This window comes from Vipera berus (genome assembly GCF_964194415.1).
Source record: "Vipera berus genome assembly, chromosome: 3".
NCBI lineage: Eukaryota > Metazoa > Chordata > Lepidosauria > Squamata > Viperidae > Vipera > Vipera berus.
The window spans coordinates 51,189,574-51,258,590 of record NC_138204.1 but is presented as its reverse complement, the minus strand read 5'-3'; the positions used below and the strand labels follow the sequence as shown (position 1 = coordinate 51,258,590).

Genomic DNA, 69,017 nt, shown 5'->3' with positions numbered 1-69,017 from the left:
CTATCCTGCGTTGCAACCTTTCAGCAATTTTTCTCTTCTGTCCACGACCAGGGAGATTCGCTACAGTGCCATGGGTTGCAAACTTCTTGATAATGTTGCGCACTGTGGACAAAGGCAAATCTAGATCTCTGGAGATGGACTTGTAACCTTGAGATTGTTGATATTTGTCCACAATTTTGGTTCTCAAGTCCTCAGACAGTTCTCTTCTCCTCTTTCTGTTGTCCATGCTTAGCGTGGCACACACAGACACACAATGCAAAGACTAAGTGAACTTTTTTCCTTTTTATCTGCTTTCAGGTGTGATTTTTATATTGCCCACACCTGTTACTTGCCCCAGGTGAGTTTAAAGGAGCATCACATGCTTGAAACAATCTTGTTTATCCACAATTTTGAAAGGGCGCCAATAATTTTGTCCAGCCCATTTTTGGAGTTTTGTTTGACATTATGTCCAATTTGCTTTTTCCCCTCCCTTTTTTGTTGTGTTCCAATACACACAAAGGGAATAAACCTGTGTATAGCAAAACATATGTTCCTGCAATACTTTTCTGTGAGAAATACTTGATTTTCTGGAAAAATTTCTGGGGTGCTAACAATTTCGGCCATGACTGTATATATATATTACTGTATAACAATCATAAAAACAGTAAAGCAACACAACCAAAACAGCACACTACAAACAACAAAAGGAGAAAATGAAGATAGGAATAATAAAATCAGGAGAACAACTGTTTTTAAAAGTTCCAAAATATCAAAAAGGAATGGGCTAGTCTGATCTCAACCAAGTTTGTTCCACAAAATCAGTACTGCCATGGGAAAACAGTGCCTGTTTGTTTTAGACTCCTGGAACTTTTAAAAATGTGAGATTAGTAAATTTCTCTGTTTGAGTTAATTAATTGGCTGGTCCTGATTAGAATAGGTGATCCTGCAGTTAGCCAAGCCATAAAGGGCTTTATAAGTTAACATCAGCTCCTTAAATTGTACCCAGAAACCATTGTAAGGTTTGTTATATGTTCCCAGTGAGAGATGCCAGAAAACATGTTAATGCACAGTTTTATTCAGCTGTCCCATGAATCCATGCAATAGTGAAAAATAGCTAAGTTAGAAAATAACATTTTTTTAAAAAAAAAACCCTCTGGCAAGATAAATGCCTCTATTAGAACAAGGCACAACCTTTAGCTAGCTTTTGAGTTATTCAACTCCTTGCCAGGCTGGTGTGAAATAAAATATAAGGGAGGGGAGTAGAGCATGGTATTTAAACTCCCAAATCCACAGTTTATAATGGAAATGCAGGAACAACTGTGTAAATGTAGGCTTATGCTGCAATCTTATGTTACTTTGGAATAAAGCTCATGGAATTCAGAGGGATTATTTTAAATAAGCTTAAAGATTCCCTTGGATGCTGAAAAGATTTCAGGGTATATCAAGGGCTTCTGGAATAACGAAGAGATAATGAATCTTCTCTTGCCTTTTCAAAATATAACATCTACAGACTCTAATTCCAGCACTGAACTGAACTTCTTTAGTTTAAACACCGGTATCACTGTACTGGGAATTTCTTTCTTTCTCTCTCCCTTTCTTTTACCTTGCAGAAGCAAAAACTACTGGAATTCTAATGAGCAAGTGCCTGTCTGTTAGATCAGTGTTTTTCAACCTTGGACACTTCAGGATATGTAGACTTCAATTAGGAGAATTTCCTATGGAGTTGAAGTTCACTCATTTTAAAGTGGTCAAGGTTCAAAAACACTTTCAGTCAAAAACTATTTGACTGAAAATTATTCCTGCTCCATTCTAAACATTTGACCCTTTGCATGCATTTTATGAGATGGAAAACCCAGCTAACAGCTTAGTGGCTTACAGCACCACCCACTTACTGCTTTGGCAAAATCACAGCTGTCAGAGTGACTGACTCCACCCTGGTTTTGCAGTCCCTTTCAGAACTCAGGGCCAACTTGTGCTATGCTTGGTGCATGTCCCGATTTTTCCCCCCTCTGGAATTGTCCCCTTTCTGCTTTGCCAAGATAATTGAGGTGGGCACATGTGGAAATCAGGGTGCTGGTATTCGGAAGAACAGAGTTGCTCCGGATATTGTATCTGTGCTAAAACCTTTTCACCTTTAAGATAACCTGGGAGTGAGGGAGTGGAGCGGGGAATGTATAACAGCTTGCCAAGTTTTCTTATGTGTGTCGTCACTCCCATGATTTACAATTACAGCCTGGACACACAATAATCCAGCCCTAAGATTTGCCCTTCTACGAAGGATATGTCCCCTTTTAAAGAGTTTTCTTTTCTGCTTCTTAAATACTAGATCATGTGCAGTGATTGGAATTAGAAGATGTTTGTTTAGGTGGGCCCACTGAATCTGATAACAATACTTTAAAGAGGGTGAGCCTTTTCCTGGAATTTCAGACTTGTAAAAAATACTTTTAACCCTTAAGAGTTACAAGATGGGCATTCATGCATACCCCAAATTACCTTTCCTCTTTTGAGTCTTCATCAATGCATAATCTCACAGGAAGTATATACTGTACTTCCAACAGTGTGGCACATGGATAAACCCACCCTCACCAGGTGAGGTGACAATATTTTTTTTAAAAAAACTCTAGTTCCCAATTCAGTGTATTTATTAATTAACCCAACAGAGAAGAGTCTGAACTGATCAGTTAAAATAAAACAACAGATATTTTGTAAAGGGGAATTGATTAAAGATACCATGATTGTCAATCAGTATGAATCAATTTTGGATTACCTTTTACCCATTGATATCCCAAGACTTCTGGCTTTTATACTTCTTGAAGGCAAAGCAATTTTATCCTACGTGAAAGGAGTTTTTTATATCTTCCAAGAAGAGAAAGCAAACTTGGATGATCTGATTTGGTACCTTCCAGGTGTTTCCTACCACGCCAAGTCCAGTCTGGAATGAGGATTTAGATAGGTTTTGATCTGGGCATGCCTGAGCATAAAAGAATAGTTCAACAAGTGGGTAGGAGAATCTTGATCAACCTGCAAAAATCCATTTTTATTCCCAATGTAATTCAGTCCAGAGATTGCTTTTTAAAATTATTTTTAGGATCTTGTTGTTTAGCATGTCTTTAGTATGTCACCTTTGAGTTGAGCTCACTCTTGATGAGTTACAGTTTCCTTGGCATAATATAAATGTGGGTGCTATATTTTCTGGGTTTTCTTTTTTACTTCCAAGTCAAGCTTACAGTACTGGACTTCCCAGCTGTTCCTTCAGCTAAGTACTAACCAAGTACTTGCTTAACTTTGTAAAGGTAAAGGTTCCCCCGCACATGCGTGCTAGTCGTTTCCAACTATAGGGGCCGGTGCACATCTCTGTTTCAAAGCCGAAGAGCCAGCGCTTGTCCGAGGACATCTCCGTGGTCATGTGGCCGGTATGACTAGACGCCAAAGGTGCACCTTCCCACCGTAGTGCTCCCTACTGTATTTTTCTACTTGCATTTTTACGTGCTTTCGAACTGCTAGGTTGGCAGAAGCTGGGACGAGTAACAGGCGCTCACTCTGTTACGCGGCACTCAGGATTCAACTCACCAAACTGCCGACCTTCTGATCGACAAGCTCAGCATCCTAACCCACTGAGCCACCGCGTCCCTAGCTTAACTTTGTAGAACTAGCTAAATGATACTTAATGTGGGCAAACAACTTGAACATTCAGTTGGATAAATGAAGTCCACTTGCTTGTACTTAGATGTTGAAAATGGATAAAGTATTACATTATTTGGATATATTTTTCTCTCAGTCTTCCTGGGTTCCTTTATACCTCACCACTTTACAAAACTATTCTTGTTTGGAGATTGTTACTATGGGATGTTGTGCAGTGGGTGGGCAGCTGAGGTGATCAAGAGCACATGGTTTGAAAAAAAAAAGGTTTTTAGCTATAGCTAATTATGTGATATACCCACCCCGCACAAGCATACACCCAATTTGGTTCAAGGTTTTGTGCAAAGGTAATACTCCGGTCAAATCAAAAGTCAAAAACACTTGCAGGAAACAATTCCCTGCTTCTGTTGGAAATTATACTTTTATGTCAGACTCTGGCAAGCATATCTAGGTTTGAAGAAAAATTCTTCCAATGGCACCCTGTGTTTACAGCAATTCTAATAGCTAGAGGAATAAAAATGATATTTAAAAAGAAGCAAATGTTATTTTTCCATACTAAGATTATGAATATATCAACTCTTCCCATTTATACTGCTGTTTAATGGGTCTTGGTATAACAATGGCATAGGATATTTGTCTAAAGAAAATAATGTTATCAAAGCCATCATCTCTTCCTAGAGACTATTCCCTTGGTTAAACTGAGCCTTAAGCTTCTCAATGACTCCTCTGCTGCTCTACATTTAAACAACAACAAAAGTTAGATTTGTTTTTCCTCTGAAAAAGGCTCCATATTCCAAAGCAGATTGAAAGCCTAGCAGATGTCTAGCTAAAGGTTTATAATGCAGGCATCAATATTTGCTACAAATTAAAAGATTCTTACTGGCTTCAGTTTATGAGCTCCAAATATTGGAGTCTGTTTAGGAAAAATGGAATTGTTGGATGCGCAGTGAAACAACTGCTCAATTGCTGAAGCCATCCAAGTCCTTCCACACCAAATATGAAGAATTGCTGCAAGTCAGAACTTTGTGGCTAATATCCTCTTCCAAAATAAGCTTTATTCTGGTTAAGGATAATGATGCTATGGTATGGTGCTGCTGAAATTTTATCTGTAGATATTTCAAACAGACAGAATAGAAAACAGTGGAAGAAATTTAAGGATTTACTTACTTTAGTACCTTTGCTACATATTTGTTTTATATCCCAAAGCTTATTACTCTTAGCCTTGAACAATCATTGAGTGATTTAGTAAACATTCTAAACAATCCAAGGCACCTACAATAAACAGTATCCATCATTCTGAGATTTACAGTAACTAACTCTTATCTTTCAAGACATAGATAAGTGGAGATGGTATCTTCATTAAGTGAAAATATTAGTTGCACTATCAAATCTACCTCTGGGGCAGTAAAACAATGGCAACTTCTCTCAGTCTGACCCTAAATAGGTTTTGCTAAACATTGAGTCCTGCTGCATATTCTGTTTTAGAAAAATTGTCTTAGATGAAGACAAGAAATGTACAGACCACTTCATCCCATGCTTGCTTACAGTATAGTCCAAGCAATAGGAATACTTTATTGGATGAAAACCATATTTTCTTTAGTCTTTCACACCAGATTCTCAAGGAGCAATATTGCATTGACTGGATCCATGAAGCTTGTTTTTTCCTTGCAAAGACAGAGTAGTTATCCTTTTTATTTTTGAAGATGATTATTGAACTGAGGCATTGTAATATCATGTTCCTAACTGACCTATGTGCTTTTATAAAGAAACCTGCCCCAGTTGCCTAGCCCTGATGTTTGTTGCTTGGACAGCTGAATCTAGGAAGGTGGCAATGGTTTGGAAACAGCAGCTAAGCTGGTCTCTGTGGTTACTAAGATCATGCCCATTTGAAAAACAATTTGGAAAAAGTGCTCTGGACCTTTAGGGCCATCTGTTAGTTGACTTCTAGGATCACCTGTTGCTTATTTCTACTGACAGTAGCTTAGCAGTGGCTAAGTAACCGTAGACAGTATGATTTTTTTTAAAAAATGTTCTGCTTGTACTCCTATGTTTATAGCAGTATCGGCCCTGAATATGCATTTCAAGCAGGGCCTGTGCAGTAACACACTTAGATGCATAAGCATCTGAGCAATTGGATTTGCAGTTTAATTACTGATGTTCTTTCTTCATAGCCTCCATTAACCATATGCACTTGGGAACACCTCTTCACCAAAGTGAGCACAAGCTATTTGAATACACAACAACAACATTACAGATGTAGGTTAAATGCAAATAAAAGCTAGATATCCATTTCCATTAGGGATTTGCCAGCAATGTAGGGAGCATTAAAACTTCTTCACTTTGCCTATAGATAGTTATTTCATTTTTTATGGCCTTAAAGTAGAGCTGATGTGTCCAGATGGAATTTAGCACTATTGCGATCCAAAGAATTAGTGTGATGTTTTATGATGCTCAAACAGCACAGAATAAAATTATTTGGTGGAAGTCATTTGTTTTAAGGAACAGATGCTCAGCTCACGGGATTACCCAGAATTTTCTGGAAGTGCTATTAACTAACTGCTTTCAGCTGTCTCTCCAAATAGTAAAACACATGAATTAAGTCAAGAATTGGAGTTGGGATACTATGTGCCTGATGCAAGAGAAGCTTTCAGCAAACATTTTCTTCAAAAATTTATTTACCTATTAGGTCTGTATGTTGTCTATATAACTCACAAGTCCCACTGTCTGGCAGCAACAATAAAAGAAAATGTAGACATCAATGCAAAGAAACAAAATGTCCAGAGTAAAAAAATATAAATATAAAACAGAGCAGTGAATTAGACGCAGATGGCAACACCTCATTAATCTCCCATGCTCTCCAGAAGAGCTCAGTTTTAGTTAACTACCATAAAGGGCTAATCTAGTTCTGGAGGAGGTTGTTCCAAATTACAGGGGTATTACCCAAAAGCAGCCCCTTTTCACTTCACAGAAATGAGGCACCACCAACAGGTTTATGGGGAGGAATCTCAGAAGAATCGACTCTGCTTGGAGAAGGAAATCCTGCATGGCTTTAGGGGTAATAACCAGCACTTTGGATTGTACAGGTGCAAACTATTGGCTGCCAATGCAGTGCTCACAATACAGATATGCTTCCAGCAATAAACGTCCATGGAGAGAGCTGCTGCATTCTGAACCAATTGCACCTTCTGGGTGATCTTCAAAGGCAGCCCGCAGAGAGAGCATCTAAACTTCAAGGATAAAAGGCAGCCTATGGATGGATGTGTGGAGAGATGGAAGTGGAATGGTTTGTTAAGGACAGAAATCTATGGAGAGGCACTAGCGAATGGGGTTACAGTACTGACTCAGTTGAATTTGCTTTACCTTTTCTCTTTATTTCCTGCCTTTATTTCCTTTTGTTCATGGTTTCTTACCACTTTTCTGCATTTTGCCTAATGTTGCTTTTCTCAAAGGGGCATAGATAGGGTGATGGAGATATATGTACATACATAGATATATTAGTGGGGAGTGTAGCCAATCAGTAACAAGATGTTTCCATGGCGCAGAATGAAGCATCCTTTGCCTTCCCAGCCACCATCTGACTGCTAAAAGGAAGATTTAAAAAGCCCACTTTCTCTTTGGCCCTTCTGCTAATGGATTCTGCTCGAAAGTGGCTTCACCAATCAGCACTGCCACATTACCAGTATTTTCCTTGGAGTTTTCTTGATAGTGGTTTTTTTTTGGTAAATATTTTATTTTGTGCAGTACCTTTAGCGCTTTTATGGTCCTAAATAGCTTGGAATGTGGCTTGTTATTTTTAATCCCCAGGTGTCTAATTGAGATTGGAGCCACAAATGGAATAGCTGGATCAGCCTCCTTTTGTAGGGGATGTTCTAGAGTAGTGTTTCTCCAGCTCAGCAATGTTAAAGTGTGAATTTCAACACCCAGAATTCCACAGCCAGCATGGGGGATTCTGGGAGCTGAAGTCCAGACATCTTAAAAGTTGCTGAACGTGAGGAACACTGCTCTAGACTTTCAACTTGGTGCCAAAAGCTAGAAGGGAGGCCCCAGCCTGAAGAGGCTGGTGCAGGTTAAAATATATTGCAAATAAAAGGGAATAATAAACATTTTGAATTAATCCTGGTGGTCCAGAGCTCGTATGGGTGCTGGGTTTGTTGCACTTGTGTCAGCTGAGGACATGAAGGAAATGAAACAGATTGCAGACTGCAGGCAATAAGACACAGCTTCTTCTAGCCACCTCTTGTATTTAATTTGGGTTTAGGTGTTTAGTAAAAAAAGTGATAAATGCCACTATAGCCTGTGCAGGATGGAGTCTGAGGGCCTTTCCGATTGATTCTCTTCTCTGTGGCCATTCTCCCTTTTACCAGCATTCATCCCATCTCTTTCTTTCACCCAGGACAGATAATTGTGTTGCTTATGAAGCAGAAAATCAGTAGCAAAGATGGTTCTGGACTGAAATGTGCCTGCTCCAGTGTTGCCTTCATTGACAAGACCGTGTGTGTGAACTTTTCATTTATCATATCATTCCCTTGACAATGTGGAGAGACAATATTCACATTAGGAAGCTCAGCAGGGTAGACAGCTGTACTTTTTATGAGAGCTGTTTGTCTTTCATTACAATTTAACCTTTCTCTGAACAAAAGGGGAAAGAGCCTGTGGCAGCAGGTGCAGTTGCAAGCATTCTTTCTGAGTCTCTTTCTCTAGGCCACTGGCCAATCTGCCAACAGGCAGGGGATTAAGAATAGATGATGATCTCATAATTCAAGGACTAGGTATAAAGTAAGAGAGTGCTAGAAGAATCACACTGCTCCACTCATCCTTGAGGTTAGTAGATTGCAAGTAGAAGGACCGAAGAAGGGCTTCTTGCTAAGAGTTGCCTGATGGGAACATTACTCAGCAAAAGGAACATTTTAGAGCACAGACAACCCTTTGGTAACCAAACTCTTGTTCAGCATTGTCAGTAGAAAGTTTATCTATTGACTGTCCTCTTTCATTTATTCATTAGTTATTTGAACTATTTTCATTCCACATTAGCGGTTTTCCCATGATGTTAAGTCTACACATTTTTAGGGGAGTCTTAAACTTGGGGGCAACTCTTTTGCCCCATTAGCGAAGGATTGCTGCCCTCTTTCTTTATAATTGGGATATCCAACATGGTGCCTGGCAACAACCAGCCTGTCCCATCCAATTCCCCCCCCTAGAATTTCAAAATGGAGGCCAATCAAACATCAGTTTCCAACTTCTGCTTTATTTTTTAAGAAACCTTTTAAAGAAACTTCTGAATTCCACATGTATCTAGAGGCATTTTACAATAAATTCTGGAAGGTGGGGCAGTGAGGCTTAAAACAAGCACTTTGATACAGCTGATTTGCTTCACATTTTGTTGAATTACAGTAAAATGCTTGTTTCAAGCCCCCTAGAACTACATACACCGCCTGCCGCATTTGAAGCACTGGAGCAAATGATCTTTTCCACCAGCATGAAGCCCTCAGTGTGGAGAAACCTGAGTTTTTGACTGAAGGAGCTACTTAAAATTGGATTGTTGCAGCAAATGACACTGAGGTGTCTCCTTGATATGGAGCTGTGCAGCTTTCCATGGCCATAGCAGTTAGGCAGGGGGCAAATCATTAAGAGTACACAAAATGATCTGAAACAAACATTGTGTGGCCACTCACTTCCAATTGTATGAGCTCTAAAGAAAACATGTTTTAAAATCTGTGTGTTTTCCAAGTTATTCTAGAGATATTTTTTTTAAAAAAATGTTCCCTTGGTCAATTCTTTGGTGAACTTATTGGCAGACTTGTTATTTAGATCCATTGCTCTATATATTGATTGGAGTTTGTAATCTATGCAAAATGTTCCAAGGAAAAAGAATATTCCAAGGAGCTGGTTTTATTCCAAACTGAGTTTTGATTTTTTTTTCTTATTAAGATATCCTTAAAATATATTTGCTTTCTAGAAATTAGTGTTTCTGGTCATGCCTGCTAGCATGCAGTATGTTCTCAAAATATCCAAATTTTGTTCCAAATCCAAAATTAGTGCAATTAGTGCAGGTTCGAGTCCCACCAGGCTCAAGGTTGACTCAGCCTTCCATCCTTCCGAGGTAGGTAAAATGAGGAGCCAGATTGTTGGGGGCAATAAGCTGACTTTGTAATAATGCCGCTGGGGGGGGCGAAAGCCCTAATAATAAGCAGGCATATACACAGAATGAAGGCTATTGCTAAGCACATTGATTTGTGCTTTAGATTGTACGCCGCCCTGAGTCTTCAGAGAAGGGCGGGATATAAATGGGATTTAAAAAAAAAAATATTTTGAGTCTTCTGTTTTAAAGGAGCATAAAGTTTCCTTTCCTGGCTGAAAATAGGACAGGTATACTTTACATATTTGGAAAAATTAAACAATTTCCAAATGTTTAATACTGCGTAGAGCAGAAACCCAAAACTCAGGGGGAAAGAAATGAAGTCCCTGAGATTCAAAAGCTGGTATCTCTAGTAAATACGGTAGCTGCAATGTCACTGAGACATGTTCAGACTGCAAAATCCCCAAGAGTTCTTTGAACAGCTGCAAACACAGAGCCAAATAGCTTCCATAGGAATTGCTATAATAAGCCAACAGTCAAAACCAGTGACTTTTTAAGATATTTAACAGTTTTTTTGTTTTTATATGTTTAAATAGATGGCAACCCAAGATAATAATAAAATATTATAACCAATGTATCTGTAGTTTTTCTGCAACAGAGTTGAGCAATGAGTGTAGCTGTGGGAAATCCAATTTCCATTACTCCCATTATCTTTGGAGAATGATGATGGAACCTCATGCTATGCAAAATTGAGCACAACATAACTCGCTTTTTAAGGAATGGATCCCATACATAATAAATGATACAACAGTCTTATCTTACAATAATAAATAGCTATACACTTGCTTGAAGCTAAGCTAATTTTTGTTGGCATGCAATGAATGCTCATCATACGATGACAAGCTCCATTTTTTGAGAATTTTATAAAGGTAAGGTAAAGGTTCCCCCGCACATGCGTGCTAGTCGTTTCCGACTCTAGGGGCCGGTGCTCATCTCCGTTTCAAAGCCGAAGAGCCAGCGCTTGTCCGAGGACGTCTCCGTGGTCATGTGGCCGGCATGACTAGACGCCAAAGGCGCATGGAACGCTGTTACCTTCCCACCGTAGTGGTCCCATTTTTCTACTTGCATTTTTACGTGCTTTCGAACTGCTAGGTTGGGCAGAAGCTGGGACGAGTAACAGGCGCTCACTCTGTTACGCGGCACTCGGGATTCGACCCGCCAAACTGCCGACCTTCCGATCGACAAGCTCAGCGTCCTAACCCACTGAGCCACCGCATCCCTCCTTGAGAATTTTACAATTGTGCAATTCCTTACATGTCTGATAAATAAGCCTATTGGAATTCAACAGAGCAATTAATCATTGGCAAGAGTGGACAGGGGAGGTGCCCAATTTGCCACCCTTCCCACTTTGGGTAATGCTTCCAGAGCCTTTCCAAAAGTCCTTATGAATTGTAATTTCCAAACAAACCTACAAATATTTGCTATTTTAATTAGGCTTAATCACAGCTATGCAAAACGTTTTTGCAATGGTCCATCCTAAAGATGTATGTATATATCAAATGGCCCACCCTGAGCAGAACATTCAGCCAGCTGCTGTTGGTACTGACAAAGAGAGCTTTTTCTGCGTGGGCTGCAGTTTGTATTCAAAATTGAAATGAAGAAAACTGCTTAAAGGAAACTTTGGTTTTAAACTGAATGAAATTGAAATCAATTGAAATACAGTTCTGTGTCCTTGCCTTGCTGCTTTTTGAAATATGGGCCACTGGCATGCCATTTAAAGGCCAGGAATGGCCCTCAGCTCCGAAAGGGAGGCACCCCCTCCACACTGTATCAGATTGCAATCTAAGGCCTCCTTTCTATTTTCCATGTCAAACATTATGGCTATATAAGTTAACTGACTTTTTCCTTCATTAACCTCTGGTCATTTCCAATTCCCTTTAACTGTCTATGCCAGGGGTGGGCAACCTGGGCTCTTTTATAACTCGTGGACTTCAACTCCCAGAATTCCTGAGCCAGCATGGCTCAGCTTGGAAACTCCCTTTCCCCTCAGCATGGCTGGCTCAGGAATTCTGGGAGTTGAAGTCCACGAGTCACAAAAGAGCCAAGGTTGCCTACCTCTGGTCTATGCTCATCAGACTGCTAACATGGAAAATACTTTAGAAACAGAAAAGCATATTCAAGCTGCTACATTCAATCCTGGACACAGCATTATCAATGCCCTTTAATGGCATACTCACTCTAGGGCAGGGGTAGGCAACTGACTCAGGAATTCTGGGAGTTGAAGTCCACGAGTCATAAAAGAGCCGAGGTTGCCTACCCCTGCTCTACGGTGATGACTGTAAGTCACAGGTATCTTTCAGAGCACCTACATTTTTCAATGATTTTCTTAAAAAGAAGACAACATTCAAATATACATTTGGAGTTTTCCGCTCAAAGAATAGAAAAGCATATCAGTAAACACATTTTATTTTAATGTGTGCGTGTATGATATATATATTTTACAGACCCTGCTGTATAGCATTTATTTTCCATCAACAAATGGTGTGCTAGGCACTTCACAATTTGAGGATTTTTTTAAAAAAATACATAAAAGATTCAGCTTTTTGGTAAAAACCCAATACATTTCCTCACGGATATGGCATACAATGAAACACTTGTACATTTATGGTATATGATAAGGCATTTTTTGTATCTCCAGAAATAATAGCACCCTCCCCATGGAGGTTTACTTTCTTTTTTTCTATGATGGAGGTAGAATGGAACCCACCTGTGGTTCTCTTTTGCTTAAGACATGATTGATTTGATTATCTTCTTTATCCAACAACAGAAATGTTTCTCCTCCTTGATACATTGAGGCCAGATGAAGCATCTTTACCAGCTTCTATCCTGTATTTAACCATATTTCCAAACCTCAACTCCCAGTGCAAGTTGAAAGGATAGTTAAGATCTCAACTCAATTCTTCAAAAACTGAATTTATTCCAAAGCCTGTCTATCTATGGTTGGGTTTGATGGTACCTACTCTCAGTGATTTGAAAACTGTAGCTTTTGCAGAGGTATTTTCTGAGTGGAAAGCTCTTGCTTTCTCTGGCAATTCAAATTTCTAAATAAAATAATGGAAAAAGGTGATTCTAGCTGCTTGGAAGAAAGGCTAGTAGTACCTGTTATACAGTTTCCCAACCAGCATGGGAATTTTGGGAGTTGAAGTCCATGGATCCTAAAAGTTGACAAGTTGCACTATTGTGTTTACTTAATTCCCTTTAAACTCCTGAGGAAAGTGTGTTCTAAAACAGGGTATGATGCATGGAAACAAAAAGTAGCCTTTTAAATCAAGGATGACAGCAAAGTCATTCATTATTATATTGCCCTCAAGTATTTAATTTAAAAAACAAAACTATAGCTAAAGGGAAAAAACAATGTATTTCTTCATTGACTGGACAGTTCTTATTTAGTTAAACCATTGTTTTCAACCTTCATGAATGTAAATTCCAAGTTGCCATAATTGTCATCAGGAATGCATACAATGCTTTAGTGAGGCACATATTCCATGGTTCAGATGGAGAATTTAAATCAAATGGTGCTATCTAGTTCTCAAAAACCACTTAATGTCCAGTCCTTTATGTGCTGAAGCTAATACATCTTAAATCAACAGGGTGACAAAGATCAAGCTCCGTGCTACATGTTTAAGGGTTAAAATGCTCAGGTTACTCACATTTTAAACCAGCAGATAATTTTCTCTTACAAGAGAACCACCATGATTTTTCCTAGCAGGTCAGGCAGACCGGGAGATGATATAAGGCAGCCCTTCAGTTCAGATTGGGTAGCAGAACCAATAAGCCTGGCTAGAGCATCTTGTGTACTTTGCAATTTGCAGCAGAATTTTTGGAAGGGTCCTGGGATTCCATGACAGCTATGCCTATAATGAAATGTTTAAAAAGCCACATGCTATCTTTTCCTGGGGGACATCTGGCAAAGTGATGTCCCAAGGATCCACAGCTAGTAAAGGCAGAAGAAAGCACCATGCTATATAGTAAGAGGCAATTGGACCATCACAGGTATTTATTAAACTTCTGGCATAATACCCATGAAGACAATAGAAATGAGACCCACATTTTTTCCAACTTGCAGGGGAGGATAAAAGATGGACACAAGAACATTTCATGCACCAAGGCAAATGTTCTTTTAAGCCTCTCTGCAGCTAGGCATTTATTTATTCTATGTAATTATTTGCCTGCATTAGTCAACTAGAGTTCGTCAAGCTTCTGGAAAATGTCCTTGGAAGTCAAATCCAGCTTTGCTTCGCAAATCTTATTGGGCATCCTCTTTTTATTTATTTATGCATTTGTGGGGGCTCACTTTCTCATTCATATAAAGCAGTAGCCCAAAACCTTTTGTCACCCGAGGCAGAAGAGCAAGATCTCCTGTTGCTTTTCTTGCTTGCAAAGGTAAGGATTATCATGTCAAAATTAGGCAAATTATTTTGACATGAGAGAGAGAGAGAGAGAGAGAGAGAGAGAGAGAGAGAGAGAGAGAGAGAAACTTTGCTGCTTGGTATAAATTAATCAACTGGAGGACCAGAAACCTAGATGTCAAGGATAACTGCACCTGGCTAAAAGATGCTCACCTCCTGACTATGGTCAGTTTCAGTGATGCAGGCCTTGATTTCCCTTGGACCCGAACCTCAAAAGAAATTATTGAGGAAAAAACCCCCAATTCATTTGCAGCACTGAGGAAGCAAAATTAACTGCAATAGATGCTTCAAGTACTTAGCAGATCCCAATGTTGATCCTAATATTAAGGAAGGTTTTTTTTCCCAATACTCTCCCAAGTATCTCTGCTCTGGACTGTTATATATCAGTAACTGCTTTAGTACTTTTGTGGTTTTGTGGACTATAGAAAAAAAACCCTACTCAATGCACTGGTGAAAAACTGGTGAGCACGCTTCAGATCAACCAGTGACATTAACTGCGCATTCTATTTGCTCTGGTTGTAATTATGACCATCATACAAGTCTTACTTACAAGAAACATTTGCTTGAATCCCCAACTATAAGTCATCTTAAGTTACTATGCTGAACCATTCAAACATGAAGGGCTTAAGAAGGTATTCATTTAGAAAGAATTTCTGGAAATAATTTATTCTAAAGATTATGTTCCAGAATTGAAAGACTGTCGGTATGCTCCAGCCAAAAAAAGGGGACATCCTTTGAAGTAAGCAGGTATAAGATAAACATGGCACAGTGACATGTTTAGGAATAAGAGAGAAATTTTTTCAATTAGTATAGGAACTTATCAGGCTCACTATTATAAATCTACATACTGCAATCTGCACTTTTCCATAGTTTTGAGATACAATTTGCAATTCAAAAATAATCATATAAAATGTATATATTAAGGAGATGTGCACACAAAAATGTCTATATTAGGATAAGATATGAATATAGTTTTTAAGGAAAACACAAGAAGAAAAGTGCATTAAAATGAGTATATTAGGTTATTCTTCCGCCACAAGAAGTTCAAAGATTGCCGAAATCCTCAAACACTGATTCATGAAAAGGAAATAGATGTATTTATCTATCCTTTGTTATGACTATTCTTTTAAGACTATGATCAGGTTCAGACCGATACTCTTTAAACTGAAAACCACTATTTTTTTCAGTATTAAAAATAAATTGACATATGCATTCAGGAAAACCTCAGAGTATCTTTTTTAAAAAATCAGAAATATAAAAAATATTATTATATTCAAGTCATCTGCTTAAGAATTTTTGGTAACTGAATGGCAGGAAAAACTACTCAAGTTTCACCATTGAGTTATGGCTTTATAAAGCGTGGAAAGAGAACAGAGTTGTAACCAAAATGTCAGTTTTTCCTGACATACAGTTGAAAGAAAAAATATGTGAACCCTTTGGGATTACGTGGAGTTTTGCATGAATTGGCCATAAAATGCGCTCTAAACGTCATGTAAGTCACAACAATAGAAAAACACAGTCTGCTTAAAATAATACTACACAAACATTAGCTGTTGTCATGTTTTAATTGAACATAAGATGGAAACATTCACAGTGCAGGGTGGAAAAAGTATGTGAACCCCTAGCCTAATGACTTCTCCAAGAGCTAATTGGAGCCAGGAGTGAGCCAACCTTGACTCCAACCAGTGTGATGATATTAGATGTGTTGCTGACAGCTGTCCTGCCCTTTAAAAACACACACCTGTTTTGGGTTTACTGGTCTCAAGAAGCACTGTCTGATGTGAACCATGCCTCGCAGAAAAGAGCTCTCAGAAGACCTACGATCAAGAATTGTTGACTTGCATGAAGCTGGAAAGGGTTACAAAAGTATCTCCAAAAGCCTTGATGTTCATGTGTCCACGGTAAGACAGACTGTCTACAAATGGAGAAAGTTTAGCACTGTTGCTACTCTCCCTAGGCATGGTCGTCCTGTAAAAATGACTGCAAGAGGACAGCGCATAATGCTTAATGAGGTAAAGAAGAATCCTAGAGTGTCAGCTAAAGACCTACAGAAATCTCTGGCACATGCTAATGTTTTTGTTGACACATCTACAATAAGGAAAACATTAAACAAGAATGGAGTACATGGGAGGACACCACGGAGGAAGCCATTGCTGTCCAAAAAAATATTGCAGCACGTTTGAAGTTTGCAAAAGAGCACCTGGATGTTCCACAGCACTACCGGCAAAATATACTGTGGACAGATGAAACCAAAATTGAGTTGTTTGGGAAAAACACACAGCACTATGTGTGGAGAAAAAAAAAGCACAGCACACCAACCTCATCCCCACTGTAAAACATGGCGGAGGGAGCATCATGGTTTGGGGCTGCTTTGCTGCCTCAGGGCCTGGAGGGACTGTTGTCATTGATGGGAAAATGAATTCCAGAGTTTATCAGGACGTTTTGCAGGAAAACGTACAACCATCTGTCCGCCAACTGAAGCTCCGCAGAGGATGGGTGATGCAACAGGACAATGACCCAAAGCATACAAGTAATTCAACAAAACAATGGCTTCAACAGAACAGAATACGCCTTCTGGAGTGGCCCAGTCAGAGTCCTGACCTCAACCTGATTGAAATGCTGTGGCATGACCTTAAGAGAGCGATTCACACCAGACATCCCAAGAATATTGCTACACTGAAACAGTTTTGTGAAGAGGAGTGGTCCAAAATTACTCCAGATCGTTGTGCAGGTCTGATCTGCAACTACAGGAAATATTTGGTTGAGGTTATTGCTGCCAAAGGAGAGTCAACCAGTTATTAAGTCCAAAGGTTCACATACTTTTTCCACCCTGCACTGTGAATGTTTCCATCTTATGTTCAATTAAAACATGACAACAGCTAATGTTTGTGTAGTATTATTTTAAGCAGACTGTGTTTTTCTATTGTTGTGACTTACATGACGTTTAGAGCGCATTTTATGTCCAATTCATGCAAAACTCCACGTAATCCCAAAGGGTTCACATACTTTTTCTTGCAACTGTAGTAGTAATTTTATCTTAGACATCAAAATGAGATTCAGCATCAGAAAAAAGCTATACAAAGTAAACATTTGGGAGAGTATTGGAAGAGAAATAGCAGAATTAGCTTTGGCTTTTTAAAATTTTTTTTAAAAAATCCCCACAAGATTAAAAAAAAACACAATTATTTTGAGCAGAAAATTTCAGCTTTACACATTTCCCTGCTTGTGGTACAAAGAATTCTGTGCTCCCATTGAGATCTTTCATGAAACCTGGCAAGGGGGAATTCAGTTAAGCGCAATCCAAACAATGTTAAGCATTTGTATATATTCCACCAATTTTAAATGTAAGTTTTAGCACATATTCAATTTCTCACTGAAATCAACACAAGTTTGCAGCCTGATTATATATTTACTTAGAAGCAAGCCTCACTAACATCATAGGAAATGGCCTTAAAATTTGCTCAACCTAACTGGATTTTGCCCATTTTCCAGTAGGGAAAGCAGAGATTCTGGCTCCTATGATAGCAGGAAATCACATTTTGTCCATCCTTTGTGTAAGACAGATTTAACGATTGTCACCCACTCCCAAATGCACATCCACCATTGAGGTGAACCACAATCATAGTTAATCAAAAGGGAAATAGAGAACCATCCTTTGAACAGAAGCAGGCCTCATTTCTTTACAAGCAGCTGACTCTCTTCACCTCAGAAGTCTCATTGCAATATTGTTTCAAAGCAAGAGGAGCTACTCTGCCCATTATTACAACTAAGGTAGGACAGCAATTGTCAAGTGAATGAAAAAGTGCCAATCAAATAATGTAGCTACCACTTTTTTCTCTTCTCCTCTGGAATATCTAGATACATATTCATATCTAATCTTGCATGTGATTCTCAGATAAATTCAGAGAGCTCTACAATTACTCAAATTATTTCAGCCCTGCTCTAGCTCATAAGAAGCAGAACTGCTCAGAACTGATCTGCACAGATCAAGGAACATTCCAATGTTCTTTCTATGGTGATGAAGTTCAGCTGATTGAGAATTCAATTAGTCCTGAGAATGATTTCTTAAGAGGTTGTGTTCTTCTTAAAAAGACTGTGCAGAGGAAAGCGCATCTATTTTTTTCATCTGCAATACCACGAGTACCTGCCTGAAGTTGCTCATGAAGTTGCTGGTCAATGGCCTCTTGATGCAGTAAATTCTGCCGCATGGTTGGTTCCACTCTTCTTTTAACTAAACTACAGGCTCTTTTGCTTTGGAATCACCACGCAGAGAATAAACAAACAGATGTCCTGGTAGAATAGAAGCTGGTAACATGCACCGCTTTCCCTGTTGTTGTTTCTTGGATCTTGCTTTCTTATGCAAAGAAACCAGCAGCATTTTCTTTTCCTGTCATTGATTGCAGAAACGGCGTAGAACGAATATGCCCAGCAAAATCAAGCCTGTGACTATCATCATGTATTTCAAATAAATATTGCTCAAGTCCAGTGCTGCCACCTAGAGACAGAAGAGTACTGTTATAGATCCAATTCTGTATTAGCCTTCTCCAACCTGGTACTATCTAGAAGTGTCGGTTTTAAACACAAAGCACTGCCATCAGCCTGCTCACTGTGAACGGTGGGAATTATCATCCCAAAGAGAGGAAGCATCAAGTTGTGGAAGGCTGTTTTAAGATCTTCTCTCAGCATGTTCTTTCAAAAGAGTAATTCTGGAAAGGGACCCGAGTATCTGAAGAACTAAAAAGTATACCCTTGGGTCTTAGAAGAAAGCTAACCATCCACAGTGCCTTTCTTCACTATTATTCATCAAGGTCCATGTATTATTTTACTGTCTGCTTAGCTGTTTTGCATAATGGTCCAGAGGCAGAATGCATCTTTAGAAACAGAAAATATTTGGCTCAGTATCCCCAGATAGATTTAGGAATGCCCTTCCTGGAAACCACTTGGAGCATTTTTGAACTGAGTGGCATATAAATTATAGCAAAGCAATCAGCCCAACTGCCAATCAATCAATCAATCTTGGACAGCCTCCATCACACAATGCCGTTGAAAAGATTGCTTCATAGGTTCCAAAGGTCTCTGGCTCAAATTCCTGCCAAGAGCAGCTATGAATTTTCTTTGGCCTCTTCAGTTGAAGGAAGCAAGTAGGATGTTATGCTTCCACATTGCGTCTGGAAGCCCTAGATTGTTACTGCCCATCAGAATAGATTCCAGTTGCCTAAATGGAGGAGACCTTGTACAAACTAGAGCAGGGGTCTTCAAACTTGGCCCTTTTATGACTTGTGGACTTCAACTCCCAGAATTCCTCAGCCAGCGTGCCTGGCTGAGGAATTCTGGGAGTTGAAGTCCACAAGTCATAAAAGGGCCAGGTTTGAAGACCCCTGAACTAGAGGCTCATATAATTTATATATTTCAAAGTATACTCAGGTAAAATGGTTCTTCAGTTCACTTACCCATCCTCCTTGCTGAGCAATCCATCGTGCGATGCGATTGTGTAGCACAAATTCAGCCATGTAATGTGCAATTCTTCTCAGGAAACCAGTTATCCCATGCTGGTATACGTGGATTGCCATCCTGTAGCCGAAGCCCAGCAGGGCTATTATACGACCCCAATTGATGCCACTTTCAAACAAACTGGGGAAGAGAAGGTTAGTTCCAATTACAGATTTTCAGTTCCTTGCTGCTTCAGGAAAGGCATTACACAGATGCCTTGATCACAGCAACTAATATCTTGTTCATGCTAATATTCTAACGGGAAGAAGGACCGTAGATTGACCCTGGGAAAACACTTGTGCAGTTTAAGGAACTGCTGACAGGTGTTATATGTGTACCTGTGCACTTTCTAAAGAAGTATTTCTCAACCTTAGCAACTTTACAATGACTCGACTTCAGCTCCCAGAATTCCCCAGCCAACTAAGTCCCACTCATCGTAAAGTTGTGAAACACTGTGTAAACCACCTTCCTCTGAATCTGATGGGCTTCCCAGACTAATGATAATCATGATGATGGTTAGATTTTGATTCCATCTTGTTACATATAAAACTCAAGGCAATGAACATTAATGTTCCTGCCCCATTTCCTATTACTTGCTCTTACAATAAATCTAGGAGAAAGGCTGAGATGCCACATGTTTCAATCTCTAGGCTTTTTCAAATGGTTTTTGAAAAGTTAAACACAAAGATCTGTTTCAGACTGGACAACCTGCCACCCACAATCCCTTTGCTTGACAACCCTGGAATGTTACAGAATCCCAACCCCAAAATTTGGCAACAAATCATTGGATGTAAGCAGTGCACGTTCTTACCAATTTCTAAGGGGACAAAGAAATGACAAATTAATTTTTTTGGAAAAGCTCAGCACCCTAAGCAAGGAAGGGGGGGCAAACCCTATAAAATGATGGAAAAATACGAAATATCTGTCATTACATCTTTTGCTTTGCCTTTCTGGTCACAGGTTGCTGAACATTGGAGCCTTGGTGGAGCAGTGGGCTAATGCCTCCTTAAGTAACACCAGCTGCCTGCAATTAGTGCAGGTTCACATCCCACCAGGCTCAAGGTTGACTCAGCCTTCCATCCTTCCGAGGTAGGTAAAATGAGGACCCAGATTGTTGGGGGCAATAAGCTGACTTTGTAATAATGCCGCTTGGGGTTTGTGTGAAAGCCCTAATAAGCAGGCATATACATAGAATGAAGGCTACTGCTAAGCTTGTAAGCCGCCCTGAGTCTTTGGAGAAGGGCGGGATATAAATGGGATTAAAATAAAAATAAAAATAAAATAATAAACATAATAGCAAAGTGAAACTGCCCCCCCCTTTTGATGTTTTGCCTGCCCACTGGAAAAACAAAGTCCAGTCCTTTTAAAAAATCACCTTTGGAGCAACCATGACCTGGATGACTGAGAATCTCCATAAACGTCCACATACTTAAATCTACAGGATCAGTTCTGATCTGGCTATCCCACTGTGGGGCGGGGGATGGGTGTGGGTGGGAAAGAAGCTGGCCTTCCTTTCTGCTTCATAAAGGCTTTTTCTGCCACCATGAAGTTGGGCAGCATCATTTTTTAAACCTGTGCTTGCATGTGGCTATAGATATTTCATTTTTAACTTGGCGCACGGTTGCTTGGAAATAATCTTTAGCTATCTGATGGGATAAGATGATTCTGATAGTCCAATTTTTAAAAACCAGCTTTATAAGGCAACATTAGAATTTGAGTGCGGCTGGAAACTTAGCAGACATAGCACGGAGAGTGTTCCCATACACAGCAACTGAAAAAGAGGAAAGAGAAAGCACAATAGGTGCTGGTTTACCTGGTGCCTAGTTTACCTGAAGGCAGCAAAACGGTGAAACTTGGCTTCCCAAGGAGGGGAGAGCAAGAAAAGAGGACAGAAGAGAAAGTTAAATGATCTTGAGATGGAACAGGAAAACGATGTTTGTGAATGTAAAGATGCATGTGTATACATTGACACTGTTTTCTCTCTGTTGGTGATTTTTTACCCTTTGTCATTTCCTTTCTTTAATAAAAATAAAAGGGAAAGAAAGAAACGGAGGAGAAAACTGTGACTAAATCTTTTCTAAAAACCACCTTGGAGTTCCATACAGCCTCTTGTCTGGGTATCCCTGCCACTATAATCTCCAGGTTCATAATGGTTTTTGTTGCCTTCATGATACTTCTGATGGCCTAAGAACCTGAAGAGAAAAGAGGAGTCCGGGCATCCTCTTTCCCATGCTAAGATAACACATCTGGCAAGCTTATAGGCAGGTCAGTGGTCTACTCCTGCTGCTGTACCCCAGCCACCAGCCCTGAATCAAGATGGTGGCCACTACTCTGTGTGATTGAAGATCCCATCCTCTTTTTCCAATCTGGTTTGGACCCCATCCTGCAAGGAGCTCCAGATGACAGATATATCCTGGATCTGATTCTGGGGATGAACTGGCCTCATATAGCTTCAGTGAGGCTGGGAGACAGCTTCTGAAGTCACAGCACCTTGCCCAAAGTTGATCCTTTCTCTTCACCTTCATAGGGGAAGATCTGACATAGCCTTTGCTCTGTGGGAACCTTTGCCAGAGGCCACAGAATTGCAGATTCCAATAAACATGAATGCAAACATCCAGTAAACATGAATGCAAACATTCAAACATGAATGTTTTTATAAGATGCCACAAGGCTGGCCTTATATTCAGAAGGTTTTAAAACAAAACTTTAACCGAAGAGCCAATTGCCTTTACATTTAACACAGTAGTAAATCCAATAAAGGGTTCCTGTATCAAGAGATGCTGTGAGTGACAGAGAAGATCCCTCCAATTCTCCTGAAGGCTCAAAAGTCCTTTACAGAGAATATGTGTTACCTGAGTGACAGCGGCATATGATTAAATTAGGGGCTGGATTTTGGCACCAAGGTAGTAATTAGCATATTTTTTTAAAAAAATATTTGGTATATCAAATTGTGAGAACACCTTAAGCCAGATGGAAATAAAAAAACACAATATTTGTGATTCTGATCTGCTCCATCTTTGTTATTTGTTTGGTTTGCATTACCACCAGGAATTCTTGTCATTGCACAAGCAGTAGAGAGGTTAACATCAACCACAACCTTAAAAAAAGCCATATGCATCAAACTCTGGTTGAGGGCCCTGGTCTCACTTACGTGGAGGCTATTCTGGTGAAGTACTCATACGCATTGTCCCTGGAAGGCTGCAAGGACTTCAGCATCTCAGAGAACTCCTTGTCATACCGTGCATTGATGTCATCAGCAATGGTAGCTAAGCGTCGACCCACCTGACTGTTGGTGCTGCACAATGAAAAAAAAACACTGGTTAAATTGGAACATGGAGACAGACTAAGTAAACGTTTAAGAGCCTGTGGTACTTGCCTATTTGGCTCCTGCTGAATTGCGGCAATTTCTGGGTCAACTGGCACATCCCCCTCAGTTAGCTCCTGCTCCTGCTGGTATCGATGGAAAGCATAGCTCTGGAACACCTCCTCAGTCTGTTGAGCTACCAAGTCTTCTGCAGAAGAGATAACAGGGTCCTTCAGCTATCAGCAGTTTCATTTTGAGCAGAGGTAGGTCACAATTATTGAAGCCCAAGGCCCTCTTCTCTCAGATCAGGCTGCTGAATGTCAGGAGCAAAAACATCAACTTTCAGCAGGACAGGTTCCCCCCCCTTCCCCAAAATACTGAAAATATGTCTCTTAAGCCTTTAAAGGAATTAACACATTTATTTTTCTTCCAACCTCCCCAAATCAACTTTTCCCTAGTAGTTCACGCCACAGAGATATGGTTTTCTCTTCTTTATTTGCTATCATCATCATCATCATCACCACAAAACTCTGTGAAGCAGGACAGACATTTTTTTCTGCTGGTAAGTACAGAAAACTTCCTCACTGGAATTCATAATATGTTTTCCCAGCTAAAACTTGCTCAAACCTGCTTATGGACAAAACATAACCTAATAGGAATGTGCCAAGATCATCACTGACCTTGATAGTCAAGTCAGAACTTGAATGTCATTTTCCTGCTCCAAGTATTTTCCAGGTCCAAGTATTTTCCAATGAATTATCTCCAAATGTGTTCAGCCACATTGTCTATTATCCCTTACATGCTGGTGGAAAAGGGCAGCTTCTGCTTAATGATATTGACACGAGTTTGACCCACAATTCATCTTTAAGAAATTCGAATTCTAGGCCTTAGCCAATCTGCATTTGGAATCAGCTTGTTCCTTTATCCCAAAGGTGCTTTTCAAAAGGCAACTGAAATTTCTTGGTTTTTTTTTCCTTGAAAATGTTTCACTTCTCATCTAAGAAGCTTCTTCAGTTCAAGAAGCTTCTTGAATGAGAAGTGAAACATTTTCAAGGAAGAAGACCAAGAAAATCCAATTGCCATTTGAAAAGCGCCTTTGGGACAACCATGACCTGGATGATTAAGAATCTCCATAGACTTGTTTCTTTATGTCGTTAATCTCCCGAAGGGGAGTCTAACACAATGAGGTGAGAACTTTTCCATTGCTTATCTGGTGCTAGCCTTTCTTAACCAGTTTTATTTTTTAATCTCTGCAAATATAAGAGCCTTGGTGGAGCAGTGGGCTAATGCCTCCTTAAGTAACACCAGCTGCCTGCAATTAGTGCAGGTTCACGTCCCACCAGGCTCAAGGTTGACTCAGCCTTCCATCCTTCCGAGGTAGGTAAAATGAGGACCCAGATTGTTGGGGGCAATTAAGCTGACTTTGTAATAATGCCGCTTGGGGTATGTGTGAAAGCCCTAATAAGCAGGCATATACATAGAATGAAGGCTACTGCTAAGCTTGTAAGCCGCCCTGAGTCTTCGGAGAAGGGCGGGATATAAATGGAATTAAAATAAAAAAATAAAAAATATATACAACAGGTAAGGCATGGCATTCTGAACTACTGTGTTTACAAAGGAGAGGGAGAGCTACTGTTACTAAACAGCAAAATAACTAACTTTTGCATTATAAAGAGCAAAGAAACTTCTTAAATATAATTTTGGCTTATGAATGTAAAGAAATTAATATCTGACACCTAGGAAGAGTGGGAAAGAGCACTGGTGAAGCAGTAAAAACTGAGTGGCTTACAATCTTCCTCATGGTAATTTGTTTACAGATATACTAATTAACAGGAAAAAAACCCTAAATCATATTAAGCACAATATGATTAATCGTAATCTTCCACCACATACTAAGCACCACTTTATGAGCACCAATTCAATCTATCACGTTTTCCCACAGGCCCCCGCTAAAAAGCTAGGTCTTCATAGCTTTTCTGAATGAAACAATTGTAGGGAAATGGCCATGCTCACTTCTGGGAGCACCTTTTTCCAGAGAAAGGGACAGCACTGCAGAGAACTCTCACCTAAAACTCCATAATAATGAAATTCTGCAGCAAGCCTTTTTTATTTCATCAGATGGTCAGGTTTCACTCAAGGAAGGCAGTCTTGAAAATATCCAGATTTTGAATTATAAAAGGGACTTGAATGATCAGTACCTTGAGTTCCTACTCGGAAATCCATTGGTAGTAAAGCCACAATTGGCACACCAGATGGAACCGTGCAAAGGCCCTTCAGGCCACAGTTTCTATCTGTACTTCCAGCTGAAGCTATGTGTAGAAGAAGTATATACACTGGAGAGCTGCTGTGCAGAGAGATGAGCTACATACACCAGAGGTCCCCAACCTTGGGCACTTTATGACTTGTGAACTTCAACTCCCAGAATTCCTCTGGCAGTTGAAGTCCACAAGTCATAAAGTGGCCAAGGTTGGAGACCACTGAGCTATCCAGGATCAAAATGAAATTTTAATAGAATCACTTGATTTTCACATCCTTACCATTCTATTGTGCTGCGACCGATTTTAAGTTTCTCCCCATCCAAACTCTAACAACCTCTAGACATCAGGAGAGAACCATACCTGCATCTCCAGTTTAGCCCAAGTTTTTGGAAATAGTCAAGTGTTAACATCATCCAACCTCTTCTCAGGTTATCTAGGGATTCAGTCCGCAGGTGGTAAGTGATGTTGCAGAGAACTCTATCCATTTTCTTTAGACTGATAGTCTTAATAATATTTCAATATATTGCCTGCCATCTCTTAGGACTTTGCCTAGCGACTGTCCACATCTGAATCAATGAGAATTATTTTATTCTCCAAATGTTCTGCAAATTCATCACATTCAACAACTGTTTTATTTTCCACTCCCCCAAAATGGTCTGAGTTACTTTAAACGAGTCCATAACGTGCTAAGGTCCTGAGAAATATTAATACTTTGCTGTTCCTATTGTCATTAATTTCTACCTGTGTTCAGTCACATTAACTCTTTATCGTTCACCAGCATTGTTCCAGAACTCTCCTGTTCCACTTCATCTTCCAGACTTCCTCAGTACTGAGAAACCCCTTTGGACTGGCACGTAGGGAGAAGCCACTTAGATGAAATCTTGCCAAGAACTATATTAACTTCATATTCCATATTCAACTAAAATTTGCCTGGAAATGCCTCAGGTAATTCCCCAAATGTCATCTGGAAACCACTGGATCCATAACTTAGGCAGACCCTCCTTAAAGACGTTGTTAACACCAGCCAGTTCCATAGAAATCAGAAAGTGTTCGAACTATATAGGATTTAGGCTGATCTTCCCTCTCCTCAAATCATGTCTTACATGCTCTAATATGTGGTTTGCTATATGTTAGGCTTGTGGTAACCTTGGTTCCAACAAAGGCAAACCAAAATCCCCCAGAACAAGAAGCCTTGGGTAAATCTATGACTAACCTGGTAGTGAGATCCAACAGCTTGGGCTAGCATACTGCAAGGCAATATTGAGGGCAGCCCCACCTTATGTCTTGATCTCAAACTTACACACACCACTTCCAGTTTCCTGCAGAACAGTATCTTGTCCTACAGAAAAAAACTTGAGTGACAGTGGCTACACCTCTATCTCTGCCATGTGACCAAGCTGATAACTACTCAGTATCTAGCTGGACTCATATCTTAAAGGAAAAACATACTTTCTTCCATGGTAGTCAAACACCATGATCCCAAATCCTTAATTGCTATCCACACAACACCAAACAACACCAGTTTGATTGGAGCAACACTAAAATCATCAGCCACACTATCACCCGCCACGCTCCTGAGTTCATCGAAGCCTGGTGCTCCACAAGCAATTCCATCAACAGACATATTGATCTACAATCAGCCTATGAACCCCTCAGAATCCAATTTAATTGCACAGCCAACAGGAGACACAGCACCAACCGATAACCAACCCACACAAGCCCCCTCTTCCCCCCCTCAGCAGTTCACCTTCCAATGACCATGACCTGAAGTAATCTCCCCATCACAAGACCCATCACAAGCCTCTCTGTGATGACTCCCACCTGACTCCCACAAGACCCATCACAAGACCCTCACTTGACATTCCCACCACCTGAAGCCCTTATTTATAAACAGAAGAGCATTGACACAGACATCCCCTAAACTCTGCTGAAGATGTTACCTAGCCTGGTAATGAAACATTCGGAAACCATCCCGCAAGCTTGGAGAACGAATCTTCACGCTCATCCTATACCCGAGCTACAGATGATACTAGGATTATTTTTCCCCGTTTGCTCTTTCTTCTACATTTCTCTCTCCCATAACTTCCCCCCCCCCCCATTAACACTCAGAAAGATTTTATTGGGAAATTTTACTCTGGCCTTGAGACCGAAGTGGGAGACATGAAATGACTCAGCCCTGACAAACTGTATGAGAAAACATGAGAAAGAGAGTCAAGACAGCTCTCCCTTGGTTGTATTGTCCTTAAAAAAGAGGATAATAGAGTTTTCAGACAGACTTTCAAGATTCTGTTAATATTCTCTGCAATAATAAAATAGCATTCCTAGAATCCCTGTAGTGCCTATTCTTGATCTGACTTATCTTGGAGGGCTGACAGATTTAATATTTTATATGCTGGATGAGAAGAAATGCAGAAGAGAAGGAAGAAGAAAAACAGCTTAATCCTTTGTCAATGGTTACTTCTTCTAAACCGTGTCTAACTACCCACCCGCCAAAGCTATTTTTAGCTGTTCTGATAAGAGACCTAGGCCTATTGCCAGATGATGGGCTCTCCATTCCTGAAGTGCAAAAGACAAAGCCACAGTAGAGATGGCTGTATATACTTTCCCCCTATATTTCAACTGAGAATATGGTTGTGTGTGCTTAATGGACATTATTTTATAAATTATGCTACATTATCTTTCTTTCCGGCTAGAAAGTAAAGCCAAAAAACACAAACTTTTGTTCATCTCATTTCCCAACAGAAAAGCAAGACATTTTCTATTGCACTAAACTATTTTAAGGTAATATCCAAAGCAACAAAAATGACAATAAAGGTTATCTTATCTTTTTTCTATCTGTAGGTCATTATCCTAGGGCTAGGCTAAAGTGAGAGCCAGCACAATGCTAGTAAATGCTGGATTGTGGAAATCCAGGGTAAAACTAAATCTAGCCCTAAAACTACTTGATGATTTTAGAACAATTCAGCATAAATTACCTTCCAGGATTATTATGAAGGTATTGGGGAGTGGCTACATATCCTGAGATTCCGAGAAAACAGACAGCATAAAACCAGAATGTAGTAATACAAATGTATCGGCACCGATGCTTATCATATATATGTACACTTCTGCACGCTTCTTTGGAGTAAGCCTCAGTCAAGTTCAATTCCTTATGACTTTAGGTGCATGACCATGCTATTTTTCTTGATCAAAGTAAGAGGCACAAGAATGGTTTGCTACTGCCTTCTTCCATGATTCCCCCCCCCCAGTTCCCCAATTTAACCTACAGCCTTGGGGCAGGAGCATCTGCAGAATTTGGTGAATTTGTCAAAATGACAAAACAAATACGGGGATGGTACCACATAAAAGTTGCTTCTTGCATGCGTGTGTACATTATCACAATGCATAAGGGATGGATCTTGCATCACAATGGCACGGTGCCTTTTGTCATCTGTCCTCTTGTCCTATCTACTCTGGGATGTCTTATGATTTCCCATCCAAGAGCTAACCAAGATAGACTCTGCTTAGTTCTTGAGCCCAAACAAGGTCAGCTAGCTGATGATTCTAAACCAGAGGTCCCCAACCTTTTGGGCACCAGGGACCAGTTCCGTGGAGAGAGGTTTTCCCTGCAGAGCAGAGGGTGTGTGGTTTTGTGATCTGCCTTCATCCCGTGGATGGGGTTTTGCTTGTTTGTACAGACCGGTTGCTGGCATGCCGTGGCCTGGTACTGTTCCACGGAATGGGGGTTGGGGACCCATTCTAAACTACAAGTCTGATGGCAAGAGACTGGAGTGTTTAGAATGTGTTCTGAACCAGCCTGCTACCGGCCTTGCAATAAGGCAAACCCCTGTTCAAACAGTAGAGACTGGAGAGCGTCTAAGGCTGGAAAGCGTCTGCCAAGATTTATTACTCAAATAACAGAACAAGAAACAAAAACACTGGAACTTGAATCCTCAAACGGAAGGGTTGCTTTCAGCAACCAGCCCTTCCCCAAACACTCCTTTTATTTAGAGATCAGGGCGTGGCCTCCCTGTGCCTCCTCCCAAGGAGTCCCACAGCCTTTCTCTGTTTGGTCCTGCTCGACTGCCTCCTGCGTCGGGCGTCCTTGAACAGGGCCAGCTGTGGGTCATCATCCTCCGCACTATCGGGCTCACGCAGCTGAGAAGAGGGCCCCGGCTGGGGGCTCTGCGAAGCCTCCAAACCATCAGCAGCCGGTTCGTCTTCCACACACTCCTCCTCCCCCTCATCTGAGTCATCCGAGACATCTGAGCCGGCTGCCGGACCCACAGGCTGGCCCTGAGTCACAACAGAATGCTCTTGAAAATTTCCTCTTCTGCTGGACATTATGAATCATTATAAGACGCCATATACTTTTGTTTGGATTATGTTATGTTCATCATTTATGTATTATATCTAAAAAAAAATTAAATCCCCCAAAGTTTCATGTAGGTCTTATATGCTTCTGCCACTTGCTATATACTTCACCATGTACTTGCTATCATTCCAAAAATCATTTGAAGTCAAAAGCATGTTTATGCTGTTAATTGTGTATATATTGTTTGTGTCACTAATAATGTTGAACTGTGGCCAGAATGGGGTATTGTCTACAATGTTTGGGCTGCACATTTTATATTCAGCTTCTAGGTGGGTTTGGGATTAGTATCTTTTTACTAAATGCAGTTAAGACTTCTTATCAAAAGTTTGTGTCATATATAGCCACTGCAGCTTAAAATAAAAGCATTGTTTTTCAGAGGGTTGGAAGGGGTGATAGTTATAACCTGCAACCTTAAATGAGATTTTGTGGTTAGTGCAGTGCTGTTATTTTTACTTTCCAGTTAGGCATGAGTTTTTTTTAACCATCCAATCTACAATCTTATTAGATATTCCAAAAACTCTCATTATCTTCTTTTTTAACGACAACACAACCAAGGCAGAGCTGAACTTTCATTGGAAGGCTAATTAAGACGTGGTACAATGGCGGGTCCTGACATGGCGGAAAAATCAGAAGAAATCAGTGTCTTGCACCAGATCAGCACAGGCTGGGAAAGGAGAACAGCTGCACAAAGTAAAACCAAATAATTGACTCATATTCTCACTGAAGCATTGCAAAATCACTCACAAGTTACAAGCAAACAATTAAACGAAATCTTCCCCCCCCCCCGCAACCTAGCTTACTAAGAACATAGGTTCTTTTTCTATCATTTCTTAGCAAAGTACTCTAAATGAATCCTGAAAAATAAGCAAATAGGAAAATAAGCAAAAGGATACTCTTGAAAATTATACGTTTCCTTTTTTAGTTTGCTTAAAATGTAAAGTGAACTGTCTCTTAAAAAACAGCTATAAAATTCCATTTGGGTCAGGTATTATTACACATGTCAACAGAACTTCTGTTACAGAAAAATCAGGCAGCCTATTACTGTCCTCACTATTTTCTGTTACCTTAAAAACCGTGCCCCCAGAAGCCAGAGAGAAACCTGACAACATAGATTTTGTTATTTTACTTAATCTGCTTGAAAAGCTAAATATTTCTTCCTCCTCCTCTGACATCATTCTACTAGCATCATGCCACCAGCAGCCCTAAAGTGAGTAAAAAAATACATAAAAATATGTATCTCTCTCTACTCATCTTTAAAGGATACTATTCCAGGACAGAGAAAGATGTAACTTTTAGAAAGAGAAAAAAAAACACAGCTACTTGCAATTTTGAACTATACTATGTTTATGGCATTATATAAACTTTTTCAACATGCTTTTAAATAGGCTTTCAAGTTGGATGTTAATAGCCCATTCTCCTTGACTCGTAGGGCCATTTAAAATTGTTCTACTGTAATTCACTAACAGATTCCAAATAAAACTGGTCGTTTTCTACTTGCTAGTTGTTCTTGCATTAATCTCCTTGAACTATAAATTGTTGTCTCATAGGCAAACTCTGATGAATAATAAGAGGAGTGATAAATAAGTATCTCACGTGCAGGAAGTCAATGTTAGCTCATATAGCAGGATTTAAAGGAAGGCGGTTAATTGCACAACAAACAGGAAATATGCTTGCTTGAATATAATGATTCCTAATTTATACAAAAAACAGAATTCTTTAGTTTTGTAAAATATCGTACATTGCTAACAAAACTTTAGTATGTTTACATTTTATAATTAGTCTCATCGTTTATTTCCCCCCCCTGCAAAACCTAAAAGGATAAAAATAACAACTGAAGTAGAGTGCTAGAGCAAATTATGTAATATTATCTAAAAATCCTGGTTATGCAATATATTTTGCTCCATGTTGTTGTTGTTGTTAGCTGCGAAGTCGTGTCCGACCCATTGCGACCCTATGGACAACATTCCTCCAGGCCTTCCTGTCCTCTACCATCTTCTGGAGTCCATTTAAGCTCATATCATATAATTAAGTCTGTTTTGGAACAAGCCTATGTAAGTTAAGTATGCTAGATATTCATTCGTTCGTTCAATTTCTAAAGCTGCCCAACTCAACCAAGTGAGAAGCAAAATCACTATTGTTTATACAAAGATTAAAGTATAAACCAATACATTGGTATTAGGTGCACAGGAATGTGTAAATAGGGAGCAATCTTTGAAGGAAAATTATTTTCCAACAGATCAAATGGAGTCATCCAAGTTGTTTAAACAAAGTTAATTATTCAAAATTTTCAAAGTAAAAAAGGGCATATTCATATACATAACAATAATAATAGTTGGAAGGGACTTTGGAGGTCATCTAGTCCAACCCCCTGCTCAGGCAGGAAACCCTATACCATTTCAGACAAATGGCTGTCCAGTCTCTTCTTAAAAACTTCCAGTGTTGGAGCATTCACAGCTTCTGGAGGCAGGTCATTCCACTGATTAATTGTTCTAACTGTCAGAAAATTTCTCCTTAGTTCTAGATTGTTTCTCTCTTTGGTTAGTTTCCATCCATTGCTTCTTGTCCTGCCTTCAGGTGCTTTGGAGAATAGCTTGCTCTTGATCTCAAAGCTCCAACATCTCAATAATGATTTTAATTTTGCACTAATTCTGTGTATTTACTTTAAAAAATCCAGTAAGTAAGCCAACATGATCCCAATGTCACTGAAAACACCACTATCATTCATTGATTAGGAATTATTCATATTTGTACATTGGGCAGGTGTGTTCTTTTGTACCGTCAGTTCTACAGGAATATATACTGCCAGATGATTCTTTCTTTTTTTAAAATCTATATTTCTGGGGCACTCTGATAATTTTTATTTGCAATGTCTGTTGGACATCCAGGATAAATCTCTCTAAAAGTAGTAAAATTTTGCTCCATTATGTGTAAGCTTTGCTCACAAATGTCTATGCAGATTCTCAGTCATTCAGGTCATGGTTGTCCCAAAGGTGCTTTTTCAAAAGGCAACTGGACTTTGTTTTTTCCTTGAAGATGTTTTGCTTTTCATCCAAAAGCTTCTTTAGTTCTTGAAGAACTTTTGAAAGTTCTTCAAATATATGGATGTGTGAGCGGATGTTGGTCTGGCGGAGCCCTTGTACCTGACAGCTATGTAAGCGTTGGGAGCGATGTGCAACCAACACTGACTTTGTTTCCACTGGAGCTGAATAAAGCAACCTCTGTTTTGTCACACATTCCTGCTGGAGTTTCGTGTTTGCTTCTATCCGAGGACATGGTTTTGACAGCACCTTTGGGACTTCGCTCACAAATCGTTGCTAGTAGTCGTTGATATTAGGGTTTAACTTTGCTTTGTTGAACATATTTTTATTGGTCAATGACTAAAATATAATTTCTGTCTCTCATACATTGTGCAGATTCAGAGGATGCAAATGAAGCCATGACAATGAAAACATAGTCTATGCATTAATGCATACAAAATGTTACTGCAGAACTCATATCTCAAAGCTATGCGGTGGCATAAGAGCCAAGTACCCTTGTAACTAACATTTTATCTAAGCTAATCTATACAGCAGGTATCCCTTAAGATTATTATCCCCATATGGCTGAGGCTAATAGCAAGCACTCTACCTATAACTTCTTAAAAATTCAGGGTTTTAAGAGATTTGCATTGAGAATATAGCAATTTTTCTCTGTTAAATCTGCACACAAGATATATGGATGGAGAAGTTGAACCAAATAGCCTATAAACTGCCACAAAATTTAAGAAGCTGCCTATAGGTGGGATAAATGCAAATGCCAGTCCTAAGTGGTTTAGTGTATTAATGAATATATAACAGCAGTATACTAAGCTTTCTTCTAAGACAGAAATCTGTAAAATTATAATCCAAAGTAATGATAGATGGTCCCATGTGTTATTTGCATGTTACAGACAAGGCTATGCAGTCTTAGGCAACTGCATTCCTGGGATAGGAAATAGGTTTACTTCTAATGAGTTGCTAACACTCTCCTGTCAAAATATTTGACAATTATTTTAGGAAACAACTTGAGTTGTCTGCAGTGTCTAACGCAGCAGAACCCTAGCCCTAATCTAAAATTTTTCAAACCCTGGTAATTAAGAAATAAGAAAAGTCCCCTATGCTCAGAAAATAAATTTACCTGCTGCAACATATTTTAAGATGGAGCTTACACAATGATTAATTTTTTCTAATGACTATTGCACATATGGGTGAATGATGTTGAAATATGACAGCCAAGCTGAAGGAATTATTCAAAATTGTAGCTGAGCTACCAATAGTCTACTACACAATGCACACACTCCAATAATGATTTTGTAATACTCTCCTTTGGAAGCAAGCTTGTCAAATGAATAAATTACACCAGATACTTATTCATTTCTGCTTCATATCAGAATAAAGAAAAAAAAATTCTGGGAAAGAGGTGCCAATAAATTCTTGGGCATAGTCATAAAATACTGCACATAGATTATGCCTACCATGACATCAACAAATCCATATTATCAAGAGCTGATGCAGATATCATTTTATGGTTCCCATATATCAAATGCTGGTAACTGAATGAAACCTGAGTGGAATTTTCCCCCCCCTTACAACTGCTTATCATGTCCAGCAAAAAATGTTCTAAAGTGACTGCCAACAATAAAACACAAAGAATTATTTCAACTTGATGATTACTCATATAGTAGTCCCCATTATATCCTTGATACAAAAGCAATACTGATTACCGTATATACTTGAGTATAAGCCGACTCGAGTATAAGCCGAGACCCCCAATTTCACCCCCAAAAACTGGGAAAAGTTGTTGACTCGAGTATAAGCCGATCCGCCGTTCTGCAAGCCTCCGCCGCCAGCAGAGGCTCGATCCGCCATTTTGCAAGCCTGAATACACAGGAATACCCTGTGTGGCCGCGGCTCTCGGGGAAGCCCTGGCTGTCCGCTTCCTCGCTCCACGCTGCCATTCGGGGCCCGCGCGTTCCCCGGGCAAATCGCGGCGCCCAGCAGGCGAGGAAACACGCCCACTCCAGTCGCCCCCCCTTCCCTCAGGAGACGCGAAGCAAGTGACCGCCCGGAGCTTACCGAGGACTTGCGCGCGGCCGAGGCTTCGGTGCTTCCAGGATTGCACGCACCTCTCCCAAGCCGCCGCCGTCCGGAGACCTGCCGAAGTTTGGGGAGGTGCGCGCGCACCTCCCCAAACCTCCCCAAACGTCGGCAGGTCTCCGTTCCTCCGCGCAGACCTGTCGACGTTTGGAGAGGTTTGGGCGCCTCCCCAAACCTCCCCAGGTCTCCGTTCCTCCGCGCAGACCTGCCGACATTTGGGGAGGTTTGGGCGCCTCCCCAAACCTCCCCAGGTCTCCGTTCCTCCTGCCGACGTTTGGGGAGGTTTGGGCACCTCCCCAAACCTCCCCAGGTCTCAGTTCCTCCGCGCAGACCTGCCGACGTTTGGGGAGGTTTGGGCGCCTCCCCAAACCTCGGCAGGTCTCCGTTCCTCCTGCCGACGTTTGGGGAGGTTTGGGCACCTCCCCAAACCTCCCCAGGTCTCCGTTCCTCCGCGCAGACCTGCCGACGTTTGGGGAGGTTTGGGCGCCTCCCCAAACCTCCCCAAACGTCGGCAGGTCTCCGTTCCTCCTGCCGACGTTTGGGGAGGTTTGGGCGCCTCCCCAAACCTCCCCAGGTCTCCGTTCCTCCGCGCAGACCTGCCGACGTTTGGGAAGGTTTGGGCGCCTCCCCAAACCTCCCCAGGTCTCCGTTCCTCCGCGCAGACCTGCCGACGTTTGGGGAGGTTTGGGCGCCTCCCCAAACCTCCCCAGGTCTCTGTTCCTCCGCGCAGACCTGCCGACGTTTGGGCGCCTCCCCAAACCTCCCCAAACGTCGGCAGGTCTCCGTTCCTCCTGCCGACGTTTGGGGAGGTTTGGGCGCCTCCCCAAACCTCCCCAGGTCTCCGTTCCTCCGCGCAGACCTGCCGACGTTTGGGAAGGTTTGGGCGCCTCCCCAAACGTCGGTAGGTCTGCGCGACGTTTGGGGAGGTTTGGGGAGGCGCCCAAACCTCCCCAAACGTCGGCAGGAGGAACGGAGACCTGGGGAGGTTTGGGGAAGCGCCCAAACCTCCCCAAACGTCGGCAGGAGGAACGGAGACCTGGGGAGGTTTGGGGAGGCGCCCAAACCTCCCCAAACGTCGGCAGGTCTGCGCGGAGGAACGGAGACCTGGGGAGGTTTGGGGAGGCGCCCAAACCTCCCCAAACGTCGGCAGGAGGAACGGAGACCTGCCGACGTTTGGGGAGGTTTGGGGAGGCGCCCAAACCTCCCCAAACTTCGGCAGGTCTGCGCGGAGGAACGGAGACCTGGGGAGGTTTGGGGAGGCGCCCAAACCTCCCCAAACGTCGGCAGGAGGAACGGAGACCTGCCGACGTTTGGGGAGGTTTGGGGAGGTGCCCAAACCTCCCCAAACGTCGGCAGGAGGAACGGAGACCTGGGGAGGTTTGGGGAGGCGCCCAAACCTCCCCAAACGTCGGCAGGTCTCCGTTCCTCCGCGCCCTGCCTGCCTGCTTCTTTCCGCTGCGGAAAGAAGCAGGCAGGCAGGGCGCGGAGGAACGGAGACCTGCCGTTTGGGGAGGTTTGGGGAGGTGCGCGCGCACCTCCCCAAACCTCCCCAAACTTTGGCAGGTCTCGGACGGCGGTGGCTTGGGAGAGGTGCGCACGATCCCGGAAGCACCAAAGCCTCGGCCGCGCACAAGTCCTCGGTAAGTTTTTTTGTTGACTGGAGTATAAGCCGAAGTGGAATTTTTCAGCCCAAAAAGTGGGCTGAAAAATTCGGCTTATACTCAAGTATATACGGTATATATATGGTTAGTCACTTTGGAATGGCTTGATTATATTCTTTGGTGCCCTCCAAATAATAGGGGAGTTTATTACTGGTCACCTGCAGGGCAGAAGACATGCATGAGACTTTTCTGAGACCCAGGCTTTTGAAGAAAGATGTAACAGTGATAATAGGGGATGGGGGGGATATCAATTATCCCGGTATGTGTTGTCAATCCAACTCTACCAGGAGCCAAAGATGCAACAAATTCTTGGCCTCCATTACTGACAATGTTACTTGTTGGAGTAGGAAGAAAGAAGCCAAGAGAGGAAACTGCTTTCTCCACTTAAATAAAAGGTTTGGATGTAGCTTTTTTAAATTTGAGAATTAAATAATAAGAAAGGCAGTCACTGTATACTTATAAATTCAAAGAAAGACAGAAAGTCCTAAACATGCTTGTTCCAAATCTGAATCCAAAAGAAAGTCCTAAACATGCTTGCTTCAAATTTGATCTCCCAAAATCTAGGGGTATTATCAGTATTAGGGTTTTAGTTTTGGGATGGGGAACACTGGGCAGCAGAAGGTGAGGATTGTAACTCTTAGTATATGCAGACATAATCTCCTGCCGGAAATGAGGGGTTGCTTCTCTTCCTGGTCTATGTGATAATCCACCTTCCGCTTAAATCCTGGTGCTTCTGAGCTGGCATCGGCAGGCATGTTTGATGTACCTATGCCATGATCCATTTGTTTTTCTAAGCACACTGCCTGCCAAAGCCCACCAACAGCCAAGCACAGAGGCATCTCAGCCTAAAACAACTAGTCTTTCTGATATGAACTGACCTCACTACATTCATTTCTGCAAAAAGCATTAGAAAGTGGTAGAACTATATTTCTAGCAAAAGCCATTGCTACTGTCATGTTTAAGAAAAACTGGCAGGTGAAGCTTACCAACTGGTTATTCATCATCAGAGTCAATTGAAGAGCTGCAGCCATGTTTACCTGATGCTATTTCCTGGGATGATCTGCGTCTTTCTCCTGTTCTTCTCCTGTCTGCTGGACTGCTGCCATTCCATGAGTCCATGTTGATGTGTGCTTTGGTAGAACCGAATTAACCTGAAAAGATTATAGGACAGATAAAACAATCTGTTTAATTGTTCCAAGATCACCAGCCCAATTCTTGCTTTCATTATTCAAAATTCTGCCTCTCTTTATTGAAAAAGCAATGCTCCTTCATCACGTCCTCCCCCCAAACCTTGATCCCTAACTTAACTTAATTTTTGACACGATTATTCCCATTGTTCTCACAGATATACAACTAAACAGCTCCTGGAAAGCATATTGGAAAAGAGAGCTCTTTAGAAAAATTTGTAATGGCTTGAATTGCTGAGACAGATTTGAATATCTATAGACAGATTACATATACCTATATATGCAATACCCATACCTGCAATTCTGAAACTGATAAATTTATATCATAAATAAATATGTCTATATCTGATGAAATTGCCCAGCAATAAGGGAGATTGTATAACAGAAATGTTTATAAATAAAATATAAGTATAATGATTCAGTCACATACCTTATAATCAATATCTTATATTAGGATTTATATAAAATATAAGATTTATTATTAAGGCTTAATACTTCAAGTCCTAACCAAGAACCTTAGAATTATTATAGTGTCTAAAAATTGACTCAACTCCAAGCAGGGTGTTGTTTTTGTAAAATTAGGGTGTTCGGGTCTGATAATAATTCCAGATATTGAGGAAGTCCTTTATGTATCTCTTTGAGGGCTCCAATTATGATTTGTGTAACAATAGATTTTTTTCTATAAGTGCTTATTATTAAATTAAACATAGTGCAATTCTTGACTTTCTTGGCCTCTAAAGAATAGATGATCCTTGGTCCCAATTCTGATACCTGCTTTCTCTTTAATTCTAGCATAAATTAGAAATATTTACATCTGAGACGGCACTGATTTTCAGCTTTTCTTCCAGCAACTCCAGCCTGCTTTTTAAAAGTGGCCATAAAATGGCCATTTTGATCTCTTAGCACAAAAGGAAGTTTGGGAATGATTTGCTTATATGCCCAAACCCATGTAGATCTATTCAAGGTAATATGCAGCTGAAGTAATGCTTATATGACTGACGAAATAGAGAACCTGGTGCCTGGTCTGAAGGGCTGGCTGACAGGCTGGTAAACTGCTATTGTTGAATCAGGAGGGCAACAAAAGGATGATATTCTGGAAGAATATGATTAATTCACAATTCAGTGGATATACTGTACAATGCAATGCTTGGCCGGATGTCCTGCTTATTTATTTCTGATTAATGTAGCCCAACAATTCTAATCTCCTTTACAATCCCATAAATTTGCTCTGGAAAAAAGAACCCTTTATAATCTATAATCTAGAGAGATTCAAGGCCCAATTTCTGACTCTTTCAGTTGAATACAGATGTTAATCGTTTGGACACCCTTCCTCTTGCTTATGTAGGGAATTATGTGATTCAGATTTATCAGCTCCTGTGTCTTCCTGAGTCTACTTCTGTTTTCACTACTGTTTGTCGTATGCAATAATCACCTTAGGCACAATTTTGATAAAGAAAGGTTTTCAGGACAGAAGGAAGTGGTTGCTGTTTATATGCAACTACCGGTATTATAGGAATTGGAAAGAGAGAGGAGGCAAAGGTCTCTTTTATAGTTAGCACTAAGGATCTGTATGACTTGGACAAACTGATAAGCAGTTGCTTATTCCTGGCTTTGCTTACTGATGCATCTATTTACTTAGGACTGGTTCTGGTTCCTCTTTCATTTGTTCTGCAAAAAAACCAGCATTGTACTGAATTAACTCTTTTCTAGTTGGAAGGAAAGAGAAGAGGTTGACCAGCAGTAAGGTGGATGAACAGTTAGTTAACAAAGGCAACGAGTGCACCCTTGGGAGACTTGAAAGAACAAGTTAGGGATAAATTGTCACCGAGAACATCTATCTATGCGGTGCCTAGGACTCTCAATGATTTGATGATACATCAATCAATCAGTTGATGGAGGTCCTGAACTTGCTCGTACTTTCATATATTTATTTTTACATTTCTAACATGCATGATGAAAACAAAGCTTTTACAGAATCGGGTAGTCCTGCTAGAAATACTTAGAAACTTTATCCCAGAGGGGAGCAACAGAAACAGACCATAAACTTGGTGTCTGAGGTCTCTAACAATGCTTTGAGCTCTAAGCACATAGTGCTTATAAGCAGCATCCTGAATACCAGGGAGCAAGCTTCCTATGATCTTCTCGGCTGTCGTTACCATTCTCTGTATGGACTTTCTATCTGAGGCACTGCTGCCCCAAACCAGACAGTGATGTGGTTTGTTAAAATGCTTTCAATCCTGCCTCTCTAAAAAGTGGCCAGGACAGGAGGAGAAAAATGTGCTCTCCTCATCCGATGCAGGAAATGCAGACGCTGGTTTACACGCTTCACTAAGGATGAAGTATGGAGAGACGAATTCAGATTGTTAGTTATCTGCACCCCAAGATACTTAATACTGTTGACCACCTCTATAGCTGCATCCTTGATAAGGAGTATGACTATGCCGGCTCTTTCAAAAATCTACAATGATCTCCTTTGTTTCATCAACATTTAGAACCAGGTTACTTTTATTTCACCAGTCCACCAGAGCCTTCACCTCTTACCTATAAGCATCTTCACTGTCATCCCGAATAAGCCCCACCACTGCCGTGTCATCTGTATACGTCACAATATGATTCGTAGCAGATTTGGCACAGCAGTCGTTGGTCATCAAGGTGAACAGTAGCAGAAAGGAAATCAAGTATCCAATTACATAAAAACCTAATAGGCCCAGTTTGTTCACCAGATGCTTAGGGATGCGTTGAATGCTGAACTAAAATCTACAAACAGCATTCGCACGTGAGTATTCTTCCTCTCCAGGTGCGCCAAGCTAAGATGAAGCACACAGGAAAATGCATCTTCTACAGAGCAGTTCTTCCGATAGGCAAACTGTAATGAGACAAATGTAGGGGGAAGGCATGAAACCATGTAGTCCTTTACCAATCTCTCAAAACACTCCATCATATTGGAAGTGAGTGCAACTGGACGGAAATCATTAAGGCATGTGATTTTAGTTTTTTGGGGCACTGGTACAATGATTGCAGCCTGATGCAACAAGAGATTGAAGATGTCTGTGAGAACAGTGGCCAACTGGTCAGCAAACTAGTATTTGCCCAGGGATATTATCAGGGCCTGCAGCTTTCCAACTGTTGATTTTCCTCAGGACCTTCTGAACAGCAGTTGTAAAAACAGTAATAGAATGGTACAATTTTCTAAAGGAAAATAAAGTACACTGACTCCTACTAAAACGTATGTGTCTGCAGACATTCCAAACACAACAGATACACTACAACACTAACATGTTCACAGAGCTGCGTGGAGCCATGTACTTAGTTTTAAGATATCTACTGGATTGCCAATACGTGGCAATAGTTTGCCACATGATCAACAGAAATCAAATATTACAGTATGTAGAAATGAGACTCCGGTCCATTTCAATGGGGTCAATCCACTCCCATCCACAAATGCATTAGGTTTCAATAAAATCAAATTACAAAAACTTTACCAAGTATTTTTAACAGATTTCAATGCTTAAATGTAAACATTTTCTAAACTAAATAAACATACAATATACAAATATTCCTTTCAGATTTACCTGCTGTAATTTAAGGATTTCAACACACAGAAGCCTTGTACCTCTACTAAGAAATGTAAGCAGGTGGACAACTGGTTTGTAAGCTTAGTACTACTCACAATTCAAGCCTGAATCTTATGCCTGAAGCAAAATTTTAAAAGATATTGCAGCTTGAGTCTCTAGTAGTCAACACTTACAGTTTGAGAACTCTGTGTAAAGAAATAACTAATTTTTGCAGTGGGGTCTTAAATTCTAAGTAAATAAGGGTTTGATCTTAAGCTAGAACATTTTCTTTCCCTTACTTGCATAAATTTCTGAGTCCTTGAAATGACATAATAATCCATATTTTTGTTCAGAATAATTCACAGATGGATAAAGGAGACAAGACATATCATCTTCTGTGATGGCACTCAGTAATAAATTACTGGCAGTAATGAAATAGTCTGCTGAGTCTAATTTATATTTATTGACCCAATTCTTTGCCACATCGACAAAAGAAAGGGAAACGCCATGAAAATAAGCCCACTTAGTACATTGTGTCTAGCACTGTGTGTGTGTGTGCATGTGCGTATAAAAACATTTTTTCAAATGTTATTTCGTATAAAAACATTTTTTCAAATGTTATTTCTATGTCATTTTTTAGTTTGGTGGAAAGATGTCATCGCATGTTGGCAACTAATTTTTTACAATGATACAATTGTTCAAAATCACCATGGAGACTACTATGAGTCCTCCATAAATCACTGAAATGAAAAACTAAACCCATCAATAGCGGCAACTGATAAATTACCACTACATTAAGTCAGTGAGACCAATATTGCCAAGGAATTTCACAGAATTCTGGATCTTTAAGTTTCCTCAAAGGTTTTATTCAAAATAATATTAGGTTGCACTAGAAAGATAATTTGTGTAGCATGATTTACTACATTATGCCAGGCATGATTATTTTTCCTTTACTGACTATTTACTTGATAATTCATTTACAGATACATCCTTGCACAGAATTTCTATTGGGGGGAAAAACTGTCAACCATGGATAATATAACTTGCTGACTGCAATGGCAAGTGAATGTAATATCATCAGAGAACATTGCTTAATGGATGAGACATAAAATATGTCTGCTCTATCAGACTTTGAGAGATAGAAATGAGGTGAGAGAAATGATCCCTCAGACTACCTCTCTCTCCTCATTTAATGATAAGCAGCCATCAAACTTCCTACCCACTAATAGCCTAATCCTCTATGAATCTCACCAGCCCTCTTTGAAAACCATCCAAATTGGCTATTGTTACCACCAGACTCACTGCCAACTTTTCTTGCCAGACAAGCTCATAACCCAGTCGCTCATTTTTGGACACGGAATTTAACCTTGCAAGAGAGGCAAATAATTTCCAATTAAAGTTATAATTTGCAGGAGAAAGGCAACAAAATGGCATAGAGGTAACATTGGTTCCAAGTGTGGTCTATTCTCTAGAACAGGAAAAATTAGCTAAAAGGTGCACTAAGTTTAATATTGTTTTGTGCTTTTCAATTTGATCCTTTTTCTCTGGCAATGAAGGGAAGGGCTGGATTAAAAACAACCAAAATGATTTGGAAAAAAGTGCTTTAGAGATCATGGGAACACCACACCTCTCTCCTATTCACAAGCCAGCATACATTTATTTCTTCAAGATCCACTCCCCATTCAAATAAATGCAACTCTGAAAGGAGTATCACCTTCAGGATTGTGTGGAAGCTTGAAAAATGTTGGTCAGCTTTAATGAAGGGCCTATAATACTCAGAAGCGTTTCCAATAAAAAGAAATCCCAAGCATACTATGGTACCTCAATCTTTTCTTCCTTCAATTCCCTTTTATCCCTGGTATAGCTCTCATATTCCATTGTAATGCAACAAAAGACATGCTGCTTTCAACCACCACATTTTGCTTCACTGGTTTCTCTTGCAGTCATTTCCCTCACTTTTCCCTTTAATTTTCATGGTGCAGTTTTAGACAGGACAGTAGTCTGTCCTGCTGCTAGAAAACTAGGTTCCACAATAACCACAACTGTCAAGAACAGATGAAATGATGCATCACCAAGTTTATGAAGACAATTAACAAATTAATATAACAGAAAATCACTGAAGTACTGCTGGAGTTCCTCCAGGCAAGCAACTGGCAACTTCGGGGAATAAAGGTTCCTTATATGCAATTGCCAATGTGAACACACTTCACTTATTTTTACAGCTCTCAGTAGTGATAACCTCAGTGCACATAATGCCAGAATCCTCTTCCTTTCTTAGAGTAAACAATTCATTGGGCCTGCCCCACACAAAAGAATTTAGAATCTCCCATGTTAACTTGCTGTACCGTACTCCTCTCACCTTTTATCACAGTAAATCATTTACCACACATTCTAGTCTTGGTTTGTCTGTAGCAAGGCTACAGAGAACATAAGCCTGACCTAACGTTGAGCCAGATTCTTAAGAAGCCTTATTTGAACCTTGTTGTATTAAACATAATGGCTATTTTGTTTAACAAATTATTCCCATTGTTTCCGGCCCAAATGCCACCATGTGCTTGGAAAATGTGTCTCTAAACATCTTAATACATTTGTTTAACCATGGGTAATTAAATAAGCAACAGCTGACTGAGTTTATATTGCCCATTCTTTTTACCACATGGTTTAATTTTGGTAAATTTAGCATATTTTGTGAACTCAACCAGATTCTCTCAAGTCGTGAAATATACAGGAGCTAAAGAGTATATTGAACAGGCAAATCATTTTGATAATTCATTGAATTGGCATCTAAATTAGTGTGGGGGCCAATTCTATTTGTGTCTTTATTCTCTTTGACAATAACTAGCAAAAGTAGGTTAGGATTGGTTCTCACTTTGATGTAAGACCATCAAGGAATACCAAGGCACAAAATTGGCCTTGGAAGCACCCCCCCACCCCCCTAAATCTCAGAAGGTACTAAGGGCAAACCACTTCCTTACTGCTGCCAATAAAACTACACGGATAACAAAACACAAAGAAAAAATCTCAACTGAAGACTATACTTCTGGAAACAAAACAATGTTAAATTACAACTGCATGGAGTATTTATACTGCTTCATTCTTGTCACTTTGCAGTTATCTGTTCTTGTGCACTGTTTAGAGCAGGGGTCTCCACCCCCACCCCTGGTCTGTGGATGGGTACAGGGCCGCAGTATGCCAGCAACTGGTCCGCACAAACAAACAAAGCCCCATCTGTGGGATGTAGGCATTATACAAAACTATAAACTCTCCAGTCCATGGAAAAGCCTTCCTCCATGGAACCAGTCCCTGGTGCCCAAAAGGTTTGGGACCTCTGGTTTAGAGGGAAACAACTATGAAACTAATTCCTTGCTTCTTTCTCCTTTATTCCGCCTTCCTGTTCCTCAGCTATCCCCAAATTAAATTTGCAATTGAAAATGAAGAGTTGTGACTGATAAAGATTGACCTGGTAAAGCAGTTTCTGATAATTATGAAAGTGAAACTCAAATATCTCTGGGCATATCTGGGCAGAAGCCATCTAAAGCCAGTCCTATGCCATGTACTTTTTTCCTGGATAACACATTGTATTCATATTTGCATAGGAGAAACAGTAAAAATGATTAATCGTTAGGTAAAGAAGGTTCAGAAAAGCCTCATTTTCTGACAGCTAAGCTAAATCAGTGCTTTATGTTTATAGTACTAATATATTCAGATTTAATAGTTTAATCTTTAAAGAAACAATTATAAAACTTGTCTATTTTCCTAAAAAAATCCACCTTATATTATCATTCTTAAACTAATGCAAATATTGCTGTAAAATACCTTAGTGGACTTCAACTCCCAGAATTCCCCAACCAACATGTCTACTGCTGACAATTCTGAGAGTTGAAGTGCACATAACTAGAAGTTGTTGAACATGGAAAACTCTGTTCTACAGCTATATCATAAGTTAGATTTTGACAAAGCATATAATGTGAATCCAAACTGTAAACCATAATTAAACTACCTAGTGAACGCCATGCAAATGCATTAATTGGAAAAATACAATGAATTTTAAGTTAAAACTAAACTGGCTAGGTTCATGCAATCCAATGAGGTCCCAACTCATATGCTTTAGCCTCCTATTGTGCAAACCTTGATATATATATATATATATATATATATATATATATATATATATATATATATATATATATATATATATATATATATATATATATATATATATATATATATATATTTATATTTATATTTATATTTATATTTATTTAGTTCAGGTGAAGCAAATGTTAACCCTGGCAACATAACACTTAATACTTGTGATAACCCCTCTTGCTGTGGTGGGTTAAGGCTGAAGACTTCAGTTAGGATACCATTCTGGCAAAATTATCAAAGAGAGCATTACACTTTCCGGTGTTAGTTTTAAATTGGGTTTTGTTACTCCTAAGAAAAGTCAGTAATACTTTGTGCAGCCTTACATTACAAAGCACAACAAAAAGCACCAAGTCAAAACAACCGCAAATGAACATTTATAACGCACCTCAAACATTTGCCACTGTACCATCGCTAAGAAGGAGAGAAAAAAATTAACGACTGCAGGTACCTTAGGAAAACACTTCTGAATTTCATGCCCCAGGTCATAGGCTTATTAATCCGGAATAACTGACGCCCTGTAGTTCCCAACTTAACAATATCTACCTTTAAACGATGAGAGGCAGGATTTTTATCCCCAACGTTGCACCGCAAAGCTCGAAGGTGGATTTATTGGGTTCTGGATTTCGGCAATCTCGCGTCTGGAAAGCCGAGGCTCGTCCTTCTCCCCGTTTCCCCCCTGCTGACCCTCCGGCTGCTCGGAGCACCTCTAGGCCTGTGCGGCGCACTTTTGCTCAGCCCAGCAGGCGGCACTTCAGGGCGCAAGCGTCGCCAGCAGTCTCGCATCCTAGCTCCGCATCCACCCAAAGGCCCGAAGAAGACCCGCCGGACTGACGGCGCCCCTTCCCCGAAGAAACTGATGAAATATTTCTTCCGGCTTCCTTGGGGCCGGGAAGAGCCAGAAGATCGTGCCTACTGCACGGCTCGCGCATCCCCACCACGTCAAGACCCGCCTTCGCGTGGATTCCCCGCCTCACCCGGCCACGGCACTCACCCCCGCTTCTAGGGATCGGTGGCGACGGCCGCGCCCTTTCCACCCAGCCAGCTTTTCCACGGACTGTTCAGAAAAAAGCGGACCTGGCCTCGCCCACCTCTTGCATCTCTTTGGTTCTCTCCCGCCCGCAGCTCTTGTGCAGCCGGGCAGGCGAAAGCAAAAGACCCGCACCCCGAAAGGAAGGATGAAGTCCAAAAAAAATCATAGATGCAAACCAGGTGAAAGCTACGGGTCTTCTTGCAGCGCCCTCTAGAGGTCGTGTTCTTCGTAGCCGCTGCAAGTTGTGCAGGAAAATGGGGCGGGGGGGGGGGGGAGAAAAACTGCTTCCATTTGCCCTGCGCAAATGGGGCTCGAAAACGTACGTTCGTAGATGTAGATCACACTACTACTGGTATATATCCTCTGGCAGGAGGAGTTTGGGGTTGGAGTATGTCCTACAAGATCCCTTCCAACTCTGTTGTTATGTTAAGGTTATGCAAAGTGCAGAAAAAGGGTTTAAAAATTCAAAAGGAAAACTTGCTAATTCTACACACCGATACCATTCGTTCTTTTTTGGGGGGCGGGAGGGTCAGTGTTGACTCCTAGAGTAGTCTCTGTACGTTGGAAGTGGTTTGCCATTGCCTCCCTCCTAGGGCTGAGAAAGGGTTTCCTGGTTTCTAGCCTGATGCCTTACCTCAGGCGTAGGCAACTTTGGCTTTTTTATGACTCGTGGACTTCAACTCCCAGAATTCCTGAGCCAAGGTTGCCTACCCCTGCCTTACCCGTTATGGTACTTAGCACCACATCTTCCTATCTGAAGTTTTTTTTTGCTTCTACCACCTCCTATATTGCCTAGTTCAGGGGTAGGCAACCTTGACTCTTTTATGACTCGTGGACTTCAACTCCCAGAATTCCTGAGCCAGTCACGCTGGCTCAAGAATTCTGGGAGTTGAAGTCCATGAGTCATAAATGAGCTGAGGTTGCCTACCCCTGGCCTAATTTCTCACCTTTCTCATTAACTCCATTCTGTTGTAGAAATAAGAGACTCACGCCAGCTCTTCAGGAAAGGAAAGGTTTTAATGCGCAGGTTCAGAAGGCTTAAACAAAGCAAAAGGTCTGAACCCCGAAGGGCTCCTAAACAGACACCTCTAATTCCTAGTTATACATTGTTATACATTGTTACTTATGTGGTTAATATTCTACACATTCTTATCCAAAGACAGTTTACAGAAGAAAATTACTTGCAGTACGTGTAGTTTCACAGACAGGATATGGTTATCCCAATCATCATCTGCCTTAAGGACAAGACTATGTTTGCTTAAACAAGGACTTTAGTACATTCCTCTTTAAGACAGTCACCGGGGAATACTTGCAGTTACGCTAACAGGATTATGGCTACCTTGATCAGCATCTGTCCTAAGGACAAGGATACATTTGTTTTACAATTATTTTAGTACATTTCCTCTTTATTCCCCCTTTTGAGACTTATCTCAACTTGTGACGATGAGTCTCAACAGAGGTCTTCTTTGATTTGTAATCTTTCATATTCCCACATTGCCATTACCTGTGCAGTCGCTTTTCTTTCAGCAAGTAAAGCTAAGCTATTGGATATAGTTCTTATAAAAATAGGTAAGATACAAGGAATCAACACACATCCTGCAGCTATCAGTCCTATGAAAGCCACGATTGCTTGTAACCCTGCAAGTTTGGGAAACCATCCACTGAAAACCTCTTGGAAATTAAAACCCTTCCAGGTTTGATCTGCATTGTGTGTCAATTGCCTCATTTCAGTGGTTAATTGTTTGATTGAATTGATTGAATTTTCCACACACTCCACCTTCTTTTGCCAATAGGTAATCCAAAGCCAATTGGTTTTGATAGACAGCTGTCCGGATTTTATCAGTGGTTAAAGCTAACAAGTTTAAGGCTTTATCTAGGCGTTGCCGTGCCAGATCCACAACAGCCTGCAGCCTAATTATACGGTTTATCATATAGATTGGTGTTCTGTAACCATAGGTGCCATCCTCTGCCCAGGTTGCTTGGCCATACACACAAACTATCCTCTCTGAATTCCACAAATCCCCCATTTTCTCATAATAATTGGATTCTCTACAAGGGAAGTTAGAGAAGGCTGTGTCCACCTCTCTTTTTCTTCGATTTCCCATTTGATCATAGACTGGCACACCAAGCACCTGTCGTGATCGTATTGGCAAAAGAAAGAATGAGGGCTTTATCCAACCTAATACACATGATCCTGACCAATTCTTAGGTAACACCTCATAAACAAAGGTGCCACAAATCCAGTACATGTCACTGGGGGCTACCCATTCCTCTTCCTTGTTGGAGTTCAGATAAGGCATGATAGTTATATCAAACTTTAAAGGCTCAGGGGCATTTCCCAAAGATGTCCATACCTTATACTGTTCATCCCTATAACATTTTATTCCATCTGACCCATTACACTTTTTATATATTACTTGATTGAAAGTACATACTGGCAAATAGAATTGAGTACAGGTTTTTGGCACTGATCCACTGGCTTTCAGGGTTTGTCCATTCACACAAGGTTCACATCCTTGGTGACTTATGGCCCTTATAATTCTTGTCTTACCAGGACCTCGCTTCTTTGATCTCCTGATTGTTACACCATCTTCTAATATGTGCAAAACACAAGTTCCTCTCCATCCAGGCCTCAACTGAGGGATCATTCTTATATGTTCCCCTCCCCAAAATACTGGGATACCACAATCCAAAGTTAGAGGAGGGGGAGTTCTATTGTACAGGGCTTTTACACACATTCCCTTTCTGAACACATAACCCACATACTTGCAGGCTTCAGGATTGGCTGGTTGCCTGGCTTGACAAGCATCCTTAGCAATTCTATCAAACACCTGTGGATACTGACAGGGATATGGTAAAATATAATGCCAATATTCACAATTAAAACTAAGCGGAGGATTTCCATCACAATCTCCAATGCCTACAAGATATGATTGAACAATCTGAGGTGTTTCCTCTGGCTTACTCCAAAGTCCATAATTGTAAATACAAACATTGTTACATGTGGTAGCAACACAATACACCCATAACAGAAGTAAACTTTTCTCCATTCTTCTCCTGTGCGTAGAAAGTCAGCTTCCGGAGTGACTTAGCAGGGGTCTTCACTACTGTGCGTAGAGGAACCTATTGCCGGTAAGGTTCCAGCAGAGTAGCCTTTTAGCAAATATACTAAAGTTTCTTAAATAAGTCCAGCTACACTAACAAATCATATATCACTTTCATTTAAACGTTAACTTTGTGGGAACCATTGGATCTTTAAACACCACCCATTTAGATTCAGCTGCTGCTTTGACCCTTGTCCAGTGGATCCATGATTTGGATTCTGCAATCTTGACAGCAAGAGGAGAGGACATCATAACAACATACGGTCCTTTCCATCTGCCTTCTAGCTGTTCCCGCTTACAATGTTTCACCCAGACTCTGTCTCCAGGTTTGAAGGGATGATACTTTGTTACTATTCTAGGAGGGGTTTGTTCCAGAACATAACCTTGAAGCTTTTCAACCTGTTTGTTTAGTTCTTGTACCATCTCCATGTTCCACACTCCCCCCTTATGCCCCAGTTCTGGCCATCCTGACAGGTTTCGTTTTAACAGAGTAGGAGGACGGCTAAACATCAATTCAGACGGGGATAATCTGTACTGTTTTCGCGGCACACACCTCACAGAATACAGTGCTAAGAGCAAAGCATCAGGCCACTTCTTTGTTCTCGTCCCCACTGAATATGTTCAAAGTCACCCCCCTTTGTAGCTGTATAAAACGGTGCTGCCAACAGTGCAAAATTAGGTGTCCAAATTCTGCAAAAACTAGCTAACCCCCAAAAACCTCGCAGCTGCCTTCTGTTTACTGATTCCGCAATGGCTAGAATTGCCTGCTTCCTTTCTTGTCCTAGGGTTCTCTGACCATGCATAATATCATACCCCAAGTATCTTACTTTCTGCTGTACCAGTTGTGCCTTCTTTCTAGATACCCGATAACCACATTTCAATAACAGAAGCAAAAGAGTTCTCGTATTATCCCAACATGAGTCCTCTGTCCTGCCTGTAATCAAAACATTATCGACATACTGTAAAACTATATCTCCAGGTTGCTGGGGTACATAATGCTGCAAGTCTTTTCCTAGAGCAGTACCAAACAAGGTGGGTGAATTCTTAAACCCCTGAGGAAGTCGAGTCCATGTGTATTGCCTCTTCTGACCTGTCCCCGGGCTCTCCCACTCAAATGCAAACAATGGCTGACTAATCTTGTGGATTGGGATTGTGAAAAAGGCATCCTTTAAGTCTATTACTGAGAACCACCTAGCAGTCAGTGGAATCAAAATTTTCTCCTTTAAAGTCCGGTTTATTTGTTCCACCTTAGCCCTCTATATTCATAGAGGGAGCCTCTTGTAAGCCCAGTCCCCGTCAATCCATCCAACTTGTCCCTGCCAATCCAATCCAATTTTTTGAATGTACCCTCTTGCGGCCACCCAACCCCCATATGTGACCACTGCTTTTCACATAGAAACCTCAACCTCTCTTTTCGTCACCTTAGGATAGGGGACTGTATACTGCATATGTGTCAATTCCTCGTCTTCGCCGGATCACAAGCACACGAGAAAAACCACGACGAAGTACGGATGACCGGAAAGAGTACCTTTAATAGCAGGATCTCTAAACATGAATAAAGTCAGCGTTGGGAATCACTCGTCCCAACGCTCCTTTTAAATGTCTTTACTAATTGGGTAATAGTCCCACCCGACAGCCCCACCCGTCAGCCCCACCTTCCTCTACGCAGACCAGCAGCTGCGTAAAACCCCACCCCGTCATCCTGTCGCCCCACGCCCCGCTTCCGCCTCTGGCGCCAAAGTCCATACAGCGCGTAAGAAGGTGTAAGTACAATATCTCCCCCCCTCACCCCCTGGAATCCCTAACGTGCTCCCCTCCACCAACCCGGTGTCTTGGCCCACACCCGTTTCAAGCCGCCGCACAGCTGTTACGGCTGGCGTGGCTTCCCCATGCGTAGCAAGGCCCGCTGCCGGCCGCCGATCAGCCGTGCGAGTAGGCGCAGCCTTGGTGTTGACGGCCGGGGTCCTCGTTAGCCACCGATCAGCTGGTCGAGCCGCCCGCCGATCAGCCGTGTGAGCAGGCGCGGCCCGGGTGTTGACGGCCGGGGTCCTCGCTAGCCGCCGAGCAGCTGTTTGAGCCGGCCGCCGATCAGCTGTGAGAGCAGGGGCGGCTCCGGCGATGTCGGCCGAGGTTCCTGGTAGCCGCCAAGCAGCTGATCGGACTGTTGCGGCCGGAGCTTCCCTCGGCCGCGGATCAGCTGTTACGAACCGAGCAGCTGTCAGGCGCGGCTTCGGCTGTGGCTGCGGGCTGCGGGCGGCGACCGGAACTCCCTCCCGGCGAGCATGTCGAGCCCGAGGGGCTCGACAGTCGGCCCCTCCTACCAAGGCTCCTCCTGGAAGGCAAGACGTAGAAGTCAAACAAGCACCAAGGAGAGCAGCAGTTTCCCCTCGACCCTCCCCCGAGGGTTTACTAGGGTGCCTCTGGTGGAACGCCTTGACTAGTCTAGGGGCTTGAACGTTCGATTCCGCCACCCAGGATGCCTCAGTAATCGGATACCCCTTCCAAAGCACTAGGTATTGCAGTCGCCCTCTCCGCCTCCTGGAGTCTAGAACCTCCTGTATCTCATATTGACCATCACCTACGGGGCCCGGCCCTACTGGCTCCCCCCCGACAGGAACAGGGGCTGGTTTTAACAGGCTGCTGTGGAACATGGGATGCACCTTGCCCAGAAATTTAGGCAACCGGAGACGCACCGTGACCGGGTTGATGACGTGGGTGACCTGAAAGGGGCCTATATACTTAGGGCCGAGTTTCTTGCTAGGTATCTGTAACCTCAAGTATTTTGTGGACAAATACACCCAGTCCCCGACCCCTGGGGTGTGGAACGGTTGACGCTTCTTATCTGCTTGGGCCTTTACGATACTGGCTTGCTTGTTCAGAGCCTTCTTGGTTGCCGCCCATGCCTTTCTGACTTGTAGCATCCACTCTTGGGGTTGACAAGAGGAGGTCGATCCTTGGTCGCACTCGGGAACAGGAGGGAAGTCGTAGCCAGACACTACTGTGTACGGTGGGAGACCAGTACTACTGTGCACCGCGTTGTGGGCGATTTCTGCAAATGCCAGTACGTCGGCCCAGTCTGCCTGCTGGTACGAGACATAACTGCGTAGGTATTGCTCCACCGCCGCGTTCGCCCATTCAGCCGCACCGTTCGTGCAGGGATGATACCCCGAGCTTAATCCCTGGGATGACCCGACGAACTGGAGGAATTCACGCCAGAACCTGGCGGTAAACTGAACTCCTCGGTCCGAGATAACACGTCTAGGCGCCCCGTGTAAGCGGTACACATGGGTAATAAAGAGCCAGGCTAGACGCCGGGCCGAGGGTAAGCCCCTCAACGGAACAAAATGGGCCTGTTTGGAAAACAGATCAACTATGGTCCAGATAACAGTGTACCCCCGGCTCTCTGGTAGGTCTACGATGAAATCCATCCCAATGTCCTGCCATGGCCGGCAGGGGTCCGCCACTGTCTGTAACAGCCCTGCTGGTTTCCCGGGCTGGGGTTTGGCCATAGCACAAGTGCGGCAGCGCTGGACATAATCTTTGACCTGCCGCCTCATCCTGGGCCACCAGAACTGACGTCTAGCAAGATGCAGGGTTTTCAGGAACCCGAGGTGTCCGGCCTGCTTGGCATCATGACACCTATAAAGTACAGTGTCTCGCAGGGTTTCCGGCACATACATCTTACTCCCATACCAGGCCAGGTCGTCCCGTCGGGTTAGGAGCCGCGGGTGCTGCTGTAGCCAGCCATCTCCCACCAGGGCTTTTTTCAGCCGCTGTACCAGATCATCCGCAACCCTGTCCTGTACGGCCTGTACCATCTCTGGGCCGAGGGGAGGGATAAGAGCTTGCACCACCTCCTCCCGCCGATTGTCATACTGCGGAAGCCGTGAGAGGGCATCCGCCAAGAAATTCTTCCCCGCTGGGACGTATTTCAGGGTAAATCTGAACCGCCTGAAATACAAGGCCCACCGTACATGCTTAGGAGCCAACTTACGTGGGGATTGCAGAGCTTCCAAATTCCTGTGGTCTGTCCATACTTCGAAGGGCTTTTCTGCCCCCTCTAGGAGATGCCGCCACGTCTCCAACGCCCACCGAATGGCGTAGGCCTCCTTTTCCCAGATAGCCCAGGCGCGTTCGGTGGTTGATAGCTTTTTGGATGCATAAGCACAGGGTTGCAATGCGCCTTTACTGTTGTGCTGCAAAAGGACAGCTCCGACCGCCACGTCGCTAGCATCTACTTGCACTACGTATGGTGCTGCTGGGTCGGGGTGCAAAAGTATGGGCTCTCGGGTGAACAAACCTTTTAGGGTTTCGAAGGCCCGTTGACAGTCTATGGTCCACGTTACACGCAGTCCTGGCCGTGGTTTCACCGCCAATTTTTTGGTTTTAAGCAAGTCTGTTAACGGAAGAGCCACTGCAGCAAAAGATGGTATGAATTGGCGGTAAAAATTGGCAAACCCCAGGAAACTCTGTAGCTGTCGTCTGGTCCCCGGGGCTTGCCACTGCAGTATTGCCTCCACTTTCTTTGGATCCATTGCGATCCCGGCCGCCGAGACCCGATAGCCTAAATAGTCCAGTCGAGACGCGTGAAATTCACATTTTGATAATTTCACGTACAATCGTGCTTCTAGGAGTTTTCGCAGAACCTGGCGCACAAGGGCAACGTGTTGGTCCATTGTCTCCGTATATATAAGGATGTCGTCAAGATACACAAGCACCCCCCTGTACAAATGCTCATGCAAAACTTGATTTATTAGTTGCATGAACACGGCGGGGGCCCCCTGGAGTCCGAATGGCATTACACGAAACTGGTAGCTGCCCAATGGGCAGTTAAACGCTGTTTTCCACTCATCTCCTCTCTTGATGCGTACCCGATAATAGGCTTCACGTAAGTCCAAACGGGTAAACACCCTCCCCTTAGCCAGGTGGGACAGCATGTCTTTCATTAAGGGCAGTGGATACAAATGTTCAACACACACTGCGTTGACCCCCCGGTAGTCCACACAAAGACGCAGGCCCCCGTCTTTCTTCTCCCTAAAAAGAACTGGTGCTGCCATCCGCGAGCGAGCCGGTTGTATGAACCCCCGTGCAAGATTTTTGTCGATGTAATTCCGGAGTTCTGTCATCTCCCGTGGGGTCATGGCATACATCCGGGGCTTAGGTAGTTTGACCCCCGGCTCCAGCTCGATCGCACAGTCCGTCGGTCGATGGGGAGGTAGGAGATCGCATTCTTGCTCACTGAACACCTCGAGGTATTCGGCGTACTCTGGCGGTACGTGTACTTCTGCCCCAGCCCTGCAACTCTCCTCCGGCTTCCCTAGCGGGCCAGACAGCCCTGGTCGCTCATGTTCAGGGGGCTGTGGTCCAATCCCTAAGCGGAGGTGTCGACAACCCCCCTCCCACCAGATGGTCGGGCCCCACCTGTCCAGCCACGTTAGCCCCAGAATCACCTCCTCCGTCATAGAGGGCACCACAATAAATCGTAACCGTTCCCAGTGCTCCCCCATATCCAGCCGCACGAGTTCTGTGACATGGGTGATAGGCACCCCCCCCAGAAGAGACCCATCTACCTGCTGGAAGCGTATTGGATTCCTTAGCCGTACCACCCTAATACCCAGTTTAGCCACCACCTTCCGGCTAATGAGACACCTCGTGCTGCCCGAATCGATTAAAGCCTTAACCTCCCCCACCTCCCCCGTGGCGGGACTGCAAATGGGCTAACCGAGGCACTTACCATGGGGTCCTCCTCTGGTCTATCCCCATGCCCGTACAACTCCACGTCCACATCGATGGCACTGTCTCCTTCCATCTGGCCACTTCCTCCTGATGTTGACTCCACAGCCTGCCGGGAAGCCCGGGAACGCTCTGCAAAGCGCCCGGGGGTTGTGCTCCTTGCCGGAGTTGCTGCCGCGACCACCCGGGATGCAGGTATTGGGCAGGCGGCCACGCGGTGTCCCGGCTGATCGCACCTGAAGCAACACAGACCGGACCGCGGGGCCTGGACGGTAGGACCCAGCGACGAAGGTGACGGCTTCTGCACCTGGCCCTGTGACCTTGGCGGGACCTGACGGGGGTCTCCTACGGGCCGCACACGGCGTTGACAACCTCGTAGGGCCACATCCAGTTCGACTGCGACCCGTAGCCACTCCTGGAGCCTGGGAGGGATTCCCCTGATGATACAAGCCCGTAGGAGGTAATCATCCAGACCAACCCGGAACTGATGAACCAGCATCCTCTCTGGCCAGGAACTGAGCCTGCCGGCCACTTCACGAAAGTCCTGCACATAGACTGTAGCCGGACGGCCATTCTGTCGCAGACCAACGATCTCAGCCTCCGCTCGATGCGTGCGCGTCACATCCTCGAATCGCGTACGCAGAGCTTCGAGGAGAAGGCCAACGTCCCCCAATTCACGGTCACGGTCACCGTAAAGGTTCGCCACCCAAGCCGCTGCTTCCCCTTGTAATGCCGTAGTGACAGCCATCACCATTCCCCACTGGGATGTATATAAAGGACCATACTGGTCCAAATGGTGGATGGCTTGTCTGAGGAACAGGGCTAAACGATCAGGGTTGCCGTCAAAGGTTACGGGCAGCGGTGGTGGGCCCCAAACCGCAGGCCCTCCCCAAGGACCTGCCGGGCCTCCCAGCCTCTGTGCAACCCCTGGTTGTTGCCACCCCAGCACTCCTGCGGGCACAGCACCCCCAGGTCTTGTTCCCCCAGGTCCTGGGGGGCCCAAGTCAGGAGCAGCCGCCGGTCCCGGCGGTGGAAGGCCTGGGACCTGCGGGGTGCCAGGGGCCTGCGGGGCCCGAAAACGGGGACTCGCCAAGCGGAACCAGGTTTGGCTTCTGCGTTCCGGGTCGGTCCTGGTTTGTGTCCATCTACCGGTCTCCAGGTCGGTGTCACTAGGGGTCCACGGCCGAGGTTCTCCAAAATGGTCCCTCAGAACGTCCATTGTGTAACTGCCAGGAGCCGTGGTGTAGCTCCACTCCTCTCCGCCCTCATCGGTGGCACGACGCTCTCTCCACTCCCAGAGGGACCCCTTCCCTCTGGACGGTTGGTTCTGTCCAGCCACTGGCTGACTCAAAACAGGGCTGAGCCACCATTCCCCAGGCTTCTCCTGGACAGCCGGTTCCGAGGCCTCAGCCCCCTTTGGCGCTGGTCCAAGGTCCCGGATCTTAGGGTGAACCACAGGTGGGGCCTCTGCCAATTCCCCCACCTCAAGGGGCACAGCAACCCCAGCTGGCTCCTCCCCTCCTGCCACAGGCACACCACCCTGGGTCCCCTCAGCCATGGTAGCAGGCAAAATGCAGAGCCCAACAGAAGGAGTGCTGTGCTAAATGAACGCTGACTTACTGTCAATTCCTCGTCTTCGCCGGATCACAAGCACACGAGAAAAACCACGACGAAGTACGGATGACCGGAAAGAGTACCTTTAATAGCAGGATCTCTAAACATGAATAAAGTCAGCGTTGGGAATCACTCGTCCCAACGCTCCTTTTAAATGTCTTTACTAATTGGGTAATAGTCCCACCCGACAGCCCCACCCGTCAGCCCCACCTGTCAGCCCCACCTTCCTCTACGCAGACCAGCAGCTGCGTAAAACCCCACCCCGTCATCCTGTCGCCCCACGCCCCGCTTCCGCCTCTGGCGCCAAAGTCCATACAGCGCGTAAGAAGGTGTAAGTACAATATCTCCCCCCCTCACCCCCTGGAATCCCTAACGTGCTCCCCTCCACCAACCCGGTGTCTTGGCCCACACCCGTTTCAAGCCGCCGCACAGCTGTTACGGCTGGCGTGGCTTCCCCATGCGTAGCAAGGCCCGCTGCCGGCCGCCGATCAGCCGTGCGAGTAGGCGCAGCCTTGGTGTTGATGCCCGGGGTCCTCGTTAGCCACCGATCAGCTGGTCGAGCCGCCCGCCGATCAGCCGTGTGAGCAGGCGCGGCCCGGGTGTTGACGGCCGGGGTCCTCGCTAGCCGCCGAGCAGCTGTTTGAGCCGGCCGCCGATCAGCTGTGAGAGCAGGGGCGGCTCCGGCGATGTCGGCCGAGGTTCCTGGTAGCCGCCAAGCAGCTGATCGGACTGTTGCGGCCGGAGCTTCCCTCGGCCGCGGATCAGCTGTTACAAACCGAGCAGCTGTCAGGCGCGGCTTCGGCTGTGGCTGCGGGCTGCGGGCGGCGACCGGAACTCCCTCCCGGCGAGCATGTCGAGCCCGAGGGGCTCGACAATATGATTACAATAATCATCAAAACCTTTCAACATGCATTTCAGCAGTGTGCTGGGAACACTGCTTCTCCCCCCCCCATTCTAAGAACACTGCAACTGACCTACGGTGCCAGACGTTCCAACGGTCACCAATAGGAACTGCAATGGCTTAACCTCCCACACACACAACCTAACATGGACTACTTTAGGATCGCCGTCCCGAGTCCAGGCGGGTGATCAGTCCCCCTCTTCTATCTTCAGGTGAGATAGGTACTTCACAACTTTAACATATACACAACCTAACACACGGACTAGTCCCAAGTTCAGTAGGGTGATCAGTCCCCCTTTTCTATCTTCAAATGAGATCGGTACCTTTCCCCTTTAACACATACTCTCCTGAGGCGTCTTCACACTTCGTCCTTTCCCCGTCCTGGCCAGGATTCGCATTCAGACCTCCTTTCCTTCCCTCAAGGGATCTTGGACTAGCCGTCAGCACCGTCGGCCCTGCAGAGGTGTCACTGCCGTCTCCTGGAGGTGTTTTCCCCCGTGGCGCCTGGAGAATGTTCAGAAGTGGCCTCTCGTTGGGTCCGAGGGGTCGGGCTGCCCTCAGCAAAACATTGCCTCGCTATGAAGTCCCATCTGGGGTGCCATGGAACTGTTGTAGAAATAAGAGACTCATGCCAGCTCTTCAGGAAAGGAAAGGTTTCAATGCGCAGGTTCAGAAGGCTTAAACAAAGCAAAAGGTTTGAACCCCGAAGGGCTCTTGAACAGACATATTTATACACCTCTAATTCCTAGTTATACATTGTTATACATTGTTATACATTGTTACTTATGTGGTTAATATTCTACACATTCTTATCCAAAGACAGTTTACAGAAGAAAAATACTTGCAGTACGTGTAGTTTCACAGACAGGATATGGTTATCCCAATCATCATCTGCCTTAAGGACAAAACTATGTTTGCTTAAACAAGGACTTTAGTACATTCCTCTTTAAGACAGTCACTGGGGAATACGTGCAGTTACGCTAACAGGATTATGGCTACCTTGATCAGCGTCTGTCCTAAGAACAAGGATACATTTGTTTCACAATTATTTTAGTACATTTCCTCTTTAATTCAGCTGTGCGCTTCTGCAATCTTCCCCCTTTTCTCCGCTCATCCAGTCTTCCTTCATATATTCCTTTTGTGACTTGATTCTTAATTCATTATTTAAAATGCACTCAGTGTTGCCGGAGTTCAGCTGGAGCCTTTTATTCCCCATAATCTCCAGGCATTGGGATAGGACATCAAGAGCATCAATTTATTTATCAAGGGTAATGATGTATCGATACTTTATGTCACCAAGACATATCATGGTGGCAGATGATCTTATCCAATAGTTCATGTCGGTGTTATGTAGAGAGAGTACTAGAGCTTCCAGGTAAGGCATGGTGAGGTAAGCTGTCTTTGTAATGGATAGAAATGATGATTATAGATAAGACCAAAGGACTGGCATGTAGATTGGTAGCACAGAATATTTCTGGACAAGGAGAAGATGGGATATTGCCCACTTGCACTCTGGCTGTTTCTTGCAAGGACAGGGCAGCAGTTTCCTATGGGTTTGAGTGTCAGGAGACAAAGGGAACCATCATGCTCTCAACCATGGTGGAGACTTCTAAGGACAATGAGTTTATTAATTCACTTTCTAAATACTTTTGAAAATTACCTATTTAACTGTCTTAAGGATATTAGAGATCTTCTAAACAAGTTTGAAAATGACTACCTTCATTTTGAATAAAAGAAAAATTAACTATAATTAAGAGCATAAAGAATTAGAAATAAATGGAAAATGGTAAACAAAAATCTGATTCAAGAGAGTTATAAATGAATTAAAAAATCGGACAAACTTGGAATAAAAGAATATTAGGACTTTTGCTGTAAGATTTTGGAAATAATTGTATAAATAAACAGCACATTCATAGGAACTAACTTGTTGAGTATATCCTAAACAAAACAGAAATCTGAATCTTTGTGATGTTAGAAATTGAATCTATTATAGAAGGGCCTAGAGATTTCAGGCAGAAAGAAAAAAGAGAGAAAATAATGAAAAGCCTGTCTCATCTTTGGTCAGCATTGGATCTTACAAATGGCAGAAAATGCTATGACATTTGAAATACTTCAGGAGATATTTAAAGTATGGGGTCAAAAGCTAGCAGCAATGCTTTTAGGAATAGACTATGTCTAAAATATATTACGGTAAATAAGACACTACTGATGTGAAAGACAACATCTTGGAAGATTTACAACATTAAAGAGATTTCACTCTGATTCAGGTAAGTCTGAGGATACAGATAAACCCCACAGTGGCTTTAACACTCTCAGAGAATTAATGACAGATCAGAGTGCAAAGATCGGCAAACTGCAAAGAATATAAATCCTTCCACTCCCTACCAGTCAGTTAGAACTGAAGAAGCTTCTTGAATGAGAAATGAAATGTTTTCAAAGAAAAAAAAAAGAAAGTCCAGTTGCCTTTCGGAAAAAAGCATTTTTGGGACCCTGATGTAGAAATATCAGGATATAAAAAATTGCAAACATACTAGAAAATATAAAAAATATGAACTATAAGACAGAAAAAAAACCTAAAGTGGAATTACAGATAACAAGCCAAGAGATTGATCCGATAACAACTTTTTACTGGACTTACAAAAGAAATTGGATAAAGTCTTGTAGAAATCTTCAAGGTGAGGTAAAGAAAAACTGAAAAGAGATCAAATCCTATGACAGTATTTGAATGAACTAAAGATTAAGATTGTTAGAATAAAAAAGAAATAGGTGGTTTGTTTGAATTAAGACATATATGTTTAAATCTGGGATAACTTTATGGATTTTTTGCTGACACCAGGACTGAAATATTAATGGATTTGCTTATGAATAAGGGATGGGTTATGAGGAGACATATTTGCATGTTAATGTTATGGGGAGGTGATAAATTATTAACTTTGTTCATGCCTGTTGTGATAAGATCGGAAGCTACTTTAAATATTTCTTCTTTTTTCATTTTTCAGTACATCTTTTCTTCTTTTACTTTCACCTATTTTTTGAGTTTAGTTTGTATTTTATTTATTGCCTATTGTATTTTATTTTCTTATTAAATTTCAATAAAAATTAGTTTTTTTTAAAAAAAAAGAGTTGGGAGGGTATTGAACTCTGTGAAACCCCACAGAGCAGGGGGTCAATATATATGGCTTCATATATTGCCAAGGGAAATCTGGGCAGAAAATGCAGTTAAGAATATCAGTAGAATAATAATAAAAGATAGAAATAGACACATATCATAAACAATAATTTAAAAAAAGAATGCTAACCATTAGGAAAGACCTACAGTAAACAGGTAGTCCTTGATTTATGACCATTCATTTAGCAACCATTCAGAGTTACGATGGTGCTGAAAAAACTCCGGTCTTTCCACTTAGAAGGAGTACTTGCCCTTATGACCATCACACCACTGCCCATGGTCACATGATTGCAAATTGGCATTGGCAATTGACTTGCATTTATGACCAGTTGCAGTGCCTTGTGGTCATGTGATCATGACTTGCAACTTTTTTGCCATTTTACAGTAAAATAGCCCCATTTGGAATGGTGGGTTTGCACTTACAGCTGTAATATTTGCTCAGTGATTGCAGATTAGCGTAATGACTGCAGTGATTTGCTTAAAAAGTTGAAGTCCACACATCTTAAAGTTGCCAAGATTGAAAAACATTGTAACCACTCCACATGCATGATGCCGAAACCTTGAACGGGATGTGAAATTGTTCCAGAAGGAGAATAGCAACAGAATATACCAATTAGCTTCTCCATGCCCATCTTTAATGCTAATAATAAAGAAAATGTTGCAAGTGACTAGATAATGCTTGGTGCAGTGATTAAGATGTTGGTCTAGAAACCAGGAGACTGAGAGTTCTAGTCCCACCTTAGGCATGAAAGCTGACTTGTATGACTTTGGGCCAGTTACTCTCTCTCAGCCCAACCCACTTCACAGAGTTATTGTGGGGAAAATAGGAGGAGGAGTATGTTAACTACTCTGAGTTACATATAAAGTAATAAAGGTGGGATATAAATGTAATAAATAAAATACAATTGTATAAAATGGGATATAATACTTACCTGTAAGCAGCTGGAAAGAAACATTTAAAAATCATGCATAATTGCCTGAATTTGGTCACTGACATTGCACACTTTTTTTGATTATGTCTGACAGTTTGCATTTGACAGCTCTGCAACGCCTCTTCTCCAAAAAAAAAGAAGAACAGTAAAGCACTGTAGATGGTAGATCTTAATTCTGTGACAAACAATTTCTACAAGAGAACAAAACATCTACAGCATACAATAATAAAAAGAAATGGACATCTTATATTGGAATGGGTCTTCTTGGAAGATAATTTGACTACAATTTGATGGAACCGTTTTTTTTCATTTCAGTTAATGTACCCAAATAATCATAGGGAAGTTGTTGAAGATAATTATCACTAATGATATTGGAATCGGTATAAACTTCTTAGTATTTCTATGGAGCTTTTTTTGTTCTGAAAAACAAATGAGTGTGATACAGTTAGTGTTTGACATATTCTGTATTTTCTATCTAATGGAAGTTGTGCCAATTCAAAGGTAGAAAGAAGCTTCAAATCATGCATGGGCCTGGACAGAGGATCCATCAGGAGTTCCCTAGATCAAACACATCTTTATTATGTGCCATCTGACAGCAGAAATGTTTCTTCAGATATGCTGGCTACCATATAATTCTTGTGACACTATGCCGACTGCATACATAAACCTTTTTGGAATACAGAAGTCTATGACAAAAGATTCTTGTGGCACGCTGGAGCTAACATGGCTTAAAGTTTAATTAAAGTCATAATATAAAATTTCATGGGCTCCTCTGCCCATGATGCAGATGCATGAGAATTTTGTAACCAAATAAAAGTAACAAAAACTTATTTGAGTTGAGTTGCACTCAACTCAATGATATCATGGACTCATTCATGCAATTTTTGTGGTGAAAGGATGGAAGTCACTGCTTTTTTGGGGGTGGGGGTGGTGGTTTCTGTAGCCATGGAATTCTCTGCTCATCTCCTATCTGTATACTTATTAGGCTCATCAGTGCTTAGCTTCTGAGTCCAAACAAAGGTTCTTCCCATTGCCATTATGATAGTAGCAATGATGGCTGCAAGAGAGTAGAGAAAAGAATTCAGATCCAGGTTGATAGAGATGCTCTGAACCAGCCAGGCAGCCTCGTCTCCCAAAAAACCTCCTGAGCACTGCCCGCTGAACTTTTATTCACCTCCCTCTTCTGAATACCAAATACAACATTACACAAACCCCATCAATCTCATACAAAATAGGATACATAGAGAGAACTACTCAGGTGCCTATGAGATCATTACAAAAACAAGATACTAAAAGATATATGTGAAAGCTCTATCATAGCGTTTCCCAAACCTCCCACATGCCAGCTTGTGAGCCAGGAGAGTATGCTCATCACTGTAACTCACGTGGAGGCCAATAATGGGGTTTGGGAAAGCTGAAGGCTGAGAGGCCAAATTCTTGGGAGGCCAAATTCTGGCTGTTCCCACACAAGAAAACCAGAGAATTTCAGAGTTCTGGACTTGCAGTTGTAATTGCTAGTATAATTGAGCAAAGATACAGATATTCCTCGACTTACGACCACAACTGACCCCAAAATTTCTGTTGCTATGATGGTTGAGTTTTGCTTCATTTTATGACCTTTCTTGCCACAGTTGTTAAGTCAATCACTGCAGTTTTAGTAACATTAAGTGAATCTGACTTTCCCTTGACTTGTCTGAAGTCTGAAGTCGCAAAAGTGGATCACATGACTCCGGGACACTGCAAGTGTCATAATACAAGGCAGTTGCCAAGTGTCTGAATTTTGATCACATGGCCATGGGGATCCTGCAATGGTCATAAGTGTGGACAATGGTCATAAGCCACTTTTTGCAGTGCCACTGTAACTTCAAACAGTCATTAAATGAATTGTAAGTTGAGGACTACCTGCACTGCAAATGGCAGACTCTTTGGATTCAAAAGCTAGGCAATGATGAACCTAATACAAAACTAGCACTATCCTACATCTTCTAGTGAGAATTGCTATATTATTTAAGATAAATAGGCTGTGGTTGATGTTACAGTGGCCTGTAAAAATCTAATTGCAAAGCGCCTGAATACTTAATTTTGCTGTTGATTGTATTTGCAATGTAGGTGTTAAAAGAAAGGAGTATTTAGAGTGAAAGTTTCATTTAGTTTTAAGTACACTGAAATAATATATCCTGTTCACTAAGAGCTCTCAAATATTAGCCTGAAAATGTAAGGTCTTGGTACTCCGAGGATCTATTTTGTTCACAACAATATTACCTTTGATGCAATTATCAAAAAAACAGCTAATGAAAATAATATTGAGTGGACCTGGATAGGATTTGTTTTAAAAAATCATTACCGCAGATTGAAACTAATTAATTTGGAGAGAAAGTAGGGGGTCAAAAGTATTTTTGGAACTGAATTATACTTGAAATTTTTAAAAAACTTAATCCAGATAAAACTGACATATTCATGGAGAGACAAGTGAACTTGATAGGGCTGCATGCCCACAAATTGTGAGTTTGCACCTCCAGAATTCAGCACTCTTTTGGCATATTGTGGGTTTAATGTGCCTGTCTTCAGTCTCTAAAATGGCACGAAGACTGCCAGTATAATTTTGCTCTGTCCTATAGATCAGAGGTCCCCAACCTTTTGAGCACCAGGGACCGGTTCTGTGGAGAGATGTTTTTCCACGGACCGGAGGGTGCATGGTTTTGTGTGCTGCCTGCATCCCATGGATGGGGCTTTGCTTGTTTGTGTGGACCGGTTGCTGGCATGCTGCGGCCCGGTACTGGTCTACGGACCGGAGTTTGGAGACCCCTGCTATAGGTGGTCTCTTCTGCGCTGTGGGAATAAAGAAAGCAAAAGCTGCTGTTCTAATAGTTTACTGGAATGGGGCACTCAGAATGCAGCTATTGGTGTCTGCCTTGCCTCTCCCAACAACTGTGCACTCCCACCAGCCAGCCATGCAAGAAAAACCAGTCAGTTGCTGTCCTTCACAAACAAAGTGTGTGGGGCAGGGCCATGTTAACAGCTCCATACTGCTTTGTGTTCTTGCTTGGTTTTTTTTGCCACTGCTTGTATAGACTGCACTTTGATGCTACAGTCTGATAGTATTGTGAGCTGCCTTAAGAGAACATTCCTTGAAAAGTGCCACACATTCATACAAGTATGCATATGCTCATGTGTACACACACAAAGACACAAAAAGTTTCGCCCATTAGAAGTGCACTGTTTATCCCAGAAGATATTGACATTTTGCTAGTAGAGCACATGCCATACATCTGAAGATTCTTGGTTCAGTCTGTAGTATATCTACTTAAAAGAGTCAAACAATGTAAGACATGATATTTCTCTTTAAGATTCTGGAGAAGTTGTTGGTGTTTTAGGCTTCATTATTAGCATTTTAAAAGGTGACATTAGTACTTTTAACATGGCAGTCTAGTCTTTTTTTTAAATCTTCAAGAGAGCAGTTTTTTATTTCTTAGCCAAGACCATGCCTTTTGCTATGCAAGAACTTGTCTTTTCAGCACTAAACAATAGAAAGTGTATTCTGAAAGTCCTTGAATACACTTGCAAGTTTAAGGAAGAAATAAACTCAGCTGGGAAAGAGTAATGTAACCCATAATTTTGCCCCTTGCCACCTTTTCTATTGTTCAAGTCTCACACTTATTCAATGTCTTTTTTTTGTTTGATTCACTTGTTTTCTAATGTATCACATAAACTGAATATATGAATCATTTATTTCTGTGCCCTATAAAAAATTGACTCCCCTAATAAATGCTCTTTGCTTTGCCTGAATTGCTGCCCTTGGTGACTCCTATTTTTAGGTGGACAGAGAAGCCCCTTTTCAAAGGTAAAATTATCTTTCTCAAATTCAGGGATCAAGTTCTTATCAACATAATGCCAAATTCTGGGTGCCTGATCTTCGTGGCAACAATGGTAGACAATAAACAGCAATACTGGGATATTTGGATGAACGATGCACCCACTGTTGAGCAGCATTGTAGGTAATCCTGTTATTTCATACATAGGTTCATTATTCAATTGTTACTGAATTACCAAGAGATTGATAATTTAGGCCCAAGACACAGCTGTTTATGTGGAAGCCTTCCTTATTATAGAATTTCTGGGTATTAGATTAAGATTTCTATAATCTCTCAACAGTATTGTTTTCAGGGAAATTGAGGTTATGAAAAACACTAACTAGACTAAGAAAGTGTAATGGGAGGGACAGACATCTGATCCAAGATGCTGAAATCCAGGAAGTCCCTATTCTTAGACCCACCCCTTAGAGAACTTCAGAATTCCCAGAGGATTCTGAGCCGTTGGGTTTTCAGTTTGAAGGCCGGCTTCTAATCCGTTGAGTGGAGCAGCCATCTTGCCCCATAAGTGGCTCACAATGGAAACTCTTACAGCCTCCTCTGTTTCTAACAGGGCCTGGGTGCTTCAGTTCTTCCGAAATTTATTTGGAGGCAGCAGGCATGTGACACAAGAAGGGGAGAAACCTATGGCAGGTGTGAAAGAGAAAGATGACATCAAAAGTGAGCTCTTGGACTGTGCCCTGTCTGACACTGAAGTAGCCATCCCAAGCCAAGAGCCTTGCATTCCCAAGATGATTTCTAGTGAGATCTGCCCGGTGGTAATGAGTAGTCACACTGAGGAGCTCCCCCTGATGAAGGAAGCAACTCTTGGAGACACTGCCCTTAAGGATGAGAGCAAACTCTCTGCTTTATTTAACTCAGCCAGGATGGACCTAGGAGACACAGACCCCTTTGCTGGATCTGTGCTCAGTAACAATGAAAGAGTTTCTGCTGCAGGAGAGAAGGACCATAATTCTAGTGACAGAGGAACACTAGAAAAGTAAGTATTGTACCACCAATGTTGTGGCTACACAGCATAATGTGAATCAATATTTCTGACTGGAGTCACATTAAGAAGACTACTACTTTTCATGGTTTACAATCTGAGACTGGCTCTTTCCCATCTTATCAGGGACAAGTAAAAGTGATTCTCTTTTTGGACTAACTGGCATGGTTCACTTAAGCCCTGTCTCATTCGTGGCAGAATGTGAACAGAGAATTAGATAATAATCCAATGAGGATTTCTATTAATTAGCTTTTAGTTGTATCACATTAGGAACTAATTAGAGGTCAAGATGTTCTTATGATTATATGGCTATGATTGGCTAAGACGATAGGTTTCCTTATTAACTTTCCTTTACATAGAATACCATACACTGAACTGATGGCATGAGAGACTTCAGCTAACTGAGGCTCATCATATGAAGCTCTGTACTACCCAGAAAGACATGCAGGGAAGGAAGAGCAGAGTTGGCAGCCTGCCAATGTTTCACAGTACCCATTTGTTATTATTTCGACTTGCTGCCAGAAGTGAAGGATGCATAGTCAGAGAAAAATCCAGCAGAACTGGAATTAACACAGGGGGACACATGTAGGCTCTAAAATAGGATATAAATCTAATGAATACATGATAATAATGTTTGTTCGTGGGAGAGCTGCCCTTACTGAGAAATGTGGAGAAGTGAGTGTTGGCATTTATCAGAGTTCATGAGGCAACAATGCATAAATTTGTTTGTCTTTGAGCTGCTGCTCTTAGATGAGCTTTTTCAGAGAAAGGCCCACAGTCTTTTTCATCCTAAGGCACCCCAATTCCTGGAAAACTGGTAAAACCCAGGAGCCTTTGGGGCAAAAACAGAGAATGTTCCTTTCACAGAAGGCCCTTGGAACACACTCCAAAGTATGTTACACTACTCTAAAGAGGGGGGGAAATCCTAAGAATTTTTCTGAAATCAAATGTGGCAATGTTAATTAGGTTTCCACTAAATCTTTTGTGGGGCTTTTGTGTGACAATTAGTAGTAATTAGGAATTAGTAGAATTTGTTATCCTTGTGAAGGTAGCTTTGAGTATTGTGGTTTACATAAACAATGACACCAGGACTAATGCTTTATTTAAGCTTTTCTGAGTGAAGAGTTTTCCACACCCTATAATTATAATCATGGGGACTGAGTCACTGGGCTGATTAGCAAAAAAGATTAATAGTGTAATTTATACAATCAAGCAAGGGGTATAGCTTCTGGATATGTGTGATCCCAGCAAATCCAATTCATTCTCCTTCCCCACTTCAAGTAACACTGCTATCAATAATGCTGGTTTTATTCACTCTGGCAATGTATATGTCTACGTTTATGCAGTATACCAAATAAAGGATTTGGGCATAGGTATTGAGGTGGAAAGAGAAATGGAGATTTCCCCCTCCCCATGATAGGTAAAGAATCAGTGCAGGGAACTTATTCTTCAGAAGAATACTCATAAAAATCACATTTTGGATTTAGGCATGAAATCACCCCAGTTATATATGCAGATGATGGAGTCTCAATGGCTGCTGGATCCATGGCAGATATTAAGGACTGTAATGTTGAAGATGAAACAGAGCACCTGCTGAAAGGTGAAAAATGGAGGCGGGTTCTTCTGATCTATTTTTCAAATAGCTATCGTTAATCCTGTTGCTTGCATCTTCTTTGATAAATAAATACTGAAAGTTTAAAGTTGTATTTAACGAAACCAGGAGACATGTTACACTATATTGTGCTAGAAGGGCCATTAGAATGAATAAAAAAATGGAACTATTGGGAGCACTACATTCCTATTGGCTGGTTCTCTTAGGAAGAAGAGAATCCTATTCTTATATAATTTGAAGAAGGATATACTAAATTTTCCTAGAATTGGAAGGAATCTTGTAGCACTTTTTCTCATCGATACATTTAATTAAAAAGTGTATGTTTTTAGATGCTCATGAAAGTTTATGCCTTTTAATAAAATGTGTTAGTCGGAACAGGTGCTACCAACTTGTGATTTTTGGTTACTGTGGACCAACATGGCTGTTCTATAATGTCTATTTTAGATTCCTAGATAATATTCCCAACCAGGGCCCTTTTTCCCCACTTCTTAATTGTATGGAGCTGGAGTGAAGGGAAAAGGTGAGGGAGTGACAGGTAGGTTTGGTCAATTGACTAGAAAGACATTCCCACTTCACGTGCAAATTTCTTGCTGCTCTGGGCAAGTGAGCCGTTAGGTTACTTTAAATTGCTTCTGATTTTTTGCCTGTTTACTTTGCACCGCACAAGTAAATAGAGGCAAATACTGTACTTTTTACTTTTGTGGTTGGGGGTAAGCGAAGAGGCAGAACCCGGGAAAACATTGGCTGTTGAAAGCTGTTGTGATGTGATTTTTCTTTTCTGTAGAAGATGTGCAAAAAGAATCTCCAAAATTGGAGCTTTCTCCCTGGAGCAGA

General features: G+C 42.2%; 1 protein-coding gene across 2 annotated transcripts; it reads right to left on the bottom strand.

Moving 5' to 3' along the window:
- Positions 1-17,097: 17,097 nt before the first annotated feature.
- On the bottom strand, positions 17,098-46,427 carry BAK1 (BCL2 antagonist/killer 1). 2 transcript variants are annotated; one of them, XM_081323582.1, is made up of 6 exons: positions 46,226-46,427; positions 37,382-37,495; positions 23,030-23,165; positions 22,805-22,948; positions 19,614-19,794; positions 17,098-18,658 (listed from the first exon to the last, which is right to left on the bottom strand). In XM_081323582.1, the coding sequence occupies exons 2-6, from the start codon at positions 37,461-37,463 to the stop codon at positions 18,554-18,556; spliced, it is 648 nt and encodes a 215-aa protein (XP_081179708.1). In that variant the 5' UTR covers positions 37,464-37,495; positions 46,226-46,427; the 3' UTR covers positions 17,098-18,553. The 2 variants fall into 2 exon arrangements, with proteins under 2 accessions (XP_081179708.1, XP_081179707.1); XM_081323581.1 differs by having other exon boundaries at positions 45,778-46,385.
- Between the last annotated feature and the right edge of the window lie 22,590 nt (positions 46,428-69,017).

Coding starts and splice junctions, on each gene's coding strand:
- BAK1 (XM_081323582.1), bottom strand. CDS start 37,463: ATGGACTCATGGAATGGCAGCAGTCCAGCAGACAGGAGAAGAACAGGA. Junction 23,166..37,381: donor ATCCCAGGAAATAGCATCAG/GTAAACATGGCT, acceptor TCTCTTCTGCAG/AAGACTTGGTAGCTCAACAG. Junction 22,949..23,029: donor ATTCAGCAGGAGCCAAATAG/GCAAGTACCACA, acceptor TTCATTGTGCAG/CACCAACAGTCAGGTGGGTC.